Genomic DNA, 65417 nt, shown 5'->3' on the forward strand with positions numbered 1-65417 from the left:
GAGAAGCAGAAGTTTGACAGATTACCCAAATGGACCCCATCAGAACCCTTAGAATTAGCTCACCAGGGAGTCAGGAAACGAGCAAAGGAAAGATGTCAGGCCGGACGCATTCCATACCCCACCATTGCTCTAGGCAAGACCAAGAGATACCTGCAGCTGGAAGAAGAGTCTTACGGTCCAGCTCCCACCCCTCTCAACCCCTCCTTTGAGGACGTGTTACCCTCACGAGTGAAGGGTGAACGTGCCTTGGTTGGTATCTCTGTAGAAGAGTGCAAGAGACTGGAAGCCTCCACTAGAAGAATACAGGAGATTGGGAACATGCTGGCCTGGCTGTGGTATCTTTTGACAGCTTTTCTGAAGGAACCTTCTTTCCTCACAACGCATCGACCTCTCTACCTCCAGATAGCCAGGTCTATTGGGCGCTGCCTTGAGGACCAGATGAAAGAGACTACTTTCCACGAGGCTTACCTGACTGGTAAAAGAAGGGACCATTATCTCAGCAGGGCCCCTGCTTCTCTCTCCATCATAAAGATCTACTAAGGGAATCCCAGATGTTTGGACATCACCTTTTTGAACCTGCTATTCTGGAGGATGTTCTCTCTCGGGCCCAACTGTCTTCCAAGATGCGGAAGGAAGATATGTTAAATGACTTGTTAAAGAAATCACTTTCATTTAAGCCGCAACAGAAACAGCCCTACCCTCAGAGGGATTCGGGCAAACGCCCTATTCCTCAGCAAGGAGGTCGAGGAAATGATAATAGATATGGGAAGAAGCAGAAGTCCACAGTTGCTGCTTCATCAAACTTCCAAGCCAGGAAACAGGACAAGAAGAAGGACTTTAGGTCCTCACAGAACCCTGTCCCAAAGGGTTTTCAGAAATAGGGGCCAGTTCCTTCACACGAACACGTACAAGTGGGTTGCTGCTTACAACATCATTGGCAGGCTTGGGAGGCCCTGAATTCGGACCCTTGGGTGACCATCGTACTAAGGGAGGGGTACAGGATACCTCTCAAGTCTCAACCACCCTTGACCAGTCATTCGCCACCATCCATCAGTTACTCCGGCAGGTCCGTAAAGCAACAAGCGCTCAGGGAGGAGAGGCTTCAGCTGAAGTACAAAGGGGCCATAGAGCTAGCCCCGCCCAACTCCTGGAGTTTTCACAGCCACATGTTTGTGGTGACGAAAGCTTCAGGAGGGTGGAGACCCATCATCGATCTCTCTATCCTCAACTCCTTCGTAGAGATTACGAAATTCAAGATGGAGACTCCGAAGACGGTTCTTCTAGCTATAAGGGAAGAGGACTGGTTCTTTACCATCGACCTCCAGGATGCTTATTTCCAAGTCCCAATTCATCAGGACTCTCGCCATCTTCTGCGCTTCCGCTGGGGAGAGGAGACTTGGCAGTTCAAGTGTCTCTGCTTCGGACTGGCAACGGCTCCTCAGGTCTTCACCAGGATCATGGCCCCAGTTGCAGCCAAATTCCACCGGATGGGTATTCGGATGTGCCGCTATCTGGACGACTGGCTCTTCCTATCTCCTTCCCTTCAGGAAGCTCTTCGTGTGAAGGAATTGGTCCTGGATCTTTGCAGGACTCTTGGAATAAAGATAAACTACAAGAAGTCTGCTCTCACACCATCTCAACAGACGACTTATTTGGGAATGAAGATTGTATCTCCTCTCTTAAGGGTCTTCCCGTCTCAAGAGAGGAAAGACAACCTCAGGAGAATTATAGAGGAGTTCTTGTTACTTCCGACCCCAAGAGTTTCTCTATGGATGAGCCTTCTAGGCCACCTTGCTTCTCTCTCGTTACTAGTTCCAACGGAAGACGCCGTATGAGGGATCTTCAATTCACATTGAGACAACATTGGGACTGGCAGGACAACACCAAACAAATTCAGTGGACAGCACGCAGTCAGGAGGATCTTCTTTTGTGGTCCCAGGAGATACACTTGAATGCAGGACTGTCTCTCAAAGTCCTCGAACCTACGCTTGTTCTGCATACAGACGCTTCAGACATAGGATAGGGAGCTTCTCTAGAGCAGGAGAGCATTGCTTGTTCATGGACTCCTTCCCAGATCTCCAGGTCCATAAACTGGAGAGAACTCAAGGCAATCAGGGAGGCTCTTCTCCATTTCACTCCTCTGTGTACATCCGAAGTAGTCGCAGTGTATGCAGAAAACTCCACCGCGATCTCCTATTTGAAGAAGGAAGGAGGAACAAAGTCCCAACCTCTCAACCTTCTCGCTCAGGAGATCCTCCAGTGGGCAGAGGATCACAACGTTATTCTCCGACCTCAATTCATTCCGGGAAAGAAGAATGTCATTGCGGATGCTCTGAGCAGGGGGGACCAGGTGCTAGGTTCCGAATGGACTCTTTGTCAGGAGGTAGTAGATCGCCTTGTTCACCTTTGGCCAGCAAACATAGACCTGTTTGCAACTGCTTTAAATTTCCGTCTTCCAGCATATTTCAGCCCTCAGACAGATCCTCGATCTGCAGGGGTCGACGCTATGCTTCAAGACTGGAGGGACCTTCAGACTTACGCCTTTCCACCATTAGGGATGATAGACCAGGTCTTACACAAATTTCAGTCATCGCAGAGGTGCACAATGACCCTGGTAGCCCCGTTCTGGCCTCAGAAAGAATGGTTTGCAAGACTCCTAGAACTTTCCATAGACATTCCAAGGAGGTTGCCTGTCAGGTACGACCTCTTACGCCAACCTCACTTCCACAGGTTCCACCTTCGACCGTCCTCGTTACTTCTAACCGCCTGGAGACTGTCAAGCGTATCACTAGAGCGAGAGGAGTATCTTCAGCAGTGGCTGAACAGCTCACCAAGGCACGAAGACACTACCAATTTGAACTTCCAGCGTAAGTGGGTAGTTTATAGAGGTTGGTGTAAGAGGAACCGCCACACCTCTTCTAGACCTACAGTTCCAAAGATTGCGGATTTCCTTCTTTATCTACGGAAGGAGAGAAAGCTTTCAGTGTCGGCCGTTAAAGCTTATAAGTCGACACTAGCCTCTGTGTTTAGGCTGTCTTTTGGTGAAGTTTTTGAGGACCCTATTCTCTCTGACCTGATCAGATCTTTTGAGATTGAGGTTCCCAAGATTTCCATTAGTCCTCCCATGTGGGACTTGAATGTGGTTCTCAAGCTTCTAGCTGGGGCTCCCTTTGAACCTCTCAGGTTAGCTTCTCTACAAGACTTGACTACCAAGACACTTTTCTTGGTTACTTTAGCTACAGCCAAGAGACTGGGAGAGATACAAGCCATCTCTGCTTCTGTAGGAACAAGAGGAAAGGACATGGTCCTTACGTACCTTCCAGAATTCAGAGCCAAGACGGCATCAGAGTCCAACCCTCTTCCTAGAGAGTTTCTTCTTTCCTCTTTAAGTGAAACTGTTGGGCATCTGGAAGAGGAGAGACTGTACTGCCCAGTGAGAACCTTACGCTATTATCTAGCCAGAACCAAGGCTATCCCTCACAGACCCCGGGCTCTCTTCGTCTCCCCTAAACTACAGTCGAAGGCCATGACGAAAAATGCTGTTTCTTTCTTTATCAGGAGACTCATAGCAAGGCTTCTCCCCAATCTTTATCAGGCTGTGCGTCCAAGAAGGGAAGAGGTACCCACAGTCTGAGGGGTTATTCCACGTCTCTTTCTTTTTGGAAGAACTCTTCATTGAAGTCCGTCCTGAATACTGCTCTATGGAAAGGGAATACAGTTTTTGCTTCCCACTACCTTAAGGACGTGGAGTTGGTGTATGACAACATACGATCTCTCGGTCCAATTGTCGCAGCTGGAGAAATTGTTGGTTAACATCTACTTGGCCTTCTACCCTAAATACTTAGTGTATGTAAGGAAGAATGTAAGGCATGAATGAGATGGGATATGAATAAGGGCTCACTCCGTGCGAATGAAAACCTCGCGTAGGCAGGTTGTATAAATGCATGAGAGGAAGTAAGGTAGTGACGGCCCATCGGGGGCCTACACCTACCTTACTTCAGAGACATATGACTAAACTAACGGACTTAACCGACGTATGCAAGTTGTTGATACAAGGTTAGGAACTTAGTTTAGAATAGGGTAGTTAGTCGACTAGGCGTTAAGACTGACCCAGCCATGACTAAACTTGACTGTTGGGGATCCAGTTCACTGTAACACATGGAGATGTCCTATATCAGTCAAGGTAACTACTCTGAGGTCCTCTCAGGTCTGTTTGTATTCTTTAAAGATTACTTAATTATATCAGCTGTTTATATTTCTACTTATGCCCTCCATCCAGGATAAATGCTGGTAATCGGCTGAATTAAGTTATACAGGTTAAGTGTGAGACAAATGAATTTTTAAATTTAAAATTAATTTTCGAACACTTACCTGTATAACTTAATGGAAGACCCTTCCCACCTCCCCACATTATCATAAGCAGCTTTACGACAACATATTCTTGAAGAATGGCTCAATAACCGGTTGGTGGAGGGATCCCCCCCCCACCATTGGTGGGGGAGGGATAGAGGACCACGTGACCAACTGTCAATTTTCTAATTGACAAGCAGTTACCTGTTAAACAGTTAAAGCCGTCAGGGCTAAAGATTTTGACGACCGTTCGTTCCAAAAAGTCTGCAGGTATTGTGCTTTAGTTTCATTCTTTATCGAGATTTCCTTAATTTTATTAACTCAATCTTAATGAGACTTTTTGGTCCAATTGTCGGTTGGTCACAATCAATGAGGGTAAGATAATTAGTCACCTAATTAGTTATATCTGTTTGGAGCCGACACAGATGTGATCGGCTGAATTAAGTTATACAGGTAAGTGTTCGAAAATTAATTTTAAATTTAAAAATTCATATATATATATATATATATATATATATATATATATATATATATATATATATATATATATATATATATATATATATATATGTATATATATATATATTTGCTATGCCCTTTAAAGGGTAGTTTGATCTGCCTTTGGCTTGTAATTTTTATCAGAGCTGCCATGCATGATTTTTATGACGAAATATTCCATCGAATAACTAGATCCGCCACCAAAATGCTGGTCCCTTAAGGTTTTTGCCTCTTATTATTTTCCCATTTATCTTAAACGCTTCTCTTCAAATGAATGCTCCCATTTTCCTCAAGGATTCATCATAAGGAACTTTTTTGTCTTTTGTCTTTGAAATTAAATGTATTTAAGTATTTTCATGTGTTTCATTTTATAGATTTGCTAAACAGGTTTACGGAATTTTTATAATCGTACTGACTTAGGATCTCATTGTTAATGACAATTATGCTTTTATTATTTATCACAATGTTTGTGATTGTTTTCTTGTATTTCGGCTATCCAATCTTTATTTTGTTTACACTAAAGAATATGTTAATTTATTAGTACCTGTATACTGATCGTATCACAAGTAAATTTCTGAATATATCTGTCGTCATCAATAATATACCGTATGTATAAATAATATGTATTAAGCAAAAGATATCTCCATCATTGAAATTTCCATTAAAGATGTATTCTATTTGATTTTTTATTTTTTTTGTCTACAGTCTGTAAGTGAAAGAGGAGATTCCAAAGGCCCAGCCTCATCTCATGGATCCTCTGCCGTCAACAGCAGGCCCTCGTCCAGGGGTTCTTCTCTTGGACCAGAGAATGGAGACATTGACTACAAGAAGGTAATGGTGATTGTGAGGAGAAATCTCACAAGCTATGGAAGTCAGAAACAAGGAACAATGAATCTTCATACAGTATTTGTTTGAATATTTAAGTAGTTATATCAGTTTAAAAGTAAATGTATCAGGTAATGGTATTGTATATATGATACAGGTAATCTGAAGACTTGTGTATTCATATATGATAATGCAAAGATAATATAATCTTTCTCATCTTAGGGTGATATTTTATTTTTCTAGTACTTCCATGGAATTAATGATAACTCACTTATTGTCTGCAAGTCATTTCACATGATAAATGAAAGGGAGATTTTAAAATATAACCCTATGATACAATAACAAGAATTTTTTGTCCAAAAATATTTAAAATTTTAATTCCAAGTTCACACGGAACAGGATTTAGTATTTGATAAACAAACCTATTGTTGTTTTTTTTTTTTTTTTTCCTCAAGAAAAGATAAATAGGTAACCATTGAAATGGTAGAATAGTTAATGATACCTTTTTTTTTTTATCAATTTTATGATTACTTTTAAAAGAAGTGTTAATGGTGCCTATGAAGGTTACTGAAAATTTTTGTTGTAAATTACTAATAACATTTTCTTTTTACAGTTTAGTAATGTGAACGATCATATAAATCTACTAGAGAATTTTTTCTTTGATTTTCTCTTTTGAATTGCCTAGTTTTGTATTAGCAAAGAATTTTAGAATTAAGAAATTAATTTTTCATAAGAAAGAGTTCTGCAGTTGTTTCAGGGAATATTGTTGTATGTGTTGAAACTATTTTTTTTCTTCCCAGCTCTACGAGGAACAGCTTGAAGAAAACTTCAGAATTCATGAACGACTACGTGGCACAGAGAATGAGTTACGGTTATCCAGAGAAGCTATTGAAACTACCAATAAAAAGGTTTGACATTGTTGCTATGTATTTCATTGAAGTTCTGTGAATTGTACACAATTTTTTAAATGCTATTACAATTTTTGTAAAGTTCCTGATGAGCATTGTTAATATGATCAAGAATTTAGATATATATAGTTCTCGAGTGTGTATACTGTCATAATTTGCAATACAAAATGAGATTTGATATGCAACTTTGCAAAACTAAATAGATAGATGTAGACTATGCAGTTGAAAATATCTTTTGTATCCTCAGAATAACACTCGACTTGCCATGGCTGAAGCAGATAAGCGTGAAAAGCGGGCACTGGAACGTAAACTCTCTGAAATGGAAGAGGAGTTGAAGGTAAAGAAATCTGTTTTGATGTTTTAGGGTAAATTCAGTAAACTATTTAGTGGGTTTTATACTGTCTGCCTAGGAAAAGGGAATATACTTTTATACAGTATAGTTTGTAGAATTGTAGTTTTCTTGTATTATACAACTGTCACAGGAGTATGTAGTCCCCCTTTTTTCTTGTTTGAATGATGGAGACTTAAGAAGCATAAAGTTGATTCATCTCTTTATAGTAGTTGATATTACATTGGGTTAATTATACTTATTTGCTGTTGTGAAATGTTTATACAGTACTATACATATTATAGATTACAAACCATAGATTTATATTGAAGAAATTATAATTTTTGTCATGATTGTAAGCTCTGTATTCATATTTTATTCTTTAATTTTCTTGTAAGTTTACATTTTATTCAAATTGTACAATTTTCTGAGTAGCTAATTGCCCCAAAGTTAAATTTGATCTATATATTTATCTCTAATATCTAAAGCAATTTTCTAAGTATTAAGAATTAAATAACTTGTCATTAAGTAAATATTTAAAATTTCTCTTTTAGAGATTATATTGCAAGAAATGAATGTTGCTAAAAACAGAATTAATTGTTTTATTTGTGGAATGTGCTATCTCATACAGTACCCTATATTTTCTTATTCCTGTAGAAACGCACGCTGTTTTAAATCTCGTTTGTTAGGCCATTTGGCCAAAGTATAGTTGAAACAAATTTTTTAAAAACAATTAAGGGAATATTGACACACTATCTAACATTACCTTTAAACAAGCGCATCCTTTTACAACGCAAATATAGAACAAAATGCGGGAATCTACTTGAGCTGCAGATATAGTTAAAAAATGTAAAGGGAAATGAAAAGAGAATTGTGTTATTAACGTATACGGTTTACTTCTACAGTAGGTCATAAGCTCCGTTGACATCATTTATTGACTTATAGTCATGACAAACCTTCAATGAAGGCTATTTTTTTAGCAGTTCTAATGAGAAAGAACTTATTAGAAAAAATAGCTTGTACCTTTTAATTTTTTTAAAGAAAAATTCCCCATTGGTTATCATTAATTATATTCATATTATACATGTAAAGGGTAAACTATGAATAGTCATTTTAAATTCAAATAGTCACTACTGTACATTGCATTAATGCAGTTTTCTAATTTAGTGACACAAACCAATTCAATTATTTCTCTGACTCAAATCTGTCCTATTTTTCAAAGCTGTTGCACATTGTTGCCAATTGCTGGATAATTCCTAAGCATTCCCATACTGTATTAATGAATCCTTTTTTATTTCTCGTTACACCAACTGTTTCATTCATAAATTTCACAAATGGCATAGTTTACGTCATAATTAAATCATGCTAATTGTTAGATACCATTTTATGGGGCTTTTACAGTACAGTATTAGTTTCAACTTAGAGAAAGCTAGTGCCTTAATTCATTCTTTTCTCTGTCAATAAGTTGTTATTGCACTTTTTGTATTTTAAACTACATTATATCACATTCTCTGATTTTCTCTCTCTCTCTCTCTCTCTCTCTCTCTCTCTCTCTCTCTCTCTCTCTCTCTCTCTCTCTCTCTCTCTCTTTATTTATTTATTTTATTTATATATATATATATATATATATATATGAAGCCATTTTGTAAGATTTTTCAGTGACAACTTTGGGTACATATATACAAGTTCTTGCAAAGGTGCAATATTGCTGTAAGCATGTTAAATTTAAAAGAAAAAATTCCAAATTATATAAGCATAACATTTCTTGTTATATTTTATAAAAATTTAGAGTAATTGTTTATTGGCATTCAAAATATGAATTGCAATGTGCGATAATCATAAAGTACTGTACTCTTAATAACAAGGAATTGATTCTTATACTGTAATTGTAGGCTGTACTCTTAAGCTTGAATTCTGTAATGCTCTTCCTCCTTAGGATCTGAAGGTTTTTTTTTTCTGTATGTTGAAAATTGTATTTTATTATTTATGTAATTTCCTCCATAGGTTAAAAAATTTATGATTGCAAAGTATATATTCCGGCATTTTTATAATTTTATACCTTTTTATTCTTTGTATCTTATTTGCATAATCATCTTTGTTTTATAGGCTCGTATGCATCATTACAGTATTTTGTTTTGCAAAGGCTGTCTGTTAAACTAGTGCAACACAGTTCGGGCTTATATTATTGCTTTGGCTGTTCATTCAGGGACTGCCTTTGTGCATGTGAGAAAATGGTTAACAGCTCTATTAATTGTGATTCAAAATGATTGTCAGTGGCGCTATTGGATGTAATTGAACATTTGTGTGTATCAAATTACTTGGGGCAAAATATAATTTTGATGATAATACGAATGATCATATCCAAAATCTATCGGAAAACATTTTTTCTTTGATTCTCAGTGTTAATGTTTAGTTTCCCATTTATATATAAAAAAATTGTAATATCAAGATTTCAAGATTTGTCAATATTGCAAGATTTTATTTTTTATTTTTTTTATAATTGCTGTTAAGAGTAGTTTTGTGCAGTGTAGTACAGTATTTTGTATTTCATTTTGTGAACTGAAGATTACCCTGTAGGATCTGTCGATAGGTATTATTTAAAAAAAAAAAGTGTATTTTATCCTCTCCGTTCATAGAGAAATTATTGATTTTAAAGTGCTGCTTTATTCACACCTTAAATTGAGCCCTGCTTTAAAATTGCCTTTTGTTTGGAGGCCATATTATGTTTTTTAATTTCATGCACATTTGTATCAATTAAAGACTATTGCATGCAGTGTAGTATTAGTTGATATTGATACAGTAAGGATAAAAGATAGCTTATGGATATTGAAAGACAAAAGAACAAGTCAATTTAATAGTGTCAGTCCCTGAATAAGTGAGCATCTCATGGTGTTTATGCTGTTGCTTTTAAAAGGTATTGCTTTGCAACAAGCTGTCTGTCAAACAAGGCCTTCTGCATGATGGAAATTAAATTATACTGTCTTTTCATTTCTAATTTTAGGAGTGAATGAAATATTTGGTTAAACTCAGTAATTAACTGTACTTGTAATATTGTAGTACAATGCTACTGATAAAATGCATGCCTGGTTAATCCATTTTCTCCAACAAGTATGTTTTGAAACATAACTGTAAGTTGAAGACCATTTCAGTTATTTTTTCTGAATTTTCAGTCTGAACTTCTGACTTCCTTTCTTACAGCAATTACAAAAGCTAAAGGCTGAAAATGAAAAGTTGAAAGCTGAAAACCGAGCCTTGACTCGGGTGGTGTCCAAATTGACCAATTCAGCCACAGCAGGCATGGGTAACTTGGCCTCCTTGAGCAAATAGGTAAACGATAAGGAAAGAAATGCTGGGTAGAAGTAGACAGTCTGTTGAGCTAGTGTGACTGACTGTGTGGCACGACACCTAGCATGACCACACCACCGCCTTGGCATGATGACTGTCGCCATTTGTTTTTTGCCGATGTTTTCTCTGCTCAGGCCTGACACCCACAGTTATCATTTTTGAGTGGCTGATCTACTTTATTCATATTTTATCATCCCTTTTGTGGCTTAATATTAGCTAACACCATCATATGCCTGGAAGCTTATATTAAATACCCAAGGGTCCAGTTGGTTTCAAAAGCAATAAATGTAATGTTTAGTTTAAAATCTACTCAATATCAAGGTTGTAGTAGATGTTTTCAAAAATAGTACACTCAAGTGCTATGTCATGTGAATATGATTTCAATATTGATAATACCGTACTATAATAATTTGAAAAGTAAATTGCATAATTCTCACTTTTTAGCATTTTACTATCTTTTCTAACATGTAATTCTTTTAGTATACTATATACTCTTAAACTTTTTGTTTTTATGGGAAACTGCATGAATTTTGTATTTTCACACTATCTTCTGTTGTATATTTGACTATATGCATGTTTTTCTGTGTTAGTATCATAGCTACAGTGTTTTACTTTACCTTAGCCGGAGGATGTGGCTTTTCTAGATTTTCAGTTAGTCCTAGTGTCACAAAATTTGGAAAATGTATGTTGTGTTTCTGTTCTCCATTTTAATGGCATATTGTATTGTTTTGATATTTGTTACTTGTTTTGATGTATGATAGTATAAAAACATTTTGTATTTTCAGTTACTGGAACACTTGAAACAGGAGAATCAGCGGTTGAAGGATGAGAATGGAGCGCTCATACGGGTGATAAGCAAATTATCCAAGTAGTGTACAAGATGAAATGCCAGTCTTACAACTGGTTACACAGAGCATTGTCACGAAGTGATTGTCGTCTTATCATCGTGCAGATTGTACACTCATTCCAGACAGGATTTCATCAAACTCCTGCAGTACCCGATGTCCTTTGTTGTTTTCAAGTGTGACAAGGGAAACTGCTGTATTAGGAACAGAGTAGGCATGTTGCCAAAGGGCATAGCGGAGGTCTTTAGTGTTCTTAACCTCTTGTTGCCTTTTTAAAGCTAAGTGAGTGTAGTACTGTAATCAGATTTTATATCTACTTAGCCCAGCTGCAAATGATGTAGGAGTCTAGTTTTATGCCTCATTGAAAGAAAATGCTTTTGTCATTTTTCAGAAACATTCAATATTGTCTGTATTCAAGTACTTAAAGAATTATTGGACACATGCATATATAGAGCTCTTAAATGATTGTGGAGCACATGTGAATAACCTTTTGAGAGGTATGAAATTCTATGATTTTCACCACATCATTGTTAATACAGTTTAGTAATAACCTGGGAGGCTTTAGAGAAGTCCATATTTTTCCTCTTGTATGATGCTTACTCTCCCATTTTTTTTTTTGCTACCAGTGATGTGAGATGAGCATTTTCTTTGTTCAGAAAGAATGCCGAGGCATTTTTTCTGTATGTTGAATTTTAGATGAATATCCATATTGTCATACTCTCCAGTATCAGTTCGGACTCTACTCTTTCCTCTCTACCGTTGGGGGTAGCACATCCTGCATGCTAAGTCAATCTAATTTTTGGTCTAGCTTGTACGGAAATAATCCCTGTAACACACTTGGCCAGTGGCTCTACTTTTCTTGTATGTGTTGCTCCAATTGCGTAAGCTTTTTGCATTCTCCCTAAATTGTATTTTTCCTCTGTTCTGGTTGAAATTGCCAGTATATCATGGCAGTAATATGTGAAAGGACTTACTGTATAACCTTCTATGGCCAGAAGGATGAACCTTATCTGCCTATGACATACTTTGATTTTGACTCAGGTCAGTGTTGCTTTTCTGTGCCCTTGCTTCTGTAATATTTGCTTGTATGTCATCCTCAGTCCCAGCTATGGAGAAGGAGCAGTACACCTTTAGAGGTTTAGGAGATGATGTAAATGTATTGTTATTTATTTGAATCAATAGATGTGCATTATACAGTATATGAAAATCATTGTATTATCGGTAGGTATATATATGATATGATAATCTGCTTGGGCACAAAAAAATGCAGTCAGTGCTTGATTACGTATATGTTCAGAATGTTACTTTGTTTTAATGTCTGTAGTGATTAAAAAATAACTGCTGTGCAGTAATTACTCTGTGATCGAGAGTGAGGATGCGTTAGGCAGCAGCCTGAAGTCTTACCAATAGTAAATGTAAATAGTCCGCATTTTTTTTTTTCATGTCATATAGAGCAGTCAGTGTTACAAGGTTTATTGCTTTGCTGTAGGAACTAATATTTCCCATGATTATCAACTCTAAATCATATCATATATATATATATATATATATATATATATATATATATATATATATATATATGTATATATATATATATATATATATATATATATATATATATATATATACATACATATACATATATAAATCTATATAGAGAGCATTAAGATTACCAATTACATATAAGAATACCAATTGTATCTGCTGTTCATTTTATAGCAGTTTTGAATGACAGTGTATGTACATTACTTTTTGCCAAATAGTTTACTATTTATAGCAACAGAAAGTGTCACTTTATATTAAATTCCTAATACTTTTCTCAAAAAGGTGCTTGGATCATACTTGAAATCTATTTAATAGGCATTTTCTTCTTTCTCAGAGTCTTATAATTACTGTATGGTAAACAATGTATATTGTTTAATCACATGCAAAAATATAGAGAGGTTATGCTTTGGAACTAGGATATTTCAAGCTCTTTTTGTTTTCTGCTTTGTATTTTATTCATATGGTCTGTTTAATAAACAAAATTTGTTTTACAGCCTTTGCACATTTTAGTAGAACAGTTGAAATTCATATGGTATCAGTAAATTTGTCTAATAGACTTTCATTTTAAGTTTATTAAAACTTTTTACTAATATATTTGAAATTGTTGTACTATATTATAGAAACCTTTTATCATGGGTTAGGGCGCTGTTGGTCACACAATTGAGTTTACTGTACTCCTTATTGTCTGGATATAATAAATCATAATCATGATATTAGTTCAAAAGTCATAAATAGAATGTGTGTTGTGTGTATTACCATTAAATTATGAAGTGTATGGAAAGCATGTTGCACAAGCAATGACTCTGAAAGGAAAACAAAGTACTTTATTGTATCTGCTTTGTGCCTTATCCTAGCTGCAGATACTGGTATCATTCTACTGCCATATTTACTGTTTTTGCTTCCAGTTTGTAGACATGGCTTTAGGTAATTTTGGATATGATCAAGACTGTAGGATAATGAGATTCCTTACCCTTCCCTAACACATTGTCATGATAGCCATGTTAAACGGAATCAAGATAGTCGTCATTCTTTAGAAGTTGCCTTTGAGTCTGATCAAAATATCCAACGAGATTCTGTGCCTTTTTTTTTTCTTTTTTTTTGGTAGTTTGGAGAAAAGCTCATTAGACTGCAATGATTTGCCTTTGTATGCACTGTTGTATTCTAGAAAGTGTAAAATAGCTTGCTGTATAATTGCCTAATTTTAAAGCAAAAATTGTAAACTGACAAAAAGGTTAGTTTAATAAAAAAAATCAACAATCTTGTATGTTAATACCTAATCTCACTATGAACTTATACCATATTTATTCCAGGATTTTTATCCTCCCAGTAATGTTGTGGAGGATTGTAATATTGGGTTATAATGATTAGTCTTATTTCTCAAGGCTGGATTGTGTCTGGTATAATGAAGTGAATTACATTAGAAGAGCCTAGTCAAAGACTGATGACCTTTGTAGGCTTAAATGTGTATCAGTCAAGTAGGTTCAGTTTTGTTAAATTGACTCTTCAAAGTCTTTAAAAAGAAATTAAGCTTTTGAATATTTTCTGTCCCTCTTTACGACAATGCATAAATTTTATCAAGTGCCTTTCTCCTGTAATTATTATTGTACATGAATGAACAGTGATTTATTGTGCTAAGTTATTGTTCTACAGGTCATAACAAATCATTGTAAGATTTGGGGTCTGGATACACAGGTGAAATCTTCTGTGAGCACTTGCTGCAAAATCATATGCAAATAATCTATTTTAAATGAAAAATATCATTCTTTTAATAGCAGTTTAAACATCCCTATCTTAACCTAGTGGTTAATTGACTGGCCCATGTATGCAATACTTTTTTTTACTCTAGGCCGGTTGAATTTGTCATTAATACGTTTTTGGTGCAGTTTATCATAAGCAAGTGCTAACCATGATATTGCAACTGTGGAATTTCTTCCAAATGATGTATGTGAAATTTGTGTAGACTACCTCTTGTCTTTACACGGAAATGTAATGCAAGTGGTTCTTTCTATAACAAATACTTGGCCGAGTGTGTTTTTAACTGTAGCAATTTTCATGCCCATGTATCCAGACCCTTACTGTGCATTGGTCTTGCCACCTTGTCTGTAATTATCTACAATAGTGTAGTCATGTTTCAGAAATCTTAAATAATTATAGCAAATATTTAAGAAATAAAGATATTTTATAGTTATTAAGTTTTTGTTTTATCCCCTAAGAAGTAAAGTAATTCTGACTGATTGATATGTATAAGTTTTTCTTGTGTTTCTAAGGGGTTAAAAATACAAAAACTACAAAATCCCAAATTTAGATAAAAAAACTAGCAATATGAGAACCAGCTCTATTTGATGCATGGTTATCTTCTGCTGACATAAGGTAAATTTATAAATGTTACTGGTAACTGTCAATGCAATTTATGCATGTATGTATGTCTTTTGATAAATTTTTACTTATCTAGGAGGAGAAATACACCCATTTGATTAAGAAAATAAAAACCCTCTTGACTAGAGGGTCATAATCTTTGCTGCATTGCACAGTGTGTTTCAAGTCCAATGTCTGTGGAGGACAGAAGAATTTAATTTATAAAGGGAATATATATAGTATATTTTTTAATAAGTTGGATCTTAGAAATTGTTTATTCCTTTCCTATATACTTATCGGAACTTCCTTAGGAGATCTGGGACGTTAGTCCCCATACCAACCAGAATTTTTCCGTTAGGCCTCCCAAGTTCTACCCCCGTACCGTACATCTGGCAGTGCCCGGTTCAAGGCCGGGCACAATCGCTAGTACGAATATGGTCGACTTCTTGCATTTTTCATCCCGTATCTGACCAGTGTTTCCATCCCGTATCTGACCAGTATTTCCTTTGTGTTGCGCTTTGAGTTTCCTTCTCACGTTGTGATTGTGTTGCTTGCTTTCCATTCAGTATGGAGCCCGAGCATGTGAAACGTCGTCCGGGGGTCTGTGATAAGTCCTGTCGGGCTTTTCTCTTGCAGGTGGAGATAGATCCTCACTCTGTGCACTTCATGTCGTGGTCGAGTATTTTTTCACGAGGACACCTGTCTGGAGTGCGTAGTGTGGCCTGACTGGCAATGGACTCTGGTGTCTACGAAGAAAAAAACGTAAGTCCAAGAAATAACGCTCTCATTCAAAGGGAAGTAAGGGTTCCCGGTCATCGTCAAGGGCATCAGCCGCGAGGAGCCCTTCTGTTCACCTTCTGTTAACCCTGATTTGCCCAAGGGAATGGCCAACTCTCCTTCACCAGGAGGAGGTACGTCGACCTCGCAGCCTTCAGCCTCCCAAATGTCGTCCGTTCAAGAGTTTGGATGTAGTCTGTGAACTTTTGGGCCTTAGAGGTTCACCCTCAAAAGAAGTGTTAAACAAGATGGCTGCTACCGCATGTTCCTCCTCTTCCTCGGAGCCCGTGATTGACCATATGCTCGTACCTGCCACCTCGCCCTCGGACCTGGTAGGCCTTCCACCCGTCTCGTCTGCCTTGACGGGCCATGTGGATGTCCAAACTGTTTTGTGGGCGTCCTTGCTGGACCATGTGGGCCAACCAGACACCGCGTTGCCTCAACGGGACACGTGGCCACCCAGGATGTCTTGAGGGCAGCCTCACTGGACTATGCAGGATTCCCAGCCGTCTCGGCTGCCTTGACAGGGCACGTGAGTGGCCTGGCCGCTTCGCGGGCAACTTGCTAACCCATGTGGGCCCTCCAACCGCCTCATCTGCCTTGAGGGGCCACGTGTGTAGAGTAGCCACTCCTCCACCATTGTCATCGCTTCAGGAGCGTTTCTCCATTTCCCCAGACTCCTGGTCTGGCACCCCTGTCGCTCCCTTCAGGTCTCCTCGCAGGATTCCTCAGCCATTCTGGTCTGTGCTGGGCTAGCCAGGGTCGTCGTCAAGGGTAGGGAGCCCGTCACCAGAGTAATTCCAGCCCAGAGGTCGAGGGACCTCTCTTCTCGTTGGTACAGGACAGAAGAGGCATAGGTCCAAGTCACCGTCCGTAAAGGTGCGTTCACACAGACGAACAGTGACTGTCGGACAAACACTGTTGCCATACCATTAAGCAAGGATTATGACGTCATAAGTGTTGAAACGAGGGAAGTTGATATGGTAACAAACAGTGGTACCAGATGAAGTCTAATTAGTTTCTACTCCGTTCACTAGGCAAAGACCGACAGACAATATGTAAAGCTGATATCCGCTGGCAATACACAGCTTTTTTTGTCTTTCACTGTCTTGGGGTAGAGTTCTCTTGCTTGAGGGTACACTCTGGCTCACTATTCCATCTTATTCTCTTCCTCTTGATTCTTAAAGTTTTTATTGTTTATATTTGAAAGATTTATGATGTTACTATTCTTAAAATACTTTATTTTGATTGTTAATTACTTCTCTTGTAGTTTCCTTATTTCCTTTCCTCACTAGGCTATTTTCCTTGTTGGAGCCCTTGGGATTATGGCATCCTGCTTTTCCAACTAGGGTTGTAGCTTAGCAAATAATGATAATGCTAATGATATTTTGTGCTTGAGAAACAAGTAGTTGGTGTCTGGTTCAAATGTAATGCATGATACACCATAAAATACAACCAGATAGATGGCACTATGCATCATAATTATTCCTGCCATTTGTTGAGGATTGTGGAATGTGCATGGAAAGACTGGTTGCAGAGACGAAGTGATAAAAAAAGCCATTCAACCACTTCAAAGGAACCTCAAATTGGTGATGAATCACACTTTAGAAACTACAATATATACAGATCGTTTTATCGGAGAAGATAAAACCTTTTATAAGGACACATGTATGAAGGGGAGCATTGCTCCAGAAACATGTCTAGAGAATGTATATATATGTATACATCTATACACATGCACACATTAAATACACACACACACATATATATATATATATATATATATATATATATATATATATATATATATATATATATATATATATATATATATATACCGTATATACTCGTGTAATGTTCGACTTCGTGTAATGTTCGACCCCCCTATTTTGCCTTCAAAATCATGAATTCATCATATACCTCATGTAATGTTCGAGTCTTGATTTTGGCAGTAGGCTAGAGGTCTTTTATCTCCAGCATACCATAATTACCAACAAAGTAAGGGTTATGCCTAAGTGCGACAAACAAATGTATAAAACAAATCGGAACACCTAAATACTAACATCTGTTTACAATAACAATTGAGTATTCAGCGTACATTTTCTAGCGAACACTTTAGTTGCAAACAGCCGATTATCATCACCGCCTAATAGCTTTCAAAAACAAGCAAACACTTCAAGTATCAAACAAAATTAGTTCATCGTTTTGAGTAACAAATTACCATTACCGGTAATTGCAGGTAATTACGGTGATTATAATTACCCGTAATGCTAATCATTTTTTTCCTCACAATATATATGAATAAGAATTAACCCATCAAGATGTCTACCAAGAAATATAAAAAATTTACTGCAAAATTCAAGCTTCAAGTTATTGCAGCCGCTGTCCGCTGAAACGACAAATAACGTTCAAGCCGTAAAAATGTTTGGAGTTACCGAAACTAGCGTTCGAACTTGGAGAAAAAAAAAATGTGGATTCAATTAAGAAAAATTTTTGCGGTTTATTATTAATATCAATTAATATACAATACCAAGTAAAATAAAATGAGCCTTATTTTTTCATTAACCATATCACGTTATAACATACGCAACCGGACAGTTTGCTAGCTTCATACCTGCTGCGTTATGGTAAAGTCATTACTCGTAGCGGAAAAAAACTATTTATGATGGTTTAGGAAATAAAATCCATGCTAATAATATGTCTGGTGTTAAATGAACATGTTTAGTACTGTATATATAGGCCTAGCCTATGTTAACCTACCAGTAGGTAACCTTATATACGTGTAAGCATAGCCTACGATTACTTACCGGTAGGTAGCATAGCCTATGGTAATTTTCGCGTAGGCCTAGCTTGCGTTTACCTACCGGTAGGCCAGAAATTTTTACTTTTTCAAATATATATCTCGTGTAATGTTCGACCCTTACTTTTTTAACTGAAAAATAGGCCTTAGAAAATCGAACATTACACGAGTATATACGGTATATATATATATATATATATATATATATATATATATATACACGCTCACACACACAGGGTTACCTACTTCCCTCATGATCAAACACTTCTTCAGGCATATGACAAACTTGGGCATTCAAAATTGGGGGTGCAAATGTCTCTTGTATCAGCTCGAAATTTTTTCATTTCTCCTATTACCGTAGCTTTCTCTCTCGCTCTCTTTCTCTCTCTCTCTCTCTCTCTCTCTCTCTCTCTCTCTCTCTCTCTCTCTCTCTCTCTCTCTCTCTCTCTCTCTCTCACTTGCACTAGAGCCAATTTTCCTCTTTGACTTCTAAACCAGTAACAGATTATCAACTTATCTGACGTTCTGGCTTTATTTCATAAATAGCTGCCACACGTTTATTTCTGTCTAGAAACCTCTGCTTTAGTTTAATAATCATGGGTCCTTCGAGTATAATTCGATTAACAACTCTGCCTCTCTTCTATCAGATCCCAAAGGCAGCTTTTTTTCCATAACAGAATTAGAGATAGCCATGTTTACAGGGCAAGTGAAACCTAATTAACCAACAGCTAAATTTCACCTGGTAAATAAGTATAACTCTATCCATCGTGTTCCTCCAGAGAGTTCGAACAGGGGCACTGAATTTACACCCTCTTGGTACTCATTATTGACGTCACCAGCTCTTCTTTCTGCTTCCTATTGTTAACTGGTAACAGTTGGTGTTCAACGGACAGTGTCCGACCGTGTAAACGCACCTTAAGGATAGTCTCACCCTTCAAGAGCCATCGGACCAGGACCAGTCGTAGGGACAGAAGGTGCCGTAGATCCTCCTTGAAACACCTGCAGGAGCAGGTCACCATCGGGTGGAATAAAGCACCGACGGAGAAGGACCCCCATTGAGCTATGTGGCTACCAGTGTCCCCATGGGACTCGCAGGATTTCTCCTGCTCATGACGTCGGATTCAGGTCCCCGTGAAAAGGATCACCCATGTTGTTCCCCCTCGCACCAAAATAGATCTACCCTTGAGGTTGAGCGATGACCCTTGTATCAAAGTTTGGTCCTGGGGCTCCAGCGGGGACCGTCGTTCATCATAGTGGGGCCCTCCCGTCATCACCTTCCCCCTCACCAAGATCGGACAAGCAAGGCAGCCTTGCCTCACCTCCTCGACCTTCGGGTTCCTCAACTCGCCGCTCTTCGGACCGGGCGAAGGCCCAGGCCTTGGATAGAGACCCTCCGAAATCGTCTTTAGATCAAGGCACCTCGGACAATTCCTCCACTTTCAACCGTGTCATCGCCCTTATGAGGAATCAGGTTGGTCTTCCCACGCCCGCCCCTCCGCCTGCTGTGCAAGGTGACTCTAAGGTGGAGATGTTCCTGAGTACCCGCAGGAAGCCAATTCATCCCCCTCTCTTCCCTGGTCAAGACCGGTCTCCAGGGCCGTCGCAAACATGGACGAAGTGGTTTCATGCCTTAAGAACTCACTCAGAGCCCACAGCTCCCTCAAGGTTCTTCCTCCCCCGAAGGTCTGCCACTAAGCCCCGTAGGTCGTCTCGTCGGGACACCTGCCAGTTGAGAATAACCTTGCGGAGTTTGCGATGCAGAGGACAAGCTGTTACCAGGGGGCCTCTTGTTCTCCGGTTCGAAGGCTCTCTTGATGAAGGCCGTGGCACGATCGGTCTCACTCGTAGCTTCCTGGTTTGACATCTGGACATGGTCCATCTTGGCTCACCAGCCGCCCCATCGAGACACGTTGAGAGGGACCGGCTGCGGGAGATGTTGCGGTCCAGGGGCAAGGCAGTCAGCCTCCTCTCTGCCCAGGCCCTCATCCAATGGGTGAACTAGATCTTGCCCCAGAGACTCCATCCTGAACCGGCTCCCCAAGAAGATTCCAGAGAGGGAAGCCCGTCTTCTTAGGAAATCTCGTGTCGGGAGAGTCCCTCTTCCCAGAGGTCATAGTTGCCGACACCCACGAAGTGGCGTAGGGCTAACCAAGACGCCATTCTTCACAGGGCCACCACCGGGAAGCTGGCCGTCTCTCGCCCCAGGGACTCCCATCCTAGGCTGCCGTTCCAGTCCCAGCCCACTGCTTCAGGCAGAACCTTCGACGATTGAATGGACGTTGGTAACACGGCCCTCCTCGGTGGGCCACTCCACTGTTGCCTCCATCCGCACCAGACCCTCCATCAGCCGCAGACCCCGCCAAGGCCGTTTCTCCAGGAGGAGATAGAAAGAGGGGCTCCCCGCCCCTTCAGGTTCCACGGGTGGGGTGCTGCCTCTCACAGAATGGGTGGAACTGGGCAAGACATGAGGCCAACCGTCAGACAGTTCGAGTCCTGAGGGAAGGCTACTGCATCCTCTTCCAGGGCGACTTTAACCCCTCATCAGAGGGTGGGACGCCCCTCCCTCCAGTCAAAGGACCAGCTACGGAGGAGATGCTGCTAAAGGGGGCCCTGCAGAAGGCAGACCGGGAGTCACTAGGCTTTTTCAGTCACCTCTTTTACTGAAGAAGGCCACGGGTGGCTGGAGGCCAGTGAACCTCTCTGCCCTCATCCACAAGACATCCTTCAGAATGGCAGCCATCAGAGAAAGGGATCACATGCTGTCCCTATATCTGAAGGATGCCTATTTCCAGATCTCGGTACACCCAGACAGCAGGAAATTCCTCCGAGTCAAGTGGGGGAACTACGTCCTCTGGTTCCAGACCCTCTGCTTCGGGTTGTCTACGGAACGGCAGATCTTTACCAGTGTCTTCGCCCTGGTCTCCCAGTGGGCTCACAAGATGGGCATCAGACTATTGCAGTACCTGGATGATTGGTTGCTTTTTTCCTTCTCTAGGGAAGTCTAGATGAAACAAAGAGATGAGCTCCTGTTGCTCTGCAAGGAGCTGGGGGTTGTCTTCAATTGAGAGAAATCTCAGATGTCCCCGTCAACAAGAATGGTGTATCTGGGATGGGAAATATGCACGGTGGAAACCAGGGCCTTCCCTGCCAAGGAACGTCTTGACCCCCTAGACGAAGTCGCGGCACCATTCCTGAGGGGTGGTGCAAAACTCTTAGTGGATTGACAGAGACTAGTGGGGCACCTAGTGTCCCTGGAGAAGCTGGTGCCGCATGACAGGCTCAAAATCCGCCCAGTCTAGTGAGAACTTAAGTCTTTTTACGGACGCTTCCAAGGAGGGATGGGGAGCACACCTACTCCAAGCAACCCGGTCAGGAACCTGGACCCCTGAGGTGAAGGCTCTCCACATCAACGAGCTGGAACTTCAGGCAGTCCAGAGAGCACTTCAGTCATGGGAAGGTCTAATACAAGGTATGGCAGTAGACCTCATGTGGGACAACGCTACGGTGGTGGCATACATCAGGAAACAGGTGCCTCAAGTCTTGGGCACTGTGCAGTCTGACCTCGGAGATCCTGGGATGGGGCGCAATAGGGTCGTCAGTGACATTGAGGTTCATCCCAGGGAAAAGGAACGTGATGGCGGACGGCCTAAGCAGAAGAGGACAGGTCCTAAGCACAGAGTTGTCCCTGCACCAGGATGTGGCAAGTCACCTGATAAATAGGTTAGGCTTCCCTTCCCTAGACCTATTTGCAACCAGACTCAATGCCAAGCTCCCCGTGTTCTGTTCTCCGATGCCAAACCCAACAGCAGTCATGGAGGATGCCTTCCAGCACCCTTGGAACGGCCTTGACTCCTACGCCTTCCTCCCCCTTCAGCCTGCTCTGTCAAGTTTTGAACAGGTTAAGGGAAGCAAAAGGAGCAAAGCTCGCCCTGGTGGCTGAACAGGGAGTGGTTTTTCGGACCTGCTGGAACTATCGAACGAATAACAATGGCCCCCTCCTCTCAGGGAAGACCTATTAAGGCAGGCTGGAAAACCTCTCCCATCACGGTTGGAGGTTATCCAGCGTCTCCTGAGTCAGGAGGGCTTCTCCCAGAGGGTAGCTACGTAGATGACAGGCTATCGGTGGGTGTCATCGACAGCCATTTACCAAGCGAAGTGGTGCCAGAAGAAAGATATCAGGACTCTCAAAGCATCCCACAGATAGCTGACTTCCTGCTGCCCCTCAGGTTGGATGTAAGCCTCTCGATCCCAGCGGTGAAGGGGTACTGAGCAGCCTTAGTTCAAGTATTTGCCCTCAAGGAGTTGAATTTAGGAGCATCAAGGAAACGGACCATGCTCATCAGGAGCTTTGAGCAGGTCTGTCTCCAACAGCCCCTGAAGCCCCCAGAGTGGGACCTTTCCAGGGTGTTGGAGTTCCTGAAAGGACCCCCTTTCAGGCCACTCAAAGATTTCCTGGACAGAGACCTAACATTGAAGACGGTGTTCCTTCTGGCCCTCGCCTCAGCCAAAAGGATGAGCAAGAATATGCGGCCTATCCTACGAGGTTTCTCACACGAGAGCCTGGAAGGAGGTGACATTTGAGTTTGTCCCATCCTTTGTAGCTAAGACCCAGAACCCTACGGTAGTGGGTCCCCGGTTCCAGGAGTTTTCGATCCCCTGCATTCCCTTGTCGGACATTGAAAAAGACCTGCTTCTGTGCCCTATTCGATTCCTGAGGAAGTACCTGAAGAATACTGTGTCGTTCTCGTTAAGAGAGACAATCAGGAGGGCCTTTGGGGTGGTAGGAGTCGACCCTCCCAAATCTACAAAGCCCCACGAAATTCAGGGCATTGGAACCCCTTTAGTTTTGTCCAAAAACATGTCAGTGTCAGGTACTGAAAGCAGGAGTCTGGAAACGTCAGTCTACGTTCACGCCACACTATCTACGCGACTGCACAGTCAGGTCACTTGGTGTCTTCAAAATTGGCTCCGTCGTGGCTGCACAACAATGGATTTAATCACAACTGGAACCCTTGTGCTCCATGCTTAATGGTAGAGTGTTAGCATGTCACATTCCCTATTCCCTCTCCCCTTTTCAAGCCCTTCTGCGGAGTACCTGATGAAGCATCGGACCGGGATGGTGAGTGTTACGAGCCTTGTCTGCATCTCTGTAGGGGAGGTGTTCTTGTTGGTGGGTAATATCTTATTGTTTCCGTTGGCCTCTTTAGTCCTTTCTCCCCTTTGCCACTTGTATTCCATTCCCACCTCCTAAGTTTGAGTCTCCCAAGGAAGTTCCAAGTAAGTATATCGCAACTGAATAAATAACAAATTTTAAGTAATTTGTATTTTTCCTAGCTATACTTACGAGTAACTAACGTTTCACTGCCCGCCCATCCTTCCCCTCATGGTTCATGGGTGGAAGTTTGGAGGATTTCTTCTTCAGATTCGCACTGGTGATTATGCCCGGCCTTGACCCAGACCAGGTAAATGTATGGATTGTGGGTACTGTCAGATGTATGGTACGGGGGAGAACTTGGGAGGTCTAATGGAAAAATTCTGGTTGGTACGGGGACTAACGCCCCAGATCTCCTAAGGAAGTTTATCGCAAGTTTAGCTAGGAAAAATAAAAATTACTTTACTTAGAATTTTTTATATTTCATAAATGTCTACTTGAAAAACGTGTGATAAGATATGCTAGCAAGTGTGTGGTTCTGTTAAAGCAGATGATTATAACTTTTCTGAGTAGAGAGAGAAGACAGAATGCATACTAAAACCTGTATTATTTAATGCTTTGAAAATATGGATACTGTATTTGCAAAAAACTAAAAAATTTTAATACAATTTAATGTTACATATAATACTGGCTTGAAATTGCCTTACAATTTTAATGAATGGAAGGATAGAACTAGCCAGTGGTTCATTTTGGTTAAGATTGCCCTACACAACGGTGGAACAAGGATGGCCATTGCTTTGGCTGCCCTTACAAAACAGGGTAACAGACATTTGGATGAGTTGATAAGGATTCTTAATGGAGAGAGGGGATAACCAGTGGTAAGACTTCTACCTTCAATGCAACCAAATTGCCAGGTTTTAAAGATTTGTTAGCTGTCGTTAAGGGGCAATGACAACCTGATGTAGCCTGTAGACATACATAAAACTATTACATCCCTTTTGAGTGTTAATGAAAAACAAAGGACCTACCATTTCACGCTAACTTAGCAACATATTTTAATTAGATATTAAATTATAAGTTCAGTCTGTCATATATATACCTGTAGTAGAACATTATTACAAGTTAATACATTAATATTGATAGAAATATTTAATGGAATGAGCTTAAACCTAAATAGTAAAATGCAACATGCAGGTTTTTAGAACCACAAAACTTGAACCAAAAAACTAATGGGGCGAAATTACTGTCATACGATTTACTATATCATTTTCAACTAAGGTTGATGGTTACTTGATTTTGTTTAGTGTTTACCTTACAGCAGTGCAACTGTTCAGTGTTTAGTACTGCAGAGCGAGTACTATACTGTCTGGGGGCGTGAGTTTAAACATTTGACAGGGGAGAACCTACTGCTGTGGTGCCCTGGCTGACATTCTGATGAGTGTCTCTTCATATGAAATTAGAACTGAAATCTGACTCGTTTAACCTTTATGTAATTTCCTATGTAAAATGTGAGGTCAGGAGAGAATTTCACATTAAATCTAGCTTGGAATTCAGTTTAGAAAATATTTTTTTTTTTATGAAAAAGCACTATTAGATGATGGTCATACCTAAAGTTATATCAAAGAAAATCTTTTCTAAATCATAAATTAATAAAATAAAGATGAAAGTTATGATAGATTTATTATAAAATGGGTAAGACGTCTAGTTGAGTAATAACAGCTTTCAAGAAAAATCTAGGATAATGGTAATAATGGAAGGTTTTGTCTGCATCAATAAAACTGGCAATTTTTGTGTATGAAAGACTGTTGTTATTATTATTATAACTAGCTAAACTATAATCCTAGTTGGAAAAACAGATGATATAAGACAAAGAGCTTCAATGAAAAATAGCCCAGTGAAGAAAGGAAATCAAGAAATAAATAAACTACAAGAGAAGTAATGAACAACTGAAATAAAGTTTTTTAAGGACAGAAGCATTGAAATAAATCTTTCTTAAATAAAAGCTAAAAACTAAAAAAAAGGGATGGGGAAAAAATAAGACAGAAGTGTACCCTCATGTAAGAGAACTAGTTGTCTGAACTATACACATGCACACACACACACACACACACACATATATATATATATACACACATGTATGTATGTATATATATATATATATATATATATATATATATATATACATATATATATATATATATATGAGAGAGAGATAGAGAGAGAGAGAGAGAGAGAGAGAGAGAGAGAGAGAGAGAGAGAGAGAGAGAGAGAGAGAGAGAGAGAGAGAGAGAGAGAGAGATTTTCAGTTTTTTGTGTTATGTTTATTACTGTTGTTCCATATAATATATCTAGTATAGCTACAATTTCCCAATAAGTTTTCCCTATTAATATTTTGTGGCAGCTTTTTGCGATAATTGAATAAGTAAATTTAGCTAGCTTTTCTGCTTTTCTAACATTTTCATCTTTTGTTTCTTAAACACTTATTTTATATTATATCTCTATTCCTAAGTATTTTATATTTTATGCTACGTTGATACCCTCTATCTCTTCCGGGTTTTCTTTCATTTTATATATAAGTATATGACTCTCACTTCTGTATTTCTAATAGAACCCACACTCCTTACAAACTGCTATCAATATTCTTTGTGTTTGTTTTCTCATCTTCTATACCTTTTGCTACAATTAGGCCGTCGTCTGCAATGAATAGTGACCAAATATTTATCATTTCGTTTTCAAAGCCTTTTCATTTTCTTTCTAATTAATTTATTATTTTGCATGTAATTAATTTAAATAGAGTTGTCGACCCCGTGCACCCCTGCTTTATCCCACTTGTCATACATCCATTACATTTAGGAGTATTCTATATTCTTTCATGATTTCTATTAGTTTTTCCCTCTTGATTGAATCATATGCTTTTTATTCATTTATTGAGATTACAACTAAACTTCCTTTCCTTTTGCAAGCTTCTTTGACACAATATTGTAAAATAGATTAAACTTCTTTTACCCTTTCTCCTTTTGTGAATCGTGCATGTGCTTCTTTCATCTCCATATTTTTCTCTATGTTTTTCAGTTTCATCCATCAATTTCGTCGTTCATGAGAGCCATAACGTTGCAGCAAATATTTTTATTTTGACCAAGCTGACACGAGTCTTTTTATACTGTAGTTTATATATGACATATCTGTTTTGACGTTGTTAATAGTTTATATATGACATATTTGTTTTGACGTTGTTACTGTTGTTAGAATGATTTATTGTTAATTTGTTCTCATCACTTATTTTATTTTCTTTCCTGGGTGGGCTATTATTATTATTATTATTATTGTTATTATTATTATTATTATTATTATTATTATTATTATTATTATTATTATTATTATTATTATTATTATTATTATTACTGGCTAAGCTACAACCCTAGTTGGAAAAGCAGGATGCCATAAGCCCAGAGGCACCAACAGGGAAAATAGCTCAGTGAGGAAAGGAAACAAGGAAAAATTAAATATTTTAAGAACAGCAACATCTAAACAAGTATTTTAATGTAAACTATAAAAAAATTAATAAAAAAAAGAGAAAGAGAAATTAGAAAGGAAGTGTGCCCGAGTGTACCCTCAAACAAGAGAACTAATTCAAGACAGTGGAAGACAATGGTACAGAGGCTTTAGCACTACCCATGACTAGAGAACAATGGTTTGATCTTGGAGTGTCCTTCTCCTAGAAGAGCTGCTTACCATAGCAGTAGTGAACCCCTTGGGTGAAGAATTGTTTGGTAATGTCAGTGTTGTCAGGTGTATGTGGACAGAGGAAAATCTGTAAAGAATATGCCAGACTATTTGGTGTATGTGTAGGCAAAGGGAAAATAAACCGTAACCAGAGAGAAGGATCCAATGTAGTACTGTCTGGCCAGTCATAGGACCCCATAACTATCTAGAGGTAGTATCTCAATGGGTGGCTGGTGCACTGGCCAATCTACTACCCAGGACCCACTGCTACTATCTAAGGAGCCCTTGGGCTTATAGCATCTTGCTTTTCCAACTAGAGTTGTAGCTTGGCTAGTAATAATAATAATAATAATAATAATAATAATAATAATAATAATATTATTATTATTATTATTATTATTATTATTATTATTATTATTATTATTATTATTATTATTATTATTATTATTATTATTATTATTGTTGTTGTCTACGTCTATACCGTTCAGTGATTGTGTACACGAGTGCGGTTTAGCGCTTCATTTGTTTATATTGCAGTCAAATTGTCACTTTTTCACTGAGCGTTGGGCATTTAACTGCCGATAAGGCGTTTATTCACAGAAGAGGTATTTATAATATAACTATTTGTAAAGAGTCTCATCTTAGTCTCTAAAAAGGTCATCGTAACTTTTCCTTTATCATGTAACCATAATAAGAATTATATTTTTTAGAAGTATAATTTTTTATCAAAACTTTCATATCACTTTTAACTTGGAAAAAGAATAATATAAAATTTCTCCCGAGTATAGTAGTCACCTTTAATTCCGACATTATAATACATATAAAGTAAATAAATATTAATCTACAAAATATATTTTTCATATACAATTCTGACTTTCTTAATAATGATATTAAATTGTTGTGAAAATACCCGTGAGAAGTAATACGCAAAAGTTTACCTTTCACGACTTGACTATTCAGCAACACTCTAATCTCACGGATCGAGAAAGGCGGACTGGCAACCGAGATATATGTTAAGAACCAGGCATTTTTCTGTAAAACAGAACAAAACATCATTAATTTGTATTTGAGAAACATGTATTTATGGCAGAAGCAGCCATGGAAATCGTCAGTGAACACGGGAATGTGCCTCTTATCTCAGACGATGCTGTTACCGTTGTGACTGTTGGAGAACCCCCTACCAAAAAAAAGCGAGTCAGGGTTGACATGAAAACTAAGCTCGAAATTGTGGAAAAATTTGAAGGAGGACAAAAAACCTCTGCTCTCTCTGAAGAATATGGAATTAGCCAACGGAGGATATATGACTTCTGTGCTGTCGTCAAGAAATTAAGAACTTTACAGAAAGATAGTGAAAACGACGATTCCGAGGTCGTGTCCAAGACATTGGAAGAACCAAGGATAAGGCCTAATTGGAGGTAAGATATCCAAAAAGAATAGCGAAATTTTGCTCGTTTGTAGATCAGTGGACATGGGTTGGCCCAGGGATAGGAAAATAAAAGTTCAGTCCCATTTTATCAAAGAAGTTATGTCCTAACCCAAGGTTCCCCTCTCCTCCCCACCAACTTAAGATTATTGGTTTCTCACAATTATAATCATCAGGAACACCTTATTTTCTCCTTTAGGGTTACTGTACTATTATGTAGATTTACTTCAAATTTTACATACCTTGATTTACACCATATATGTATATATATTATGTATATATATATTATATATATATATATATGTATGTATGTATATATATATATATATATATTTATGTATATATATATGTGTATATATTATTTATATATTTATGTATATATATGTATATATATATTATATATATATATATATATATATATATATATATATAATATGTGTATGCATATGTTGCTGTTTGGCTATGATCAGAACGAAGGAAATCTTGGGATTCTGGTAACATTTTATTGTTGCTAGTATCCCACCCATGCATGTTAGGAGTGGCTTAGTCAGCATGTCTTGCTTCACTTTAGGGCTCCCACGCATTGTCCAATTTTCAGAGGATGGTGGCTGCCATGAAAAAGTGGAGAGGGGAGCTGCGAAAACCCCGTACTAAAAATTTGCATGTGTGCTAGCATTCATAGAAACAAACTCGTTTCATATCTCTCCACGAAACAGTGGCAGCCACTGTCAACTAAAAATTGGCTCTTACTCCAGGTTCCAGTTGGATATCTATCTTTGACCGCTGTCCATATTATGCTTCGCTTTGTGCATTTGCGATTGCGAGTGTATCAGGTTAATATGAGAACCTGGCCTGGTCTTGAAGGTAGTCCTTATGGTACCTTCATGAGCCGAGAGGTGGTAGACCCCCTATCCTTTGGGTCCTGGGTATTGTGGTATGCAATGTTCCTTTTTTTTCTAATTATGATTTTTGCAGTGACTGGCTGTCTTCTCAATGCAAGAAATCCAATAGTTGCTTGGAGAAGAAGGCTAAGAGGGATTGTTCCCCCTCTGCTGAAAGTAAGAAGCACAAGCCTTCCATTCCATATCCTGATCTTTCTGTTTCAGATTCTTCCTTATCGGAGTGTCCTGAAACTCCAATACTTAAGGATGATGGCCTTACCTGTATTGTGCAACGTGATGATTTTGTAGATTTCTATCACCCATCGTGATTAGTGAACCCAAAATCTTATACAGTGATGCAGATCCTTTGGCTTTAGCTCTTATCCAGCCAGAGCAAGAGACGTTACAAGTTATGTCTCACAAGCTTATGCTGTATGAACCTTAACAGGTCTCCATCTCTCCCCACAAGTGTGCTTAGCTGAGGAGATCACCTCTTTATTTCAGATATTGCAGATTAGGGCATTTTCTCCTCCACTGTGCAGATATCCGTTGTGAGAATTTTAAAAGTATCATTTAGAATTACGCCACCTCAGACTCTGCTCTGAGAGGTGTCAGATCAACCTATTTTTCCAGGTACAGAACCTGCTTTGCTAGGAGGCACATACTCTAGGCCTAATTTTCAATATTAAACTTACCCGATAATCATGTAGCTGTCAACTCCGTTGCCCGACAGAATTCTATGGAGGGATACGCCAGCTATCACAATACTAGAAGGGGGTGTACTTACCAGCGCCACCTGTGGCCAGGTACTCAAGTACTTCTTGTTGACACCTCCTCAATTATTCCTCTGTCGTGCTTCCGGCAAGACGTTCTGGGATACGCTTATGTTCTTGGAGTATTTTCACGACTTTGGTGAAGTATTTCTCTTTGATTTCGGCTGTCGCTTTACTGGAAACTTCTATATTAGCTATAGTTAGCTTTTGGAATTAATTTGATTAATTATGGTGACGAAGAGAGTATGAACTCTCTTTCACTTTTCAATGGCCGACCCTTCCCTTAGACGGAAGTGTTGGTGTCTAAGAGAGTATAGACTCTCTTTCTTAATTTTGCTTAACAAAAGTTATAGATTTATTTTATATCTCTCCGCCTCTTATAGGCCTCTTCGATTAACTTCCTTTTATTATAAACTTATTAAAATTAATTTTTATATTTGTTTATATTCGACCTTCCTAATAGTAGGCGGTCTTTTCTTGGTACCGAAGTTAATTAACATTGAGCCCGTCATTTCGGTTTTACCTGTTAACATATTATGCTATTTTAATGTCTTTGAAAGAATTTCTTTGATAGTCTAGTACTGTTTTTCAAAGTTGAACTAACGTTTGGTTTTGTCTCTGCAGTTGTTGACGTTCAGAACGTTCAACTTGCACTCTATCGTTACGATAGAGAATGAATTTTCACGGTTTCACGTTGCAGTAAGAGTAACCGTGTCTAGCGTTTTGTTCATTCTTTCTTAACTTAATGGTTTTGATCCTAATAAAGGAACTTTTCATTTTGGGAAATATTTCAGTTTTTTCCTTTAACAATAATATGTTTTAACGATATATATGATTGGGCTCTTCTCTCAGGTTCTAAGTCAAGAGAGAGAGAGAGAGAGATAGAGACGGAGGGAGAAAGAGGAAGATAAACGTTTCATTCAAGCCTGCCAGGCGTACGAGTAACGTTATCGTTTTTGCTCTTCTCCCTAGTCTCTTTAGGGGAAGAAAGTAAACGTTTCTAGAGTGATCTAGTGTTTAGTCTCTTTCCAGCCACTGAATTATTTATCTTTCATTAGATTTTTCTGTTACATTGTAATTCTGTTTTCGCAATTACTAACTTTTGAGAAAGGATAGAATTGCGTGTTTCAGGTACAAACCACTTAAAGTTTCGAGTTCAGTGAAATAAGTGCAAACAGAAAAACAAAGTGATAAGTGATTAGCGCAAAGTGTGTCAGTGTTGTGCGTGAGGGTACTTCTGTGCGCGCCAGTCGTCCTCCCAGTCCGGGACCTCTTGCAAGCTCCCAAGCCCAGGGGAGAAGCAATGTCGAAGGGCATAAGGGTTCAGCAGGCCTTGATCGGCGCACAGAAGTATCCTCGGTGGTTGTGGGCGTGTCTTACCGAGACCGTCACTCCCACCCGCAGACGATTGAGCCCTTATTTTGCTCGTCTGCAGAAGAAATTTAGGGGAGAAAACGCTGGTCTCAGGTCTCAAGACCTCTTAAACGTAAAGTCCAGACCTATGCCAGACGTACGAAGTTAGAGTTCAACAACCCGGATGCAGTCATTGGGTTAGCTCTGACTCTCCTCAGTCATCAGTTGAATGCACTCCGCCTAAGAGGAGTAAGGTTCTGCCGCAACAGATCTCTGCTGTTAAGGCTTTACCTCTGCAGACCTTAGTGTCTGCCGACCCCAAGTTGACTCTACTGCAGTCCATGCAGTCACAACTTTCGGTCTTGAGGCGTGAGTGTCGGGCTGAGAGTGTTGCGCCTCCGCCTCCGCCTACACTCGCTCCGCCTGCGCTCGCTCCGCCTGATCGCAGTACCACCTGCCAGGCGTACGATGTTGAGCCACGTTCTGAGTTTGCTGTTCCCAGTGGTGTTCAGCCTCCGCCTTCTTTAAGGCAACCTTTACAATGGGATCAGGAGGATTATACCTCTCTTCCTCCGCCTCCACTTGCTGCTCCACCAGTGATGCAACACTCGGTTGAGGTACAACAACCTCTCCCGTCCTTGAGTCAGTCTCCTCAGCTCTCGCTGCAGCGAGCTCAACCCTCCACAAGGCAAGCACCACTACACCTTAGCCTTGCGCCTCAGGAGCCTCAGCTTGCGAGACATTTACCTTGTTCTACGCAGCCTCTACCTCATCGCGCTCCGCTCACACCACAGGAACAGGAACTTGCTACTCCGCTTCCGCCAACCGCTCAGCAAGCGCAACCCTTGGGTTCAGCCACTCATGCCAGGAGTCAGCCTCCTCCACCCATGCGCCTACCTTCTGCTACTTCCTTTGATCAGCCTTTGCAGACTGAGCCTCAGGTGTTCCCTCAACAGAGTCTTGAAGAGGAAACCACAACTATTGTTGTTCCAGCTCGTTCTGACTCTGCTGTTCAGCATACCTTACCTCCATTTTCAAACCTTATGATAATGGAGGTTATTTGTATTACTTATAAAAATATATTTGTATTCCTTGCAATATATTTTTAACAATATCGCAGAATATGGCAAAAAATATGAATCATGAGTTATGAATGTAAGGTAAATATTATGTTGATATTTAAACCCCATGCAAGCATGCATAAAGCACTCTAGCACTGGTCATGGAATTTCTGAGAAATGTTAAACGCCATGCACACGCTCTGCTTACCTTACAGCATGCTCTGCTTACAGCATGCTCTGCATACTACATGCTCTGCATACAGCATGCTCTGCATTCAGCATGCTCTGCATACAACATGCTCTACATACAGCATGCTCTGCATACAGCATGCTCTGCATACAACATGCTCTGCATACAGCATGCTCTGCATTCAGCATGCTCTGCATTCAGCATGCTCTGCATACAACATGCTCTGCATACAGCATGCTCTGCATTCAGCATGCTCTGCATACAACATGCTCTACATACAGCATGCTCTGCATACAACATACTCTGCATACAACATGCTCTGCATACCTTACCGCATGCTTCTCAGTCACACATCTTTGGTTGTTGCCAACTCACTAGACTGTCAAGCTGTTTCATAACGTTGCCTTCTAGTCTGCTGCTTTTGCACCAGTGAACCCTCACTGAGAGAACTTAGCTTTTCTAGGATATGGTCCCTGTAGATGAGAAAGTTCTTTTCTCCCTCCTTCTGATATTCCCTTGAGGACTCTGTCATTTGGAGGGAGCCTTTAGCTGCATAGCCTCTTATGGACTTTTATTTAAGCATAACATGCTTCCAGGGAAGGTAATGGTTCCACTTCAGTCGCTAATCCCGTCTGTTACCACACCTGCTCCCATAGACCTTGAGCTGTGTTGCAAGACATGCAGTCCAAGCTTAGTCCTTGTTAGAGGATTTTTTGTTTACGGAGTCAATGTGTCACGGGGAAGACGTTCAACAACCAACAGAAGTGACTTGTTGTGACGCAGTGCGGCAACCTCAGCAACCCGATAAGGAGTTGTCTGTACGACCCAGACAGTCTAGACAGATTCGGGTTGTCACTGTACTTCCTCGCTTGCCCATGATTGACAGTTCACAGACTGTGCAGCAGTACCATGATCTTGTGTCCGGCTCCGTCAGACGACTGGCTTTTAAGAGCTCCCACAAGTCGTCGCTGTCTGGAGATTTTCAAATGGACTATGGATCTGACCAAGGAACTGGGCCTCCTGGTCAATTTTGAGGAGTCTCAGCTCGTTCCATCCCAGACCATTGTCTCCTTGGGTATGGATCTTCAGAGTCGAGCTTTTCGGACTTTTCCGTCGGCCCCAAGGATCTTCCAAGCCCTAGAATGCATCCAGAGCATGCTGAGAAGGAACCGATGCTCAGTCAGGTAGTGGATGAGTCTAACAGGGACACTTTCATCGCTGGCCCTGTTCATCGTGTTAGGGAGACTCCACCTCCCCCCCCTTCAGTATCATCTAGCTGCTCACTGGATAAAGGACATGACGCTAGAGACGGTCTCAGTTCCTGTTTCCGAAGAGAGGAGGTCTTCTCTCGCGTGGTGTAAGAACAGCTTTCTTCTCAAGGAAGTCTACCTTTGGCTGTTCAGAAACACGACCGCCGTCTCCTCTCGGACGCATCAGACACGGGCTGGGGTGCGACTTTGGACGGACAAGAATGCTCGGGAACATGGAATCAGGAGCAAAGGACACTTCACATCAATTGCAAGGAGTTGTTGGCGGTTATTCTGGCCTTGATAAACTTCAAGTCCCTCCAGCTTAACAAAGTGGTGGAGGTGGACTCTGACAACACCACAGCCCTGGCTTACATCTTCAAGCAGGGAGGGACTCTTTCGTGGAAGTTGTTCTAGATCGCAAGGGACCTACTCATCTGGTCTAAAGATCGAAAGCTAACTGGTAACGAGGTTCATTCAGGGCGGTATGAATGTCATGGCAGATCACCTCAGACGGAAGGGTCAGGTCATCCCCACAGAGTGGACCCTTCTCAAGAATGTTTGCAACAGACTTTGGGCCCTGTGGGGTCAGCCAACCATAGATCTGTTCACTACCTCGATAACCTAGAGACTCCTGTTGTATTGTTCTCCGATTCCAGACCCAGCAGCAGTTCACGTGGATGCTTTTCTGCTGGATTGGTTCCATCTCGACCTGTATGCATTCCCGCCGTTCAAGATTGTCAACAGGGTACTTCAGAAGTTCTCCTCTCACAAAGGGACACGGCTGACGTTGGTTGGCTCCGCTCTGGTCCGCGAGAGAATGGTTCTTAGAGGTACTGCAATGGCTGGTCGACATTCCCAGGACTCTTCCTCTAGGAGTGAACCTTCTAAGTCTACCTCACGTAAAGAAGGTACACCCAATCCTCCACGCTCTTCGTCTGACTGCCTTCAGACTTTCGAAAGACTCTCAAGAGCTAGGGGCTTTTCGAAGGAGGCAGCCAGAGCGATTGCCAAAGCAAGGAGAACATCCACTCTCAGAATCTATCAGTCTCAAGGGGAAGTCTTCCGTAGCTGGTACAAGACCAATGCAGTTTCCTCAACCAGTACCACTGTAACCCAGATTGCTGACTTCCTGTTATATCTAAGGAAAGTAAGATCCCTTTCAGCTCCTACGATCAAGGGTTACAGAAGTATGTTGGCAGCGGTTTTCCGCCACAGAGGCTTGGATCTTTCCACCAACAAAGATCTACAGGACCTCCCTAGGTCTTTTGAGACCTCAAAGGAACGTCGGTTGTCCACTCCAGGCTGGAATCTAGACGTGGTCCTAAGGTTCCTTATGTCATCAAGATTTGAACCTCTCCAATCAGCCTCTTTTTAGGACCTCACATTAAAAACTCTTTTCCTCGTGTGCTTGACAACAGCTAAAAGAGTAAGTGAGATCCACGCCTTCAGCAGGATCATTGTTTTCACATCTGAAACGGCTACATGTTCCTTGCAGCTCGGTTTTTGCTAAACGAGCTTCCTTCACGTCCTTGGCCTAAGTCGTTCGAGATCCCAAGCCTGTCCAACTTGGTGGGGAATGATCTGAAGAGAGTACTTTGCCCAGTTAGAGCTCTTAGGTACTATCTAAAAAGGTCTTAACCTTTACAAGGACAATCAGAAGCCTTATAGTGTGCTATCAAGAAACCTTCTTTTCCAAGTTCTAAGAACTCAGTTTCTTACTATTCAGGCTTCTGATTAGAGAAACACATTCTCATCTGAAGGAAGAAGACCTTGCTTTGCTGAAGGTAAGGACACATGAAGTGGGAGCTGTGGCTACTTCAGTGGCCTTCAAACAGAACCATTCTCTGCAGAGTGTTATGGATGCAACCTATTGGAGAAGCAAGTCAGTGTTCGCATCATTCTATCTCAAAGATGTCCAGTCTCTTTACGAGTACTGCTACACCCTGGGACCATTCGTAGCAACGAATGCAGTAGTAGGCGAGGGCTCAGCCACTACATTCCCATAATCCCATAACCTTTTAACCTTTCTCTTGAATACTTTTTATGGGTTGTACGGTCGGCTAAGAAGCCTTCCACATCCTTGTTGATTTGGCGGGTGGTCAATTCTTTCTTGAGAAGCGCCAAGGTTAAAGGTTGTGATGAGGTCCTTTAGTATGGGTTGCAGCCCTGTATACTTTAGCACCTTTGAGTTGATTCAGCCTCCCAAGAGGAACGCTGCGCTCAGTAAGGAAGACGATCTTATTAAAGGCAGAGTAACGGTTCAAGTCGACTTCCTTACCAGGTACTTATTATTTCATTGTTATTGTGGATAACTGATTATATGAAATACGGGATACTTAGCTATCCTTTAGTCTTGTACACTGGTTTTTCACCCACCCCCCTGGGTGTGAATCAGCTACATGATTATCGGGTAAGTTTAATATTGAAAAATGTTATTTTTATTAGTAAAATAAATTTTTGAATATACTTACCCGATAATCATGATTTAATCGACCCTCCCTTCCTCCCCATAGAGAACCAGTGGACCGAGGAATAATTGAGGAGGTGTCAACAAGAAGTTACCACTTTAGTCACACATCCCCAAGTAGATGGGCCATCATCCCATCTCGCTTGCAAGCGGGATACGAGGTTGCCATTTTACGAGCAACAAAAAACTTATATTTACATGTTGGGAATTAGTTTTCCGTCCTCCACTAGATTGACTTATACCTTTTCAGGTCCCTCTAGAAATAGTAAAAATAAGTTATCCATGACTACGCTTGTGCCTAGATCTGTTAAAATAGCTATGAAAGATTTTAAACTGAAGCCAAGACATGCACAAAATTTTGAAAGGAAAAGGGTATGCGGAACTGTACCCACCATTTCCTCATATCACACCAACGGACCTCTTCATAAGAGACAGAGGTCCTACTCCCAGCCATATTACAGTATTTGGCACAAAGGTATAGACACTTGGTGGGATACACCAGATAGGTCTAATTTTTATCCATAGGTCTCAAGCTCAGAGAAGGAGACAAAACCTCTCCCTTCTCCCTCCTATTATGACCATGAGTTTTATGAATAGTACTTACCTGGCAGTTATATATATATAGCTGATTATCTCTAAATCGGCAGAATTTTTCAAAACGAGGCAACCGCCTTGTGGTGGTTGGGAGGTAGGTGGTAACACCTGTCACAGGGTGGTCCAAGGAATCATTCCCGTGTCCAAGACTTCAGTTCATCTCTGCCGGCTGGATCGAAAACATCGTCGGTCCACCATTGAGAGTTTTTAAATATTAAACTTAGCCGGTGAATATATAAATAGCTGACGTCTCCGACGGCCCGACAGATTCCAAAAAACTTGCGAGCGATCGCCATGAAGGTTGCGGGTGTGCAAACCAGCGCCGACTATCGGCCAGATACCGCATATACTTCTCAACCACTCCAGTTCTTCTCTGTCGGTGTCACCGACAACATTGGTTCCGCTCGCTCTAGACCTCGAGTTTTCTACTGAATTGGTGAAGTACTTGGTTTTGGTTTTATTGCTTTCGCCGTGTTGGATTATTCAATACTATCTTCAAAAGAAATGCTTTTGAAAGGAGAGGAAAGTTTTTTTGCCCTTGCTTTTTTAATCTCGCTCTGGTTTTTCCATAGAGAAAAGATGGCCGACCCTTCCCTCAGTGTACGGAAGTGTGTTAAAGGCTTTTAGTAATTATTTTATCACTTTATAAATTATTGTTGATATTTATAGATTTACCTCTATATATTTTATATCTCACCCGCCTTTATTAGGCCTCTTCGATTAGCTTTCCATTTATACTAAACATCGAGATAAATTTTATGTTTTTGTTTATATGCGGCCTTTACCTATTCTTTGTTGGCGGTCCTGACTTGGAAAACGAAGTTAAACAACGTTGAGTCCATTCAACTTTTATTTTTGTTTAGATAAAAACAGTTGCTCTGTAAGAGTGATGAGATGAATATTTTTAGAAAATATTTTAAGAAATTTATTCTTTGAATAGTCTTCGTGCTGTTTTTCAAAGATGAAATAACGTTTGGTTTATTTATGCTATGCAGTTTGCGCTCTATCGTTACGATAGAGAAAGAGAGAATCACGGTTTTACTTTGCAGAAAGAGTAAATCGATTTTGACGTTTTGTTCATTCTTCTTTCAAACTGAAGTTTTTTAGATACTAATTTAAAGGAACATGTTAATTTTCAATTTCTTAGTCCTTTCAGTTTTTTCCTTTAGTCAAATAACCTGTCATTGACAAAGAGTGAGTGGGCCATTCTCTTGTGAGTGACAAGAGAGAGAGAGAGAGAGAGAGAACGATCCGATCTTTATTCTCGTCCCAAGTCTCTGTACAAGGAGTTTGGGAGCGAGTAACGTTCTCGATTCAGTTTTTTACTCTCGTCCCAAGTCTCTGTACGGGGAGAGAGGATAAAACGTTTTAGTTTTTATTCTCATCCCAAGGCACTGTACGGTGAGAGATTGAAAACGTAGTCCTTAGTGAACTAGTGTTTAGTCTCATCCCCAGTCACTGATCTTTTTAACTTTATATATTTCCGTTTTATTCGATATATATGTATATGTTTATTGATTTTGCATGTGTGTTTCATTTTGTACTAATGTGCTTACACTATACGACTCATTTCGCAATTCTAACCTTTTGATTTAAGGGAGAATTGCGTGCTTCAGGTGGAAATCAGTTTTATTCATGTCTAATGTGAAATTATTAAAAAATGCGATATCAGTGAAGTAAGTGCAAAAAACATGTTCTGTGTTGCAGAGGGTTCTTTTGTTCGTGCTTGTCGCTTGCCTAGTCCGAGACCTCTTTCAGGCTCCCCTGCACCAGGGAGAAGGAATGTCGTAGGACCTAAAGGAGTGAGGAGTGTAAACCAACGAACAGACGTTCCCTCAAAGGTATCAGACGTTGCTCGTCTAGCACATCCTTCCCATAAGACAGGAGAGACGAAGTTTCTCCTCGTCTTCCGATGATTCGTCTCTTTAAAAGCCTGGGCGTAAGGTTTCGAGACGGTTGAAACGTTTATTAGTTCCTTCAGGACAAGTTCAACGTCCTAGCTGTAGTCATCATAAGAGTCCCGTTCATAGCGATGACGTTCATGTACAGACGTTTCTGCCACAGACTCGATGTGACGTTGAGCGGTAGACACCGTAGACACAACGTGACGTCGAGTGTCAGTCACCGTAGTTACGATATAGCATCGATCAGCAGTCACCGCTGTTACTACGTGATGTTTGAACGTCAGCCACCACAGTCACAGGTTGATCTGAAGTTAAGTGTTTTGCAAGATATGCTGTTAAAGCTTTCTTCTTTAATAGAAGCTTTCGATCCTGTTCCTGTGCGAAAGGATCCTTTGCTTTTTGTACGTCACGGTTCTGAGATACGTGATTCGGGTCTTCAACCTTCTAAACGAGCTTTGTTACGCCACGCTGACGTTATCCCTAGTGACAGCTTTGCTGTTAAACGAGATGCGGAGCATAAATCTCGATGTAACTTTGATCGCTTTGAACGTCAGCCACCGCAGTCACAGCGTGACGTTGAGCTGCAGACACCGCAGACACGACGTGACGTTGAGCGGTAGACACCGTAGACATGACGTGACGTCGAGGGTCAGTCATTGTAGTCATGATATAGCATCGAACAGCAGTCACCGCTGTTACTACGGGACGTTTGAACGTCAGTTACTTCTGTCACGACGTGTAGTAGAATAACATTCTCTGCAGTCACAACGTGACATCGACCCTCCAATTTTAACTTCTGTTCATATACAAGTTGATGTAGCCTGTCAGGCTTTTCCTTCACGTCATTCTGAATATAAATCTCCTTCTCGCAAGACTTTAGATTTATCAGATGATGTGCCTTCTGAAGAAGTTGATGACCCCCTTTCAACTAATGTTCCTTTGGGGAGTCTTTCAGAAGAGGAGTAACCTAGGGTGGTCCAACAATCCCTTGTTTTATAATTATGAATTTCTTTAGTGAAATTTTGTCCTACTCGTTTTTTAACGGCTGCCCCGCCGTCTGAGTTTACTCTTGGCATGACTTTCTTCGAATCCTACATTTACGAAGTCAGTTCTCTCTTGTTCTTCCAAGAGGGCCATGCTCTTACTGGGAGACTGGTTGGAATCCAGGAGAAGTTTAGGAAAGTCTGCTTTTGCTTTTCCTCCTTCTTAATTAGCTTCTCGCTCGGGCGTCTGGTGTGACACAGGAGAAGTTCTCGGCTTGGGAGTACCTGCCTCTGCCCAGGGAGACTTCTTAAGCCTAGTGGACTCTCCTCGTCGTCTAGCCATGAGACGCTCCAAGATTTTATGGTCTACTTCAGAGTTAGACCATCTCCTGTTAGGAGTTTTTTCGAGCGTTTGAAGTTTTTATTTGTTGGATTGGTCCCTGGGAGCCTTAAGTAAGAAGGTCTCTCCAGCTGTCAATGTATTGCTGTACAATTATGTCATGCATGAACAAGGCTATCAGGGATGGCTCCAATGATCTGGCAGCCACGTTCACTGCAGGAGTACTTAAGATGTAAGTGCGCTCAATGTGTTCATTGTCAAGACAAAGTTGACGATGAAGACTACCAAATCTGTCTTGGCAGCAGTAAGGGAAGGCGACTGGATGGTCTCTCTCGACCTTCAGGATGCATACTTCTACATCCCAATTCATCCAAACTTTCAACAACATCTGAGGTTTGTGGACGGGAAAGTAATGTACCAATTTCGAGCACTGTGCTTCGGCCTCATTCCTGCTCCTCTTGTTTTTACAAGGCCCTTGCAAAATGTAGCAAGCTTTCTACATTTTTTGAGGATTCAGAGCCTCCCTTTATTTTGACAACTGGCTAATCAGGGCGTCGTCATTACGCTGTCTGGAGAGCCTCTAATGGACATTAGACCTAACCAAGGAGCTAGGTCTCATAGTGAACGTAGAGAAGTCGTAACTTACAGTACTCCATCCCAGACTATTCTTTATTTGGGAATGGAGATACAGTGTCGGATTTTTCGGGCCTTTTCGTCTCCCACAAGAATGGAACAAGCTCTGTTAAAAGTCCGTCACTTGCAAGAGAAAAACAGTTGCTCTGTAAGAGTTTGAACGAGCCTCGTGGGAACTCTTTCATCGCTGGAGTAGTTTAGCTCTCTGGGGAGACTCAACCTTTGCCCTCTCCAATTTCACCTAAACCATTGGAACAAGGAGAAGGGCTTAGAGAGTCTTTCTTTCCCAATCTCCAACTCAGTCTAGACATGTCTGACTTGGTGGGACAGCAACATCAGACTTCGAGAAGGTCTTTCTCTTGCGATCAAGAACCCAAACCATGTGTTGTATTCAGATGCATCGGATTTGGGTTAGGGAGCTCCACTGGACAGTCTGGAATGCTCGGGTCTTTGGTCCACGGATCAGAAGGAACTCCATTTAAGGCAAGTAACATCTCTCTTTTGACGAGAGTTGTGCAAGGAAAAATGAATGTCTTGGCGGACTGCCTCAGCAGAAGAGGACAAGTCATCTCCATGGAGTGGACATTGCACAAGACTGTGTGCGAGAAGCTATGGATGACATGGGTCAACCCACCATAGATCTTTTTGCGACTTCACTGACAAAGAGGCTCTCGACTTACTGCTTTCCAGTTCCAGATCCAGAGGCAGCCCACATAGACGCTTTCCTGCTGGACTGGTCTCACCTGGACGTTTATGCCTTTCCACCTTTCAAGATCCTAAACAAGGTGCTGCAGAAGTTCACCTCTCACGAAGGGACCAGGTTGACGTTGGTTGCTCCACTCTGGCCCGCGAGAGAGTGGTTCACAGAGGTACTTCTATGGCTGGTAGACGTTCCAATAAGTCTGCCGTTGCGGAGGGATCTCTTGCGACAGCCTCACGTAAAGAGATTTCATCAAAGCCTCCCCACGCTTCGTCTAACTGCCTTCAGACTATCGAAAGACTCTCTTGAGCTCGAGGGTTTTCGAAGGAGGCAGCTAGAGCGATCGCGAGGGCTAGAAGATCCTCTACCATCAGGATCTATCAGTCGAAATGGGAGGTATTTAGAGACTGGTGCAAGTCCTCCTCTATTTCCTCTTCCAAGTGCCTCTGTAGCGCAGATTGCGGATTTTCTGCTTTATCTGAGAAACAGTCGCTCCCTCTCTGCATCTACCATTAAAGGCTACAGAAGCATGTTAGCTTCTGTTTTCAGGCATAGGGGTTTGGATCTTTCTAATAACAAAGATCTCCAAGACCTGCTTAAGTCTTTCGAGACTTCCAAGGAGCGTCATATTTCGACTCCTGCTTGGAACTTGGACGTGGTCCTACAGTTCCTTATGTCAGACAGGTTTGAACCATTAAATTCAGCCTCCCTGAAGGATCTTACCCTCAAGACACTTTTTTTGGTGAGCTTGGCTTCGGCTAAAAGGGTTAGTGAGATACATGCTTTTAGCAAGAACATCAGCTTCTCCACTAATAAAGCAGTATGCGCTCTTCAACTTGGTTTTTTGGCCAAGAATAAACTTCCGTCTCGTCCTTGGCCTAAATCATCTGAAATCCCCAGTCTTTCTGAGATTGTGGGGAATGAAGTTGAAAGAGTGCTGTGCCCCGTTAGAGCTCTTAAATTTTATTTATCCAGAACTAAACCGCTACGAGGTTGTTCAGAGGCTTTATGGTGCTACGTTAAAAAGCCCTCTTTGCCCATGTCTAAGAATGCGTGGTCTTATTTTATTAGACTTTTGATTCGGGAGGCACACTCTCATTTAAGTGAGAAGGATCGTAATTTACTTAAAGTCAAGGCTCATGAAGTTAGAGCGATAGCAACTTCAGTAGCGTTTAAGCAAAATAGATCCATTAAAAGTATTATGGACGCGACCTTTTGGAGAGGCAAGTCGGTATTCGCTTCATATTACTTGAAAGATGTCCAGACTCTTTATGAGGACTGCTACACACTGGGACCATTCGTAGCAGCGAGTGCAGTAGTGGGTGAAGGCTCTACCACTACATTCCCTTAATCCCAATATCCTTTTAATCTACTCTTGAAATTTTTAATCTTATTTTGGGTTGTACGGGAGACTAAGAAGTTTTTCGCAATCTTTTTGATTTGGCGGGTGGTCAAAATGTTGTTTCTTGAGAGCGCCCAGATTAAGGGTATTGATAGGTCCTGTTATAGGGGTGTTCGCCCTGGATATAATAGCTCCTGGGAGTCTTTCAGCATCCTGAGAGGATGGCTGGGCTTCGTGAGGAAAGCGGACTAATGAGGCAGAGTAATCATCAGAGTCAGCTTCCTTACCAGGTACCTATACTTAAGTTTGTTTTTATGAAATATTTGTCAAAAACTCTTGAGCATATACGCCTTTATTGTTATAATACTGGTCTCTACCCACCACCATGGGTGTGAATCAGCTATTTATATATTCACCGGCTAAGTTTAATATTTAAAAATGATATTTTCATTATAAAATAAATTTTTGAATATACTTACCCGGTGAATATATAATATTAAAGACCCTCCCTTCCTCCCCGATAGAGACCCTGCAGACTGAGAAGAACTGGAGTGGTTGAGAAGTATATGCGGTATCTGGCCGATAGTCGGCACTGGTGGGCACACCCGCAACCTTCATGGAATCTGTCGGGCCGTCGGAGACGTCAGCTATTTATATATTCACCGGGTAAGTATATTCAAAAATTTATTTTATAATGAAAATATCATTTTTCGAATCATTTTCCCTTCTTCGCTTTTTTGGACTTCGTTTGGTGAAGTACACTGATTTAGGGTTTTGGCAATCGTGTTTTATAATTACTATTTACTTTGTTTATCATGAGTGATAACTTAATTTTCGTGTTTGTGCGAGTGATGTATGCAAGGTGAGGTTACCAAATGTGTCGGTTGATCCTCACAGTTTGTATGCAGAGGTTTTGTTTGTGCACTATATTTTAGGTGCAAAGTTTTTAATCCTGATGACGGAAATACGTTCCGGCAACTCTATGACGTCAGTCGTGTGACGTAATCTTCATGTATGTCTTGCAAATTCTCTTTATTTGTTTTATGTAAAGAATGGGAGGAATTCCACTTACTGTATATAAGTTTTTTAACTTTTAATGTAAAATTTTTAAAGAAATATTTGTCCATTTGGTATTCGTTCTTTAAATCATCGATCTAATTTCATAATTAAATAGAACTAGCTTATGGTTAATTTACGCTGTTAGTTCTCGTTACTTTCGGTGCAGTCAAAACATGCCTTGGTAGCGTTCTTTTCGATACGGGAATTCTAGTTTTAGTTGGCTATTATTCTCCAACAACAACGATATGGGAATTTTAGTTTTAGTAGCATTTTCATTTATATGTTCCTATTGTTTACATTTATATATATAGATACGTTATTGCTATATCTGTTCTTTTTATCATTACAACTCTCTTGTTTTTGAAAACCCTTTGAATTAATTGTGGATTACATTTGTTTTCCCTTTTTTCTGTATATTTTAATCTTTAACGTATAACTTTCCCGGCGTTTGTATGTAACTACCGGGTAGGTATTTATGACATTTAATTTTACCGGTGGTTATATGTAACTACTGGGTGAGTGTCTTCAACATCTATTTTTAATCTCACTCTTGCCCGGTGTTTTTTTCTTTTTTTGACCGCCGGGTAAGTATGTTTGAAAGTTTATTTTATTATGGAAATGTCAGTTTAATATTTTATAAATATATTTTGTTACAGTTTATATAGCAAGTACTAGAGACGATTTTGCTTTCTCATTCAAGCCCGTGGCAGAAGAATAAGTTCTCTCACAACGGGCAGGACTAATTATGGTTTTTTGTGTAAGAGTTTAATAGTGCAAGTTTTCAGTGCTAAATTAGGCATTGGATTCTTTCAGCACAGGGACGTTGTTTTCGTAGCCTTAGACCTCTTCCAAGCTCCCCGGCCCATGGGAGAAGGAACGTCGATCGGCGAAAGGAAACGAGAGGCGTCAGCTCACGAGCAAACGCCCTCGCGAGCGTTCCTGTTAACGTTCCCAAGAATGCTCGCCCTTGCCATGGGAAAGCAAAGAGCGTTGAACGTTAAGATTCTTACACTGTTTTTAGAGTTTTGCATTGCATCACTTTTGATTTTAATGGCAATACTTTAAGTCATAGAAATTCGCTGCTAATATCAATGCTTACAAACCATCATTGACTCGGTTTTTGTCCCAGAGCGCCAGTCGGCCTTACGAACCCTCTGGTCGGAACCGAACGCGCCGAGCGGCATAATGAATATCATTTTGCCTTAACGCTCGGCGCTAAGTCTTTCAAGACAGGACGAATGCAGCCTCGTCTTTCATGGCGAATGCAGCCTCATCTTTCAGGACGAATGCTGCCTCGTCTTTCAGGACTAATGCAGCCTCGTCTTTCAAGGCGAATGCTGCTTCGTCTGTCAGGACGAATGCAGCCTTGTCTTTCAGGGCTAATGCAGCCTCGTCTTTCAGGGCGAATGCTGCCTCGTCTTTTAGGACGAATGCAGCCTCGTCTTTTAGGAGGAATGCAGCCTCGTCTTTCAGGACAAATGCAGCCTCGTCTTTCAGGGCGAATGCAGCCTCGTCTTTCAGGGCGAATGCAGCCTCGTCTTTCAGGGCGAATGCAGCCTCGTCTTTCAGGGCGAATGCAGCCTCGTCTTTCAGGGCGAATGCAGCCTCGTCTTTCAGGGCGAATGCTGCCTCGTCTTTCAGGACTAATGCAGCCTCGTCTTTCAGGGCGAATGCTGCCTCGTCTTTCAGGACGAATGCAGCCTCGTCTTTCAGGGCGAATGCTGCCTCGTCTTTCAGGACGAATGCAGCCTCGTCTTTCAGGGCGAATGCTGCCTCGTCTTTCAGGACGAATGCTGCCTCGTCTTTCAGGACTAATGCAGCCTCGTCTTTCAAGGCGAATGCTGCTTCGTCTGTCAGGACGAATGCAGCCTTGTCTTTCAGGGCTAATGCAGCCTCGTCTGTCAGGACGAATGCAGCCTTGTCTTTCAGGGCTAATGCAGCCTCGTCTTTCAGGGCGAATGCAGCCTCGTCTTTCAGGAGGAATGCAGCCTCGTCTTTCAGGGCGAATGCAGCCTCGTCTTTCAGGGCGAATGCTGCCTCGTCTTTCAGGACTAATGCAGCCTCGTCTTTCAGGGCGAATGCTGCCTCGTCTTTCAGGACGAGTGCAGCCTCGTCTTTCAGGACGAGTGCAGCCTCGTCTTTCAGGGCGAGTGCAGCCTCGTCTTTCAGGGCAGCCTCGTCTTTTGGGGCGAGTGCAGCCTCGTCTTTCGTGGCGAGTGCAGCCTCGTCTTTCGTGGCGAGTGCAGCCTCGTCTTTCGGGGCGAGTGCAGCCTCGTCTTTCGGGGCGAGTGCAGCCTCGTCTTTCGGGGCGAGTGCAGCCTCGTCTTTCGGGGCGAGTGCAGCCTCGTCTTTCGGGGCGAGTGCAGCCTCGTCTTTCGGGGCGAGTGCAGCCTCGTCTTTCGGGGCGAGTGCAGCCTCGTCTTTCGGGGCGAGTGCAGCCTCGTCTTTCGGGGCGAGTGCAGCCTCGTCTTTCGGGGCGAGTGCAGCCTCGTCTTTCGGGGCGAGTGCAGCCTCGTCTTTCGGGGCGAGTGCAGCCTCGTCTTTCGGGGCGAGTGCAGCCTCGTCTTTCGGGGCGAGGGCAGTCTCGTCTTTCGGGACGAGGGCAGCCTCGTCTTTCGGGACGAGGGCAGCCTCGTCTTTCGGGACGAGGGCAGCCTCGTCTTTCGGGACGAGGGCAGCCTCGTCTTTCGGGACGAGGGCAGCCTCGTCTTTCGGGACGAGGGCAGCCTCGTCTTTCGGGACGAGGGCAGCCTCGTCTTTCGGGACGAGGGCAGCCTCGTCTTTCGGGACGAGGGCAGCCTCGTCTTTCGGGACGAGGGCAGCCTCGTCTTTCAGGATGATAGGACGATCGCCGCCTTGTTCTTTCAGGGAGACGCCACGTCTTATAAGATCTTTGTCAAGGATGACTTTAGTGATCACTTTTCTCCTGTTGAATTGTTTGAGGTTAACAGAAGGAGAGGATCCTAAGTTCTGTTGCTCCATGTTCCCCACCCTCTGAGTTTTCACGTGGTCTTTAATGGAGCTTTAAGAATATATTAATTTTTGTTTCTTAAAACAGAAACCTTTGATGACTAACAACAGTAAGAGCCAGACTTTGCTACTTCTGGCGAGCCTGGGAGGACCTTTGGTCTGTGTTTTTACTGGGATGGATGCGAAATCTTTTTCCTAGTGAATCCTCCTTTGTTAGTTACTCCGATAAGACTTTTCTGCCTAACCGACTTTGCAACTTCAATGTCTCTCTTTTGGGAGAGGGAGTCTTTTGTCCGGTCCTGGACGTAAATGCTCTTTACGCCTTCGTTCAGAAGTCAAAGTCCTCCATGGAGACTTCAAAATCTTTGGAGAAGAGGGGAGCAGACCTTTGGTCAGTACTTCTTCTGAAGGAGGATTACTTCTTCCTTTTATAGGGAAACCTCCTTTAGTTTTTAGCTACAACGATTCTCTCTCCCAGTTCTAGAGAGGAGTCTAAGTGGCAGGCTATGCAATCAAAATTTATCTGAGGTTTGTTTACAAGGGAGAACGGGTGTAGAATGGGTCAGTTTCGGGCGTGTGTTTTGGTCTCGGCTCCGCCCCTCTCATGTTCACGTAACTTTTGCTTTATGTAGCGGAATACTGCTCTCTGGAGAAATCAGAGCGTCCCTGTATCTGGATTTTTAGATAACGTTGAGCCTATCGAATAATTAGGTCTTCCTGTCAACAAGAAGAGTCTCTTCTGACACCAGGACGCTCAGCACCTTGTCTTTTAGAACGTTCAGCGTCTCGCTCTGTTAACCTTTCGGCTCCATGTCTTACAGGCTCCACGTCTTACGGGACTTTTGGCACCACGTCTTACAGGACTATCGGCGCCACGTCTTACAGGACGATCGGCGCCTCGTCTTTCAAGATGCTCGACGTCAAAGTTCTTGCATGAGGCATGACTTTGAACATGAGAATCTAGGACTTCGTGATGACACTAGTCGAATCGTGTGTCGAGATCAAGGACGCCTTCGTTCTGATTTCTTGGATCTAGAAAGGAGGTTTGTTCTAGGGCAAGAAACATCAGGACAAACATGCTCAGCAGGAAGAGACTTGTTTTTCCCTCAGAATGGTCTCTCAACCCGCAAGTCTGTCAGTCTCTGGATGTTGTGGGGCAGACCTGTAACAGACCTTTTTGCCTCCAACTGGAAGAAGAGGATCCCCTACTGCTGCTCCCTAGTCCCGGACGAGGAAGCTGTAGCTGTGGACTCCTTCCTGATGGATTGGACGGGGGTGGACATGTTTGCGTTGCCCCCGTTCGAGATCATCAATCTGGTCTTCAGGAAATTCGCTCTCCTCGATTCGGGGCGAATGATCCTAGCGGCTCCATTCTGGCCTGCTAGGGAATGGTTTTCGAAAGTGATGGGCATGTTGATGGACTTCCCAAGAAGACTTCGGCAAGTCCAGATCTTTTCAAACAGCCCCACTTCGAGAGGTATCATCTTACCCCCCTTGCTCTCAACTGACTTCCTTCAGACTGACTAGAAGCTTGTCAGATCTCGAGGCTTTTTGGCACAAGGGACGAAATCTATCGCCAGAGCAAGGAGGATCTCTTCACAAAGAGTCTACCGATCTAGGTGGGAGACCTTTAGAGCTTGGTGCAGGCGGCACAAGTTTTCCTCATCCACTACCTTTATGAGCCAGATTGCAGACTTCTTCTTGTACCTCAGGCAGGATGCTAAGCTGGCTGTATCTACCATCAATGGATACAGCAGTATGCTCTCCGCCGTCTTTAGGCATAGAGGCCTAGAGTTGTCCCAAAATCAAGGTTTGCAGGACCTCATTGGGTCTTTTCAGACGACGAAATAGGTACTCTTAAACCTGGATGTGGTGTTTAAGTTTCTGTGCTCCAAGAAATTTGAACCTATCTCGCTAGCCTCTCTTCGGGTTGTAGCAAAGACAACCCTCTCCCTTATGACTCTAGCTAATGCCAAGAGGTCAGCGAAGTCCAGGCGATTGGGAAGAGGGTGAACTTCAATTAGGATAGGGCAGTTTGTGGCTTAAGGTTCATCTTTCTCGTAAAGAGCGAGAACCCTTCGTAACCCTGTCCTACGACGTTTGATGTCATTAAGCTCACGAACCTAGTGGGTCGAGAGAAGGAAAGACTCCTCTGCCCAGTTAGGTCCCTCAAAGTTTTTTTGGCTCACACTATGAACGTGAGCTGTGCATCCAACTTGTTATGGTGTTCAGTGAAAGGTCCGCCAAAAACCCCTGTCTAAGTATGCTTTGTCCTTTTTCCTGAGGGAGAAAATTAGGGAAGCCCACCTCTTATGTGAGGAGGAACACTTCGCCCTGTTGAAATTACGGGCTCACGAAGTGAGAGCCATCACTACCTCTCTGGCATATCAGGAATATATGTTGGTTAGGCTATTCATGGATGCTATTTTCTGGAGGAGCAACTCTGTCTTCGCTTCTCATTAACTTAGAGAGATGAGAGTAGACTTTGGCAAGTGCTATACCTTGGGCCCATACATAGCTGCGGTTTCTGTATTAGCCAAAGGAGTTAATAACCCCACTCAACCTTGGTTTATATGCATGTATGAGGGTTTGTGTTTTTATGATGGTCTGTGGACTTCGTCTTGTGGTGCGGTTCCCTCAGTCTAGATAGATAGTTTATGTCTATGTTGCAGGGTTAGGTGGTTAGTTTGAGTAAGGTTGCAGTTTTTATTATATGGGGCGAAGGTAGTTTCTGAAGTCTAGTCAAGTTGTTGGTCTTATCCCTTTGACAGACTCGATTGAGTTTTTTGCAGCTTTGCAGGCTTACTCCTGGATAAACTCTCCTAAGGGAAAGCCACTCTAAAGGCTGTACCTTTGAATCAGCTACCTTAGCAGGCAAGGAATCAAGGTGTTTTTATCTCCTACAACTCTTTTGTTGTTTCCCCAACAATGTTTACTGTCTGTTTCCCTCCTCCAAATGTGTGAATCAGCTATATATATATAACTGCCAGGTAAGTACTATTCATAAAAACGGAGTTTTTATGATAAAACAAAGTTTTATGAATACTTACCTGGCAGTTATATATATATTCTAAGGCCCACCCACCTCCCCTCAGGAGACAGGTCGGGCATAGATGAACTGAAGTCTTGGACACGGGAATGATTCCTTGGACCACCCTGTGACAGGTGTTACCACCTACCTCCCAACCACCACAAGGCGGTTGCCTCGTCTTGAAAAATACTGCCGATTTAGAGATAATTAGCTATATATATATAACTGCCAGGTAAGTATTCATAAAACTTTGTTTTATCATAAAAACTCCATATTTTGACTCATTTTATTAAAAAATCCTTCTGTTTGGGTTCTATTGCCTCAGAACCTAGATTAGAGAAGAAAAATATTCCAGAAAGAGGGAAAAATCCATGACCTTTCCCAAAACTGGTACTAAGTACATATAGGAGGAAACAGAGTACTAGAAATCCTGATCTAACCACTATCATGATTGAGGAGTCTCCTGAACAAAGAACAGACGATAGGAAATGGCTTAAGTTTTCCCCTTAGAGGTATGTACCAACTTGAGGTCCTGAAGGGGCCTACCACTTTTTGAAAGGTAGAGCCTAATTAGGCATTTAGATGGGCTTGGAAAACTGCCAAGCTCCCAAGTTTCAGGCAAGTGCTGTATGATTGTTAGACTGTTTCCAGATCTTCAGAATACACTCCATAAATTTAATGTGCCGATTTCAAATCAATCCAGACACATACTAGTGTTGTTGAATGAGCAAGTGTCTGATTTGGAGAATTCGCTAAGGTTGAGTTGATCTTCGAAATTACCTCCATCCACCTTATTGAGGGACAATTACAGTAGAATTTTATGTGTTAACACAGGGAAATACCCAAGCCCCCTCCAATCAACCCAAATGTTGAAAATTTGACTTCTGGAACATCTAGTGACAAACTTTCTCATCTTCCATTTCTATTCTCATCTCCTGAGCTGCAGAATATGGTAAGTGCCGCCATGTCAGCCTTCAAAGCGTGCTCCTGGCTCGACTATTAGTTATTGGCTGTGTCATATTTTGCTATGTTAGAGAACCCTAATGATATAGAAATCAAAAGGATGTATGAGGACTTAATATTTTTTGGGGCAAAAGCTCTAAAATTTGTTCTTCACCAGATAGCCTCCATTTGAGGTACCTGCATCCTCACGAGTAGGGACACAGTACTCTCTAAGTGTACTGTACAAAACAAATGACTCAAAAAGATGCTCTATTTGAAAAATTCCAGTATTATTGACCACCCTACTCATTTTCCTCCCGTGGAAGTAACAGCAGCAGTGGACAAATGTGATAGAACTAGCCAGACTTCCATTTTAAGAAGGGATGCAGCATCCCATTTTGCAACTCCTCAACAGGTTCCAAAACCATCTCTTAAGCAGGTACCACAGTGTCGTCTACTATTAGACTCATAGAATGCTACATCCTTTAAAAGCCAGGACACCACAGCTCCCTTTCGTCGCAGAGGGTATTCATCCAGCAGAAAGAGTAGAGGTAGTGGAGGTTTTTGTTATCATCGTTGGGGGATGCCTGTAAAGTCGTTGGATGAGGTAGCAGTTCTTCTGGTCGGATCCCTGGACAGAAGTACTTCGCTCAGGGTATCGTGTCCATTTTACAAGCTGTTGCCATCCTCTAACTCAGACTCTGACGATCCCGTCTTTTTATATGAAAAGATCTCAGAACCCAGGAGAAGGGTGTCACAAATGCTCAGGAAGGGTTTAATAGAGAAAGTCTTTGATAGGTATCTAGGTTTCTTCAGCAATATCTTCCTGGTAGAGAAACTGACAAGAGGCTGGAGACCTATCATAGACCTTTCCTGCTTGGGCATTCATGTCCCCAGATAACAATTAACAGTTCATTTCTTTGAATTATTTCTTTATATTCCTCTAATTTATCTCTGAATTCCTTCTGCTCATCACTTCACCCTTGTTGAGGGCTATATACCTTACTTTCCTTCCTTTCACCAACTATAAGCCATTGAGCCTGTCACTGATACACTGGACCTCTGTGATCTTTTCCTTCAAATCTACATGGAGAATGATTCCTACTTCATTTCTCCTTGCACTGTATAGTAAATTTTATATAGTTCCCCAAGCTCTCTTGCACTTTTCCCCCTCCATTTAGTCTTCTGTATACATAGAATCATTGTTTTTCTTCTTTGCATGACATCAACCAACTCTCTTCCCTTTTTTGTGAGGCTACCAGTATTCTAATTTCCAGCTCTCATTTTTCCTTTCCTTTTCCAATTCTTGGTCCCCTCTAACTTCTTTAGCCACAGTTGTGACTTTTAAGGCCGATTCACGCGACCCGTTTTCTTTCCGACAGGCTCGCCGTCGGTTAAGCGGCGTCTAGGTTTCTTACGTGTATTCAAATGCAACTGTTCACACGACCCGTTAGGCAGACGGCGGCCCTCGGACGTCGCCCTTCCGAGGCGGCTCGGCTTTCTTCCCAAGAAACCCCGACCGGTTTGACGGACGTTAGCCACCCGTCCCAACCAACGGGTGGATGATGTTTTGTGTGAACGAGGACCTGTATTGTACCCGTTCGTTTCGTGGCCTACAACCCCGACTTTTCCTCATAGTATAGAGTCATAGAAATTAGTTAGTTTGTTGTTGACACCATGTTTTAGAGGTTAATTGAACTTTTTCAAGGGTATGAGGAGATGTTTGACATGGCAAACAAGATGTATAGAAATAATTTACATAAATAAAAGATATGAAAAATGACAGGAGAGGCATTAAATAAAACAGGTAATTTATCGCAATTTTAATATTCTTGGCATGGTGCATAAAGCATTATGAAGTTGCATAACTTATTTTATCAACACAGTTATCAACCAACATCTTAAAGTGTCAAAATTATCGTAATTTACTTGGTCCTCACATGACAGAGTCTAAGTAAACAATGAAAACCGCGCGCTGGTAAACGGATACGGAACGCCTCGTGTGAATGTACAACATTTCGACGGCGGTTAGCCACCACCCAGCCTGTCGGAAAGGAAACGGGTCGTGTGAATCGGCCTTTACTTTACCCTTTGCATATTTATCACTGTTGTGAGGGGATACTGCAGCTGTCACTTGCATGATACACCCTAACCATATTGCATTTCATCGTTGTCTTGAGGTTTGCTATTTAGTTTTTTTCCACAATTTTGATACAAGGTTGGCTAGACCAGGAAGCAACTCACCCCATTTAACTAGGGTTGAGACCGGCACCAAGTTAGACTGATTTGTAACCCCCTCTGGCTGAGTTACGTAATATCCTTTGGCAAGTTCTTAAAATTACTACTTGATCCCTTGTTTTTGTGAAGACCATCTGATAATCTGTTCACTTATGATTGAGAAGTTTGCACACATCAACATCGTAGTTCAGTCCAACCTCAACTCAGCAAGAAACCTTCTTAGATTGTCTTCAGTAGCTTTGTCTGGATTTTCTTTGCATGTTATCGTCTTCAAAACCCAATTTATTTTAGTATCACTTTATTTGCCTTTATACTGTACTATTATTGTGACAAGTGTTTTTGATAGGCATATGCCAAAATAATTACTTATTTTTATACATTAAACTTTCGATTTCAGACCATGGGTTGACAGTTTTGTCGTCCACACATCAGATCATGAGGGATATGTTACTAGTCATGAGATGCTTCTTCGACTTATTCAAGAATTTGAATTGGACACACATTCTGGATATGTTGTTAAAAAAACAAGGAGGAGTTATGGAAAAGAATTAGGTGGGGTTCTTTTGTGTTTTTTATTTACTGTATAAAGAATGTTACATAATTGTACTATTGTGCTGTACCTATCTTTTGTGTGCATGTGAGGTGTATTGTATTACATTGATAAGATGTGATACTTTTACTAATCTTACATACAGTGAACAGTATATTGGTCTTTCTGTGTATTTGTTCAGACACTCGTTATTTTACATAGAAGCTAGATAACAGTACAAGCTAGAACGCGGCTATAAAAACTTTTAACAATGTGTCAACAACTGGTGCGGTTGTTACCAGTGGGTAGCTGGTAAGTATCCCCCCCCTCAGCTCACAACAACCCCACTTTGATATAAGTCGTGATAAAGAACAGATTGTCTCTTCCATACTCCTGGAGCTGGCTTGATTGGAAACTTTAATAACTTTTTCTTTCTCCTACATGAGTAAACTTTGAGGTTGCAGACATGTGGGTCTGCCTTTGCATAGTGGGCCACTCTTGTGGTGCATTTGTCAGTTATGGAGACCAGTGGGGTTGCTGTCCATCAATGATCAGCTCTGAGGCCTTTGCTGTTCATCGTTGCAATTGAGGAAGTTAAAAAGGAGTGCAAATAAAGAGACCCTTAAAAGGTGCTATATGCAGATTACCTAGTGAGAATCTGATTAAAATATAGGAAGTTTGAAAAGTTGAAGACCTTGAAGGGAAGCAAATGAAAAATTGGGAAAGTGGCTTTGTGGTTGCTGTTGGAAACTTAATGGATTAGATGATGCCATGGGAGATGCTGAGAATATTTTGAAAACGTTTGATGATAGAATGTTTTTTCATGGCTAGATTGGTTTGGGAAGATCATATGATGAATGAGGATGTTGCCAAGACAGTAGGTGTTTAATAGAAGAGAAATAGACTGGGTTCATTATGATTAAGATGGTGGTGATGTATGATTAGATAGGATGGGAATACATGAGCAACAGAAGTAGATGTATTGTATTAGGACAAAACCAGCAAGAAGTTTCAATTAGTTATGGAAAAAGAGGATAGACGAAGGTCTAATCTTGATAAGAGTTAAGACAGAAATTGCACATGATGGGAGAGTGGAGAGAACTTATTTAAAGTCTAACCCAAGAAAGGGAAAACTAACATAGAAATAATAATAATGATAATGGATGGGAAGAAAGTAGCAGAAATATAGGTTGAAGTAAGGTAATAGAATGATGACTGCTACAGCTAGAAAACAACTACTAGGGAGAAATCTGGTTCCAGTTAAGGGAGAACCAGCCCTACAGATAGTAACTTTGAGAGAGCTGAAGAATTAATACACAAAACAGTCAACAGATTCAGTACATGAAGCTTTTGATCTCTTGACTCGGCACAAAACTTATTCCCCATGAATTCAAGGCTCCTCAATTGATGTAACCATTTTTTTCTGACGGTAACTCCTTATCTTATGGTACAGTACTACTGTTTTAATGTTGTTACTGTAATTGAAATATTGTATTTTATGAATAGAACTTACCTGGCAGTTATATATATATATACAGTGATGCCTCAGGATACGAAATTAATCCGTTCAGGATGCGGTTTCGTATCCTGAGTCGCGTTTTACATGTAAATAGCCTAATCCGTTCCAAGCCTTATAAAAAGTCACCTTTTCTTTCATAAACACGCTAAACTGTAGTAATAAACATGCAATGCAGCCATTTCTATCATTCAATAATTAACACAACCGTTAAAAACAGCCTAATCCATTCCAGAAACCACTATGAGATTATTCAATAATGTAGTTATAGCCAAGTTATCCCCCCCAAGCCCAAAGAAAACGGTCCGTTTTCTTTACTACTGTATAAAAGTTACGGTATTGTATGTACGTAAAGCATTTAGATCAGTGAAGGTGTATTGTTACCTGTACGTACACCTAAATTAATGATTGATACCTGTACACTCTGAAAAAAAGGTTACAGTTAATTAGTGTAACAAAAAAGTTGAAACTTACCTTTTGATTGAGACGATGTCCGATAGCGAAGTCGCGGCAGAGGAGGATGGCATAAGGCAGAAAACGTAACAAGTGACAGACTACGTACAGTAATTTACACACTTAACACATTAACACTTAAACTTTACAAAATAAAAAAATGGCAGAAATAATTAACACTTAACATTACGTATGGAAAACTATAAAAATGAAAGAAAAAATTACTTTAACACTTAACGGTAACATAAAAATTTTTTTTTTTTTGCTTTTTTATAACTTTACGTTTTTCTTATTTTCTAAATCTCTTCTACTTCTTCATCACTTTCTTTTTTCTGTTTCTTTTCTTTACTTTCTCCTTCTAATTCTTCATCCCTTCCTCTTCTCTGTTTCTTTTCTTCACTTTCACCTTTGTCTTGGCCTACTAATACCGCTGGCCTCTTTAATAAGAAACTATCCATTGAAGCTTGTTTCTGCCTACTTTTCAACACATTTCTAAAATGCGTTAGGCAAACGTCATTGCAGTATTGAAGCGCACGGTTGGTATAAACTTTTTCTGGATGTTCCTTTTCGACGTAGTCTGCCATTTTATAGAAACATGCAAGAATTTCCTTGATGTCTGCCGTTTTCAAAGGTGCAACATCCTCCTCATCACCGCTAGAGAGCTGCTCTTGAAAATCACTCACTTGCATCGTCTCCAACTCCTTCAAGTCGTCCGTCGTCAACTCCTCGTGGTGCTCCTCGATAAGTTCATCGATATCTTCCGCGTTAACTTCCAGCCCCATGGACGTACCAAGATGTACGATGTCAGCCACCTCAGACTGCTGAATTGGTTCAGGATCGTCAACGATCTCGGCTTCTCCTCCAGGCTTCCCGAACCCCTCGAAGTCTCGTGCAGAGACAGCATCAGGCCACAGCTTCCTCCAAGATGAGTTTAGGGTACGCCTCGAAACTTCCTGCCAAGCGAGATAGATGAGTTTGAGGCATATCACGATGTTGAAGTGATCTTTCCAAAATTCACGCAGAGTGAGGTTTGTACTCTCTGTGACTTGGAAACATCTCTTGAAGAGATGCTTCGTGTACAATTTTTTAAAATTAGAAATAACTTGCTGGTCCATAGGCTGGAGGAGAGGGGTGGTGTTAGGCGGTAGATACAGGACCTTTATGAAGGAATACTCGGCCAGAAGATATTCCTCGAGGCCAGGAGGGTGAGCTGGAGCATTGTCCAACACCAGCAGACATTTCATAGGGAGGCGCTTTTCTTCCAAATATTTTCGGACAGTCGGACCGAAGCAGACATTCACCCAATCAATGAACAGTTGCCTCGTTACCCAGGCTTTTGCATTCGCCTTCCACATCACGGGAAGGTTCTCCTTGATGACTTTGTGGGCTTTGAAGGCTCGGGGATTTTCTGAATGGTACACCAGCAGGGGCTTTATCTTGCAGTCCCCACTGGCATTTGCACAAAAAGCAAGGGTAAGCCTGTCCTTCATAGGCTTATGTCCGGGTAGCCTCTTCTCCTCCGCCGTGATGAACGTCCGACGAGGCATTTTCTTCCAGAAAAGCCCAGTTTCGTCGCAATTGAAAACTTGCTGCGAACTGTAGCCTTCCTGCAGAGTCAACTCTTCGAACGTTTTAACAAAGGCTTCAGCGGCCTTCGTGTCCGAGCTGGCTGCCTCCCCATGCCGTACCACTGAATGGATGCCAGTCTTTTTCTTGAACTTCTCGAACCACCCACGAGAAGCCTTGAACTCTGGGGGTTCCTGCTGGGATGTTCCTTCTCCTGCCCCTTCTTCGGCCTGAGCACGCATGAGATTGTAGTCTCAGTGATGGTGTTTCCTGAGATCTCTTTGTCCTTGATCCACACAAGAAGTAGCCTCTCCATCTCGTCATGCACGTGCGTTCTCTTGTTGGAGAAAATAGTGTCGCCCTTAGAAGGTGTTGCTGCTTTGATGGCCGCCCTCTGCTTCAGGATGGTGCCTATCGTAGACGGATTCCGGCCATACTCCTTGGCGATCGCACTTAAACGCATGCCAGACTCGTACTTTTTCACGATTTCAAGTTTTGTCTCCATCGAGAGCATCGTCTTCTTCTTCTTTCCTTCGGCACCATTCTTGGGACCCATGGCTACAGTAATACGTAATATAATACACTACGTAACGTTATATACAATCTATGTATAGTAAACACTAATACAGTACAGTGCACAGTAACGAATGTTTATTAACGATAACACGTGGCGTACGAATGTACTGTATATTAACACTAAGTCAAACAAGCAAAAGCACACAATGTCTGTTAACGATACCGCGGTCGGAACGAAAAGAGAGAGAGAGAGAGATGAACGCCCGTGCGTAGGCAAGCTGGGATAGTTGCCGACCAATAGGAAAGCAGGATCTTATGGCGTCAGCTAGCGTCTGAGTAGGGAGATAACCAATGGGTGAGCGGGAGGCTGTAAGTGAGTCTACCCAAGTTCAAAGTCAGGCGGCGCGCGCTTTTTAAAATTACTCTCGGCGAAGAGTTGGGGTCTCGTAAGGTTTTCGTATCCTGAAATTTTATCCGTATCCTGGGGCATAAAAATCTTCGAATCACTTTTCGCATCCTGAATTTTTCGTAAGCAGAAACTTTCGTATCCAGAGGTATCACTGTAGCTGTGTCTCCGACTGCGGCAGAATTTAATCGAAAATCGCGGCAACCGCCTTGTGGTGGTTGTGTGGTTAGATGGTTAACAACCCTTACAGGGTGGTACTTGGAATCATTCCCGTTTTCTGTTCCTCAGATTATCTCTGCCGGCCGGATCGACAACATCGTTGGTCCGCCATTTAGAGTTTTTTCGGATCGCTTTCCCTTCATCGCCTTTTTGGACTTTGTTTTTGGTGAAGTACACTGTGTTGGGATTTGGAAATCGTGTTTGTTTTTTGTTTTTTGTCTTTTTTCCTGTCTTATCATGAGTGAAAAAATTCATTTTCGTATTTGTGCGAATGATATTTGCAAGGTGAGGTTACCGAAAGTGTCGGTTGACCCTCACACTATCTGTATGGGTTGCTGGGGGTTTGAATGTGCTCTAGATAATAGGTGCAAGGAATGCGAGGTTTTAAATGATGATAATTGGTTAGCTATGAAGCGCTATGTGCGCAAACTTGAAGTTGATAGAGTTAGGAGAGCTAAATCAAAGTCAAAGTCTGCTAGTGAGCCTAGCTTAGATTTATCTATTGACCCTTTAATTGTGACATCTTTGGAAGTTATTCCTTCCCCGAATGAAGTAACTCCTGCCCCTTCTACAAGATCTGTGCCTACGGATGACCCTGGGTATGCTAAATTAGCTGCTGAATTAGAGGCCATTAAAGCACAATTGGAGGCCTTTAAAGATAAGGGTGTATGTGAATTTAGCGTTTGTGAAAGTGCAGTGGAGGTGGCGGCTGATCGAATCTGTCATACCCCTAGGTCTAGACCTCTACCAAGCTCCCAGGACCAAGGGAGAAGGTACGTCGAAAGCCGAAAGGGGGTGAGAGGTGCTTATCCTTGGTCAGTCGTCGCCTCAGACAGTCCTGTTGCGACCTCCCAGGCTGCTCTTGACTGCCGTAGGAAAGGCGTGTCGGATACGTTTGTGTCTTCGCCTGATCGTTCTCCCAGACGTAATTGGTGTTACGAATCAAGACCAATGAAGAGAGGGTGGAACCGGGACGTGCAGTCTCGCTCTCCCTCTCCCGGTTCGAGTAGCAGAGACCCTTATCCTTCGGAAGACGATTTCGATGTTCCTGTTAAAAGGGCGAAACAGAGAGTCCTTAGCCCAGTTAATCCTGCTAGACTCCCTACTTCTTCTGCCAGCGCTCCCAGTCAAGCCGTACGACAACTGCCGTCTTCGGCACCGCGAGAGCCAGCGGAGGTTGCTAAAGCTTTCATGGTTGTTATGCAGGAACAACTTTCATCGTTAATTAAAGCTTTCAGCCACCCTTCTCAGTCCGTCAGACGTAAGGACGTCTCTTTGCCTGTTAAGAGATCTTCTTCTAAGAGAGATTTTAGTATCTCTCCCAAGAAACCTCTGCGCACTTCGTCGGCCGTACGACAACACACGCCCTCTTCATCGGCACGCTGCCAAGAATTTCCTTCCCCCCCTCTCCCGGCGCCAGGACGATACTGCCTCTCGTTCTCGGCGCCGTGACGATTCCGTTTCCCTTTCGAAACGCCTGGACGTTACTGCCTCGTTTCTTAGGAAACAGGATGAATGCAGTCTGCATTTTCAAGGCGAAGGTAGCCTGCATCTTCAGGACGCTTCCGTTTCTCGTCATCGTGACGATACTGCCTCTCGTCATCGTGACGATACCGCTTCTCGTCATCGTGACGATACCGCTTCTCGTCATCGTGACGATACCGCTTCTCGCCGCCAGGATTCAAACAGCTCTCGCTGCCAGACTGCTGGCAGCCCAACTCTTCGGGATGTTATCCTTGAGCAGGACCTCGAAGATATTTCGGAAGAGGAAGAAAAACCTGCCGACTCTTCTAGTGATTACAAGGTTCTTTCTCGCTCTCTTTTGGAACTTTATGGGGAGGAATTTCAACCTTTGGTCCCTCGTTCTCCTCAGTCTCAATTTACCAGGAAGAAAGCTACTAAGTCTTCGGCCTTCATCAAAATGAAACTTTCAATTTCGGCCAGGAAAGCTCTCGCTAAAGTGAATGATTGGATGAAGGAACGGAGACAAGCTGTCAAGACCACCTTTTCTTTTCCACCGTCTCGGCTCGCTTCCAAGGCCGGTATGTGGTATGAGACAGGGGAACCTTTGGGGTTAGGAGTGCCTTCCTCCTCCCAAGGTGACTTCTCGGCTCTTGTGGACTCTGCAAGAAGGCCTGCTTTAAGCTCTGCCAAGGTGATGTGGTCCATGTCGGAGCTTGATCACCTCGTCAAGGGAATTTTCAGGGTTTTCGAGGTTTTCAGCTTCCTGGACTGGTCTCTCGGGACTCTGGCCAGGAAGTCTGAACTCCTGGAGGACACGAAGGACCTGACGAGTATCATGTCCTGCATGGACAAAGCTCTAAGGGATGGAGCTAATGAATTGGCTTCCCTTTTCTCAGCAGGGGTCTTAAAGAAGAGGGCCCTTTTGTGCTCCTTCACCTCTAGATCTGTGACTGTTGCCCAGGAGTCGGAGCTACTTTACGCCCCTTTTTCACGTCATCTTTTTCCTGAAGCTCTGGTCAGAGATATCTCCCTTTCTCTGGCTCAGAAGGCTACTCAGGACCTTTTGTCTCGGTCGGCTAGAAAGACCTTACCTGTTGCTCCTGCTCCTCTGAAGAAGGAGGAGAAGAAGTTTCAACAGCCCTTTCGGGGCAGGATCTCCTCGAGAGCGGATTTTAGGGGGAGGAGACAAGAGTCAGGGCCAAGGACCAGCAGGGGTGCGTTTAGGCCCCGGTCCAAAAAATGAGATGGAAGTCCTCCAGACACCAGTAGGGGCAGGACTGTCTCGTTTTTGGCAGTCTTGGAAAAGGAGAGGGGCGGACACCTGGTCCCTGTCAGTCGTCAAGGAAGGTTACAAGATCCCCTTTTTAAAGAAACCACCTCTCTCAGACTCTCCCCTAGCCTTAGTGGCTCAGTACACCAACGCGGGGAAACGAGAGGCTCTTCTAGAGCTAGTCGACCAGATGTTGGTCAAGGGAGCAATAGACCCAGTTCAAGACCTCGCCTCCCCAGGCTTTTACAATCGCCTGTTTCTGGTTCCCAAGAACTCGGGTGGATGGAGACCAGTCCTAGATGTCAGCTCTCTGAACGCCTTCGTGGAGAAAACAAAGTTCTCCATGGAGACGACTCAGTCAGTGCTGGCTGCAGTTCGTCCAGGAGACTGGATGGTTTCTCTCGACCTGCAGGACGCTTATTTTCACGTCCCCATTCATCCGTCTTCGAGGAGATATCTATGCTTCCAGTTCAGGGCACTTTGCTTCGGTCTCAGCACAGCTCCCCAAGTTTTCACCAGGCTAATGGCGAATGTGGCAGGCTGGTTACACCAGGAGGGGATAAGGGTCTCCTTCTATCCAGACGACTGGCTGATCCGGTCACAGTCGAAAGAGAAATGTCTGGAGGACCTAATGAAAACTTATACGATCATTCAGGACCTGGGACTCATCGTCAACTGGGGGAAGTCTCAGACCGAGCCGAATCAGACTATTCTCTATTTGGGGATAGTTCTGAATTCAGTTCTTTTTCAGGCTTCTCCCTCCCAGGAGAGGCAGACCAGGTGCCTGGACAAAGTCAAAGACTTTTTGAGGAAGCAGGAATGCTCAGCGAAGGAGTGGATGAGTCTGCTGGGAACTCTATCCTCCCTGGAGCAGTTTGTCCCTTTGGGGAGACTGCACCTAAGGCCTCTGCAACACTTCCTTGCAAAGGTTTGGAACAGAAAGATCCAGGAGGACACTTTTTCTTATCCCATTCCGACGGAGATCAAGGATCTTTTAATGTGGTGGCTGGACCCCGCTCTGTTGGGAAAAAGGATCTCCTTGTTCAAGAAGAACCCCGACCTAGTGTTATTCTCAGACGCGTCCGAGTCAGGCTGGGGAGCAACACTAGGGAACAAAGAGGTCTCAGGTATTTGGGAAGGGAGTCAGATCAGTTGGCATATCAACAGGAAGGAATTGATGGCCATTTTGTTAGGGCTCAAGGCCTTCAAAACCTCGGTGTCAGGAAAGACTGTGGAGATCAATTCCGACAACACCACAGCTCTCGCGTACATAAGGAAGCAAGGGGGAACTCACTCCCTCTCTCTGTTCTCAACTGCGAGAGAGCTTCTCCTCTGGGCGAAGAGAACGAGACCCAGCTGTTGACAAGGTTTGTTCAAGGGCAGAGAAACATCAGGGCAGACATGCTCAGCAGGAGGGGACAAGTCCTTCCTACAGAGTGAACTCTCAACCCGCATATCTATCGGAGCCTCTGGAAGTTGTGGGGCAGACCAGTAATAGACCTTTTCGCCTCCAGTCTAAACAAGAGGATCCCCAACTACTGCTCCCTAGTCCCGGACGAGGAAGCTGTTGCAGTGGACGCCTTCTTGATGGATTGGGCGGGGCTGGACATGTATGTCTTTCCCCCGTTCAAGATCATCAATCTGGTTGTCAGGAAATTCGCTCTCCTCGATTCGGGACGAATGATCCTAGTGGCTCCATTCTGGCCTGCGAGGGAATGGTTCACCGAAGTGGTAGAGTTGCTGATGGACTTTCCAAGAAGACTCCCGGCAAGTCCAGATCTTCTCAGACAACCCCACTTCGAGAGATTTCACCAAAACCCCCTCGCTCTCAATCTGACTGCCTTCAGACTGTCGAGAAGCTTGTTAGATCTCGAGGCTTTTCGGCACAAGCGGCGAAAGCTATTGCCAGGGCAAGGAGGATCTCCTCTCAAAGAGTCTACCAGTCAAAGTGGGAGACCTTTAGAGCTTGGTGCAGGAGGCGCAAGGTTTCCTCGTCCTCTACCTCTCTAAGCCAGATTGCAGACTTTCTTTTGTCCCTCAGGCAGGATACTAAGCTGGCTGTATCTACCATTAAAGGATACAGGAGCATGCTCTCAACCGTCTTTAGGCATAGAGGCTTAGAGTTATCTCAGAATAAGGACTTGCAGGACCTCATTAGGTCTTTTGAGACAACGAAGCAGGTGCACTTAAGACCCCCTTCTTGGAACTTGGATGTGGTGCTTAAGTTTTTGTGCTCCAGGAAGTTTGATCCTATCTCGCAAGCTTCTCTGCGAGATGTGACTAAGAAAACCCTCTTCCTTTTGTCTCTAGCGACTGCCAGGAGGATCAGCGAGGTCCAGGCAATCGAGAAGCGTGTAGGCTTAGAGTTATCTCAGAATAAGGACTTGCAGGACCTCATTAGGTCTTTTGAGACAACGAAGCAGGTGCACTTAAGACCCCCTTCTTGGAACCTGGATGTGGTGCTTAAGTTTTTGTGCTCCAGGAAGTTTGAGCCTATCTCGCAAGCTTCTCTGCGAGATGTGACTAAGAAAACCCTCTTCCTTTTGTCTCTAGCGACTGCCAGGAGGATCGGCGAGGTCCAGGCAATCGAGAAGCGTGTAGGCTTCACCCTAAATGGAGTGGTTTGTGCCGTGAGGTTCAACTTTCTCGCGAAGAATGAGAACCCTTCGAAACCCTGGCCCAGGACTTTTGAAGTCCCTAACCTCACGAATCTAGTAGGTCAGGAACAGGAAAGCCTCCTCTGCCCGGTTAGGGCTCTCAAGGCTTATTTGGCCCACACTAAGAGCGTGAGGGGTGCTTCCAACTCCTTATGGTGTTCGGTAAAGGATCCTCAAAAACCTCTGTCAAAGAACGCTTTGTCCTTTTTCCTGAGGGAAACTATTAGGGAAGCCCACCTCTTTTGTGAGGAAGAAAACTTCGCCCTGTTAAAAGTACGGGTTCACGAAGTAAGGGCCATTGCTGCTTCGCTGGCATACCGGAAAAATATGTCAGTTAAGCAGATCATGGACGCAACGTTCTGGAGGAGCAACTCTGTCTTCGCTTCTCATTACCTCAGAGAGGTAAGAGTGGACTATGACAAGTGTTATACCTTGGGCCCATACGTAGCTGCGGCTTCTGTATTAGGCAAAGGAGTTACTACCCCACTCAACCTTAGTTTATGTACTTGTATATGGGTTTGTGTTTTTTATGGTTGTCTGAGGTTCTCGTCTTGTGGTACGGTTCCCTCAGTCCAGATTAGATGGTTAGATGGTTAGCTTTAGTAAGGTTGCAGGTTTTTTTTTTTATGGGAAGGTAGTTTTCTGAAGTCTAGTCAAGTTGTTGGTCCTACCCCTTTGACAGACTCGATTGAGTTGTTTGCAGCGTAGCAGGTCTACTCCTGGCTGAACACTCCTAAGGGAAAGCGACTCTAGAGGCAGTTACCTTTGAAGTCAGCTACCTTAGCAGGTAAGGAATCAAGGTGTTTGTTTTCCTACAACTCTTTTGTTGTTTCCCCAACTATGTTTTTCTGTCTGTTTCCCTCCTCCAAATGTGTGAATCAGCTATATATATATAACTGCCAGGTAAGTTCTATTCATAAAATGGAGTTTTTATGATAAAACAAAGTTTTATGAATACTTGCCTGGCAGTTATATATATATTTTAAAGCCCACCCACCTCCCCTCAGGAGACAGGTCGGGCAAAGATAATCTGAGGAACAGAAAATGGGAATGATTCCAAGTACCACCCTGTAAGGGTTGTTAACCATCTAACCACACAACCACCATAAGGCAGTTGCCGCGATTTTCGATTAAATTCTGCCGCAGTCGGAGACTCAGCTATATATATATAACTGCCAGGTAAGTATTCATAAAACTTTGTTTTATCATAAAAACTCCATTTTTATTATTTTATTA

At 42.1% G+C, this 65417-nt stretch overlaps 2 protein-coding genes across 9 annotated transcripts in view; both read left to right on the plus strand.

The window, feature by feature from the left end:
- The window catches only part of LOC137650235 (protein phosphatase 1 regulatory subunit 12A-like), a 271399-nt gene extending 256567 nt beyond the window's left edge, over window positions 1-14832 (plus strand). For 7 of the 8 annotated variants that reach the window (XM_068383498.1, XM_068383502.1, XM_068383499.1 and 4 more), the window contains 5 exons: window positions 5554-5679; window positions 6474-6581; window positions 6829-6918; window positions 10108-10236; window positions 11040-14832. In XM_068383498.1, coding sequence (XP_068239599.1) covers window positions 5554-5679; window positions 6474-6581; window positions 6829-6918; window positions 10108-10236 — 453 coding nt within the window. In that variant the 3' untranslated portion in view covers window positions 11040-14832. The remainder of the gene's footprint in view (window positions 1-5553; window positions 5680-6473; window positions 6582-6828; window positions 6919-10107; window positions 10237-11039) is intronic. The other variant, XM_068383501.1, reaches the window with a different exon arrangement.
- Window positions 14833-28013: 13181 nt separating this feature from the next.
- Window positions 28014-54172, plus strand: LOC137649499 (jerky protein-like). Its single transcript, XM_068382482.1, has 3 exons — window positions 28014-28056; window positions 28412-28866; window positions 53983-54172. The coding sequence occupies exons 2-3, from the start codon at window positions 28535-28537 to the stop codon at window positions 54170-54172; spliced, it is 522 nt and encodes a 173-aa protein (XP_068238583.1). The 5' UTR covers window positions 28014-28056; window positions 28412-28534.
- The last annotated feature ends 11245 nt before the right edge of the window (window positions 54173-65417 follow it).

The sequence above is a fragment of the Palaemon carinicauda genome, chromosome 11 (genome assembly GCF_036898095.1).
Source record: "Palaemon carinicauda isolate YSFRI2023 chromosome 11, ASM3689809v2, whole genome shotgun sequence".
In the NCBI taxonomy this organism is placed as follows: domain Eukaryota; kingdom Metazoa; phylum Arthropoda; class Malacostraca; order Decapoda; family Palaemonidae; genus Palaemon; species Palaemon carinicauda.

Bases quoted from the DNA above. Each gene is read 5' to 3' on its own strand.
- LOC137649499 (XM_068382482.1), top strand. From the start codon at position 28,535: ATGGCAGAAGCAGCCATGGAAATCGTCAGTGAACACGGGAATGTGCCT. The intron at 28,867-53,982 runs GTAAGATATCCA...TTTCGATTTCAG, and splicing joins AGGATAAGGCCTAATTGGAG to ACCATGGGTTGACAGTTTTG.